The sequence below is a fragment of the Arachis ipaensis genome, chromosome B4, assembly GCF_059453495.1.
Source record: "Arachis ipaensis isolate K30076 ecotype BB chromosome B4, ASM5945349v1, whole genome shotgun sequence".
Classification (NCBI taxonomy): Eukaryota; Viridiplantae; Streptophyta; class Magnoliopsida; order Fabales; family Fabaceae; genus Arachis; species Arachis ipaensis.
The window spans coordinates 80,174,519-80,246,607 of record NC_142439.1 but is presented as its reverse complement, the minus strand read 5'-3'; the positions used below and the strand labels follow the sequence as shown (position 1 = coordinate 80,246,607).

The 72,089-nt window shown below is 38.4% G+C and overlaps 2 protein-coding genes and 1 non-coding gene across 3 annotated transcripts; 1 reads left to right on the top strand and 2 right to left on the bottom strand.

The window, feature by feature from the left end:
* Positions 1-21,457: 21,457 nt before the first annotated feature.
* On the top strand, positions 21,458-22,087 carry LOC148568089 (uncharacterized). The gene has a single exon (XM_088484657.1). It carries the CDS (start codon positions 21,458-21,460, stop codon positions 22,085-22,087), a length of 630 nt encoding a protein of 209 aa, XP_088340783.1.
* Positions 22,088-39,642: 17,555 nt separating this feature from the next.
* On the bottom strand, positions 39,643-39,750 carry LOC148568088 (small nucleolar RNA R71). Its single transcript, XR_015881824.1, has one exon. It is a non-coding gene; the product is annotated as a small nucleolar RNA R71 (small nucleolar RNA).
* Positions 39,751-48,987: 9,237 nt separating this feature from the next.
* On the bottom strand, positions 48,988-49,488 carry LOC148568087 (uncharacterized). The gene has a single exon (XM_088484656.1). It carries the CDS (start codon positions 49,486-49,488, stop codon positions 48,988-48,990), a length of 501 nt encoding a protein of 166 aa, XP_088340782.1.
* Between the last annotated feature and the right edge of the window lie 22,601 nt (positions 49,489-72,089).

Below are 72,089 nucleotides of genomic sequence, written 5' to 3'. Positions count from 1 at the left end.
GAATTTCTATAAATAGACTCACCAAATATAATTAATCAAAGCTATTTATAATTAATTCATGGTTTTAGGCGTTCAAAAGTAGAGTCATGGCATGATAAAAGCTTGAAGGTTTATTATGTAGTATATATACATAATATTGGAAGGCAATAAAAATCAGTTAAAACAATTTAAGTTCATCAGCATTATGCTAATAGGAATAAAAATAAACTTGGTCAACTTAACACAAATTTTTGGATTATTACAATATAAAATTAGTATAATAATTAAGTAATTAAAATTTGTACCAGGAATTTATGATTCTTCTCAAGCACTGACGAGAAACTGGTACAAATTTTTTTCATTTAAGGTCCAAATTCCCCTCCGCAACAAAGCACTTGCATGAATTTTTCCTTATCTGGAAGAAGCTTCATTGCAACATGCAATAGAACTATTTTCTTCACTACTTTGTACTCCATATTTAGACATTGAAATGAATACTATTTATAGATACATCCATAAGAAAAAATAAAAAAAAAGGTCCATAGAAAAAGGATTAAGAACCCCCCATCCCCCAGAATCAAGGATCGTTAATGCAAAACGTAAATCAAACAGCAAGGACAATTAGCATCTCAACACATTCACAATTTAGTTTCCAAAAAAAAAAGTTTGACAATAAAACAGTAAGTTAATAAACTAGAGATAACCATCAATATTAAAGAAGTGATGCCTTAGCTAAAGAAAGTAGAAGTGATGCATCTTCAGATTCTTCACCATCCAAATTCTGGGTCCCTTAAATCACACAAATTAAATCAAATTAATCCCTAATTATTCATCATATTAAACTCCACACAAATTAAAACAAGTAATAACTATATATTAGTTACTTTTTTCATTCTCTTTTAATTATCTGTCACTCTAAATATATTAATTTCATGATATATCCAATTGATATAATAACTGATAATAAAACAGAACAGATACAATAATATTCATTAATACCTTTGAAGGCTTGTCCTACTGGTTGCAGGGACAGCAGAAGCAGAAAGAAGATAAGAAGGGAAACCCAGAAAAGAGAAGTAGCAATAAGAGCCTTTGAGAATTTCTGTGCATCATCTTGAATAATTGAATGATGATGGGATTGAAAAGCCACACACACACTAACACTAATAAATTGGATGAAAAAAAAGAGCACTAATAAGCAGAGATATTGGTATAATGGTACATAGAGAAAAGCACTTACTCTTTGGTGCTTAAATAAGTGGCACAATGTACTAAAATAATTTAATAAATAAATTAAATAAAGTGTTTTTCTTGTAGACTGGTGCACGAAATCACAATCACACTTTTGCAATTCCGCACAACTAACCAGCAAGTGCACTGGGTCGTCCAAGTAATACCTTACGTGAGTAAGGGTCGATCCCACGGAGATTGTCGGCTTGAAGCAAGCTATGGTTATCTTGTAACTCTTAGTTAGGATATCAATAATTCTTAGATTTAATTGTAAAAAGTAAAAGAACATGAAATAAATACTTGTTATGCAGTAATGGAGAACAGGTTGAGGTTTTGGAGATGCTCTGTCTTCTGAATTTCTACTTTCCTACTGTCTTCTTCTTCATGCACGCAAGGTTCCTTCCATGGCAAGCTGTATAATGGTGGATCACCGTTGTCAATGGCTACCATCCATCCTCTCAGTGAAAATGGTCCAAATGCGCTGTCACCGCATGGCTAATCATCTGTCGGTTCTCACTTATGTTGGAATAGGATCCATTGATCCTTTTGTGTCTGTCACTACGCCTAGCACTCGTGAGTTTGAAGCTCGTCACAGTCATCCCTTCTCAGTAGGAGGGAGGGACGCCCCTACTACTGGTTCTATACGGGACAGGTGATCAGCTACCTGGTTCTCTGTCCCTTTTCTGTCACTTATTTCTATATCAAACTCTTGCAGAAGCAACACCCATCTTATGAGCTTGGGTTTTGAATCCTGGTTTGTGAGTAGATATTTAAGAGCAGCATAGTCAGTATACACAATAACTTTTGAACATACTAAATAGGATCTAAACTTGTCAATGACATAAACCACTACAAGCAACTATATTTCTGTGGTTGTGTAGTTTTTCTGTGCGTCATTTAGAACACGGCTGGCATAGTAAATGACGTGCAGAAGTTTGTTATGCCTCTGTCCTAATACTGCACCAATGGCATGGTCACTGGCATCACACATTAGTTCGAATGGTAATGTCCAATCTGGTACAGAAATAACTGGTGCTTTGACCAGCTTAGCTTTCAGAGTTTCAAACGCCTGCAAACACTCTGTGTCAAACATAAATTGTGTGTCAGCAGCTAGCAAATTGCTCAGAGGTTTTGCAATTTTTGAAAAATCCTTTATAAACCTCCTATAGAATCCTGCATGCCCCAGAAAGCTTCTAATTGCCTTAACATTGGTAGGTGGTGGTAATTTTTCAATTACTTCCACTTTAGCTTGATCCAGCTCTATTCCCTTGTTTGAAATTTTATGCCCAAGGACAATTCCTTCAGTCACCATAAAGTGACATTTTTCCCAGTTTAAAACTAGGTTGGTCTCTTGGCATCTTTTTAGAACAAGTGCTAAATGGTCAAGACAGGAGCTGAATGAGTCTCCAAATACTGAAAAGTCATCCATGAAGACTTCCAGAAATTTCTCTACCATATCAGAGAAGATAGAGAGCATGTACCTCTAAAAGGTTGCAGGTGCATTGCACAGACCAAAGGGCATCCTTCTGTAGGCAAATACTCCAGAAGGACATGTGAATGCTGTTTTCTCTTGGTCCTGAGGATCCACTGCAATTTGGTTGTAACCTGAATAGCCGTCCAAAAAGTAGTAATATTAATGACCTGCTAGTCTCTCTAGCATCTGGTCTATGAATGGTAAAGGAAAGTTATCCTTCCTGGTAGCTGTATTGAGCCTTCTGTAGTCAATACACAAACGTCACCCTGTAACTGTTCTTTTAGGAACCAGTTCATTCTTTTTATTATGAACCACTGTCATGCCTCCCTTCTTGGGGACAACGTGGACAGGGCTCACCCAGGGGCTATCAGAAATAGGATAAATAATCCCAGCCTCTAGTGACTTAGTGACCTCTTTCTGCACCACTTCCTTCATGGTTGGATTTAGCCGCCTCTGTGGTTGAACCCCTGGCTTAGCATCATCCTCCAATAGGATCTTGTGCATGCATCTTGCTGGGTTAATGCCCTTAAGATCACATATGGACCACCCAAGAGCTGTCTTGTGTGTCCTTAGCACTTGAATTAGTGCTTTCTCTTCCTGTGGATTTAAGGCAGAGCTTATGATCACTGGAAAGTGTCACCCTCACCCAGAAATGCATATTTCAGGGATGGTGGTAGTGGTTTGAGCTCAGGTTTAGGAGGTTTCTCCTCTTCCTGAGAAATTTTCAGAGGTTCTCCAGATCAGGCTGAACATCTTTAAAGATGTCCTCTAGCTCTGATTCAAGACTTTCAGTCATATTGATCTCTTCCACCAAAGAGTCAATAATATCAGTGCTCAGGCAGTCATTTGTTGTGTCTGGATGCTGCATAGCTTTGACAACATTTAACTTGAACTCATCCTCATTGACTCTCAGGGTCACTTCCCCTTTTTGTACATCAATAAGAGTTCGTCCAGTTGCTTGGAAAGGTCTTCCTAGAATGAGAGTTGCACTCTTGTGCTCCTCCATTTCCAACACTACAAAGTCAGTGGGAAAGGCAAACGGCCCAACCTTGACAATCATGTCCTCAATTATGGCTGATGGGTATTTAATAGAGCCATCAGCAAGTTGAAGACATATCTGGGTTGGTTTGACCTCTTCAGTCAAGCCAAGCTTTCTGATGGTGGATGCAGGTATTAGGTTGATACTTACTCCAAGGTCACATAAAGCTGTCTTGGTACAAGCACCCTCTAATGTGCATGGTATCATAAAGCTTCCTGGATCTTTAAGCTTCTCTGGTAAGCTTTTCAGAATGACTACACTGCATTCTTCAGTGAGAAACACCTTTTCAGTTTCTCTCCAATCCTTCTTATGACTTAAGATATCTTTCATGAACTTAGCATAAGAGGGTATTTGCTCAAGTGCCTCTGCAAATGGAATCTTTATCTCAAGAGTCCTGAGATAGTCTGCAAAGCAGGCAAATTATTTATCCTGTTCCGCTTGGCGGAGTTTCTGAGGATAAGGCATATTGGCTTTATATTCTTCAACCTTAGTTGCTGCAGGTTTATTCCCTACAGAGGTGGTTGGAGAAGCCTTCTTATAGGGGTTACTGTCAGCACTTGCAGGTGTCTGATCCCTCATTGGCGTTTGAACGCCAGGATTTGGTGCTGGATGGGCGTTTAACGCCAGCTTCCCACCCTTTTCTGGCATTTGAACGCCAGAACTGGGCAAGGAATGGGCGTCCAACGCCAACTTTCTCCCTTTTCTGGCGTTTGAATGCCAGAAGTGGGCATCCATTGGGCGTTTGACGCCAACTTTTCACCCTTTTCTGGCGTTTGAACGCCAGAATTATTCCTCTCTGGGCTCTTTCTGTCCTCAGAGGGATTTTGGACAGTGGTTTAGTCATCCTCTGTCAGTTGTTCCCTTCTTTTCTTTCTGCTACTTTGAGCTGAATTATTCAATGTCTTCTCGCTCCTTAGTTGAACAGCTTGGCATTCTTCTGTTATCTATTTAGATAGCTGCTGTCTTGTCTGATTCAATTGTGCTTCTTTATTCTTGTTAGCATTTCTAGTGTATTGGAGCATCTCTTTAAATTCTGCTAATTGTTTTGTTATAAGGAGCAATTGCTGATTGAGTTCAACGATCTGTTCTTGAGGATTAGGATCAGCAGTTACTGCCATAGCCTCTTTTTTTATGGAGGACTTATTGCTTGAGTACAGATGTTGATTTCTAGCAACCGTATCTATGAGTTCTTGAGCCTCTTCAATCGTCTTTCTCATGTGTATAGATCCACCAGCTGAGTAGTCTAGAGACATTTGAGCTTTTTGTGTAAGCCTATAGTAGAAGATATCTAACTGTACCCACTCTGAAAACATTTCAGAGGGGCATTTCCTTAGCATCCCTCTGTACCACTCCCATGCATTATAAAGGGATTCATGATCCTCTTGTTTAAAGCCTTGGATGTCCAGCCTTAGCTGTGTCATCCTTTTTGGAGGGTAAAATTGATTCAGGAATTTGTCTGATAACTGTCTCCATATTTTTATGCTTGCTGTGGGTTGGTTATTTAACCACCTCTTAGCTTGATCTTTTACAGCAAATGGAAACAGTAATAATCTGTAGACATCATGATCCACTTCTTTATCACGTACTGTGTCAGTAATTTGTAAGAACTGTGCCAGAAACTCAGTAGGTTCTTTCTGTGGAAGGCTGGAATACTGGCAATTTTGCTGCACCATGATAATGAGCTGAGGATTTAGCTCAAAACTGCTTGCTTTGATGGGAGGTATACAGGTGCTACTCCCATATGCAGCTGTAATGGGGTTAGCATATGACCCCAGAGTTCTTCTGGACTGTTTATTTCTACTTATGTCTATGATGGACGAAAGGGAATTGATATGAATTGTAATTAAAATAATTTTTTTATTTTATTTAATTAAAAGTAACCGAATAAAATAAAACAAAATAAATGGAAGATAAAATAAAAGTTTCGAAAATTAAAAGAAAATGAAATAAAAGCAAATTGAAAACTAAATTAATTAATTAATTAAAAAGATTTTGGAATTAGCAATTAGAAAGATATGATTGAAAATTATTTTGAAAAAGATATGATTGAGAAGATATGATGGAAATTTCTAAAAAAAAGATATGATTGAAGAAATTAAAAATATTTGATTCTTGAAAAAGATTTAAAAAGATCAATTTTTGAAATTAGAATTTTGACTTGACTAAAAAAAAGATATGATTTTGAAAATCTTTTTGACTAATTTTAATGCAAAATTTCGAAATTTATGAGTAAAATAAGGAAAAGATATTTTTTTTTATTTTTGAATTTTAATGAGGAAAGAGAAAAACAACAAAATGACACTAAACTTAGAAATTTTAGATCAAAACAAAGAGAACAAACAAGAAAACTTTGAATGTCAAGATGAATACCAAGAACAATTTGAAGATCAAGATGAACACTAAGAACAAATTTTTGAAAAATTTTTTAAGTAAATAAAAGCACAAGAGACACCAAACTTAAAATTTTTAGAAAATCAAACACAAATTTTTGAAAATTTAAAGGAAAACACAAAGAAGACACCAAGCTTAGAATTTTTAAAGATCAAGAAAGAACTAAGAACATGCAAATTCGAAAAATTGAAAGAAAATAAAAGCATGCAATTGACACTAAACTTAAAATATGAAACTAAACTCAAATAAAAGACTCAAATTTAGTGACTCTAAACCAACAAAAATAAATTATTCCTAATCTAAGCAACAAAATAAACCGTCAGTTCTCCAAACTCGAACAATCCCCGGCAACGGCGCCAAAAATTTGGTGCACGAAATCACAATCACACTTTTGCAATTCCGCACAACTAACCAGCAAGTGCACTGGGTCGTCCAAGTAATACCTTACGTGAGTAAGGGTCGATCCCACGGAGATTATCGGCTTGAAGCAAGCTATGGTTATCTTGTAACTCTTAGTTAGGATATCAATCATTCTTAGATTTAATTGTAAAAAGTAAAAGAACATGAAATAAATACTTGTTATGCAGTAATGGAGAACATGTTGAGGTTTTGGAGATGCTCTGTCTTCTAAATTTCTGCTTTCCTACTGTCTTCTTCTTCATGGACGCAAGGTTCCTTCCATGGCAAGCTGTATGTTGGTGGATCACCGTTGTCAATGGCTACCATCCGTCCTCTGAGTGAAAATGGTCCAAATGCGTTGTCACCGCACGGCTAATCATCTGTCGATTCTCACTTATGTTGGAATAGGATCCATTGATCCTTTTGCTTCTGTCACTACGTCCAGCACTCGTGAGTTTGAAGCTCGTCATAGTCATCCCTTCCCAGATCCTACTCAGAATACCACAGACAAGGTTTAGACTTTTGATGAGCGGATAATTTATACGCTTTTTGGCATTGTTTTTACATAGTTTTTAGTATGATTTAGTTAGTTTTTAGTATATTTTTATTAGTTTTTAAATAAAAATCACATTTCTGGACTTTACTATGAGTTTTTGTATTTTTCTGTGATTTCAGGTACTTTCTGGCTGAAATTGAGAGACTTGAGCAAAAATCTTATTCAGAGGCTGAAGAAGGACTGCAGATGCTGTTGGATTCTGACCTCCCTGCACTCAAAGTAGATTTTCTGGAGCTACAAGAGTCCAAATGGCGCACTCTCAATTGCATTGGAAAGTAGACATCCAGGGATTTCTAGCAATATATAATAATTCATACTTTGCCCAAGTTTAGACGATGCAAACTGGCGTTCAACGCCAGCTTCCTGCCCTATTCTGGAATTAAATGCCAGAAACAGGTTGCAAAGCAGAGTTAAACGCCAGAAATAGGTTACAACCTGGAGTTTAACTCCAAAAGAAGTCTCTACATATGAAAGCTCAATGCTCAGCCCAAGCACACACCAGGTGGGCCCCGGAAGTAGATTTCTGTATCATTTACTTATCTTTGTAAACCCTAGTAACTAGTTTAGTATAAATAGGACCTTTTACTATTGTATTAGACATCTTGGAACACATTATGTAACTTTTACGTTCTGAGACCTCCATGGGAGGCTGGCCACTCGGCCATGTCTACCCTATTTTCACTTATGTATTTTCAACGGTAGAGTTTCTACACACCATAGATTAAGGTGTGGAGCTCTGCTGTTCCTCATGAATTAATGCAAAGTACTATTGATTTTCTATTAAATTCAAGCCTATTGTTTCTCTAAGATATTCATTCGCACACAAGAACATGATGAATGTGATGATTATGTGACGCTCATCACCATTCTCACTTATGAACGCGTGCCTGACAACCACTTCCATTCTACATGCAAACAAGCTTGAATGTGTATCTCTTAGCCTCCTGATCGTGAGATCAGAGTCTTCGTGGTATAGGCTAGAATTATTGGCGGCCATTCTTGAGATCCGGAAAGTCTAAACCTTGTCTGTGGTATTTTGAGTAGGATCTGGGAAGGGATGGCTGTGACGAGCTTCAAACTCGCGAGTGTTGGGCGTAGTGACAGACGCAAAAGGATTACTGAATCCTATTCCAGTATGATCGAGAATCGACAGATGATTAGCCGTGCGGTGACAGCGCATTTTGGACCATTTTTACTGAGAGGACGGGAAGTAGCCATTGACAACGGTGATGCGCTACATAAAGCTTGCCATGGAAAGGAGTAGGAATGATTGGATGAAGACAGCAGGAAAGCAGAGATTCAGAAGGAACAAAAGCATCTCTATACGCTTATATGAAATTCTCACCAATTAATTACATAAGTATCTCTATCCTGTTTTATATTTTAATTATATTTTAATTATCAAATATCCATAACTATATGAATCTGCCTGACTGAGATTTGCAAGATGACCATAGCTTTCTTCAAGCCGATAATCTCCGTGGGATCGACCCTTACTCACGTAAGGTTTATTACTTGGACGACCCAGTGCACTTGCTGGTTAGTTGTGCGAGATTGTGAAGAAGAACTAAGATTATGAACGTGCGTATTAAGTTTTTAGCGCCGTTACCAAGGAATGAACGATCACGATTTCGCATACCAACTTTCAGGATCTCAGGAATGGCCGCCAATAATTCTAGCCTATACCACGAAGGTTCTAATCTTATATTAGAAACCCAAGAGATATGCACTCAAGCTATTGCAGATAGAACGGAGGTGGTTGTCAGGCATGCGTTCATAGGTGAGAATAATGATGAGTGTCACATATCATCACATTCATCAAGTTGAAGTGCGAGTGAATATCTTAGAATGGAAACAAGCGTGATAGAATGGAAAACAGTAGTAATTGCATTAATTCATCGAGACACAGCAGAGCTCTTCACCCCCACCCATGGGGTTTAGAGACTCATGCCATCAGAAATACAACATAAAACGTGTAAAGTGTCATGAGGTATGTAAATACAATAGCAAAAGGTCCTATTTATAGAAAACTAGTAGCCTAGGGTTTACAGAAATGTGTAAACGATGCAGAATCCACTTCTGGGCCCACTTGGTATGTGCTTGGGCTGAGCATTGAAGTTTTCATGTGTAGAGACTTTTCTTGGAGTTAAATGCCAGCTTTTGTGCCAGTTTGGGCGTTTAACTAAATCTTTTATGCCAGTTCTGGCGTTTTGACGCCAGAATTTTTTTTGCTGACTTGAAACGCTAGTTTGGGCCATCAAATCTCGAGTAAAGTATGGACTATTATATATTGCTGGAAAGCCCAGGATGTCTACTTTTAAACGCGATTGAGAGCGCGCCAATTGGGCTTCTGTAGCTCCAGAAAATCCACTTCGAGTGCAGGGAGGTCAGAATCCAACAGCATCTGCAGTCCTTTTTCAGCCTCTGAATCAGATTTTTGCTCAGGTCCCTCAATTTCAGCCAGAAAATACCTGAAATCACAGAAAAATAGAAAAACTCATAGTAAAGTCCAAAATTGTGATTTTTATTTAAAAACTAATAAAAATATAATAAAAACTAACTAAAACATACTAAAAACTACCTAAAAACAATGTCAAAAAGCGTATAAATTATCCGCTCATCATAGACCCTTTGTTAAAATTATTTATATGAATAATTTATATTAGAAAATTAAAGAAGTTAAATTTTGAAGAAGCAATTTTAGGATATTTATTATTTAGCTAAAATTAATATCTCATTATCAGATTAGGCACAGGCAAGTCTGTTCAAAGATAAAGGCACAGGCAACACAACGTAGTTGTGATAATCATTAGGCACCTACGTACATGAACTTAAGTATATCACTATGAGCATAAGATGATATCAAATTAGTCTATAAGAGTAGTAAAAGATTTGAAATGTTGAACATGGATACCTTTAGCCTCTCGACTTCCACTGTTAATTCATCAATCTTTGCAGTGTCTTCAACAATAACCTCCTTTTCTTAGATAACCGGAGTTGCTTCAACGGTAACCTTCTTTACATTCTAATGCTCCTTGACAAGCAGAGCAGTGGTTTCATTAAGTATACCCTGCATCTCCTGTAATGAATTCTGTAGTTTCGATATCTCTTGTGCTTTGGACTCTTCGAGGTTGATCTGCAGAATTCAACATAGTTTTCTTCCAGAGTTACAGTATGCATGATTAGGTAAAGATATCAAAATAACAAAGTCCACCAACTTATATCTAACTGCAAAACAGATAACACTCTGACCTGTAAACTTTTTTCTAGTTGGAGACGCCAGTTGAGTTCCTCCACCGTTTCTTAAAGTTTGTCCTTTGCTTCTTGAAGTGAACCAGTTTCCCTTACAGCCTAATCATGCAAATCAAAAGATATGTCAACTTAGAGTACGGGAAAAAAAAGATAAGAAGCTTAACTATTTCATTTTTAGCCATTAAAAAAACCACTAATAAGAGAAACTAAAAGATCAGGGAGCAAAGAAATGATGCTTGACATTTAGATAATGCCCATAGGGATTTGATATTCCTTTTTGTTGTTCACTACAAGCTTTATTTTGCATCTATCACATGTTTCATGTACAACATACGAACATAGTTAGAGAAACATACCATCTTCAGTTTCCTGAGTTCACCCGATCCTTATTATTTTATTTCAGTTCACTCAAATAAAACCCAAAAATTACAGACTAAACATATCACTAGAATAAGGAAGAACTAACAAAACAGAACATCTCCCTTTTCATAATTAGATAAGAATGAAACATTAAACCAAATAAAACCCAAAAACTGGAAACTTTGAACAATTAAATCAAACCATCAACACCAATAAACAAGAATTAAACAAAACCAAAACCCTAACCGTGAATGCTTAAAGTATCGAAACCCTAACCATCAATACCACGGCGCTACAAATGCTGAACGTGGCTGACAGTCGGCACTGACGGGTGGCGAGGAGGAGGGTTGAGAATTGGAAGCGAAGGTGCGACGAGTGAAGAAGAGGGAGATGGCAGCATGACAACTTCAGAGAGGGAGACACAATGCGACGGGTGTTGAGCCATGGAGGGACACAGAAGGGGTGCCGACGCAGGGTTATTGGGAGCGAGAGTGACAGCGCCAGCGAAGAACGACCACTGCTCCTGCGTGAGAAGGATGGAGGATGAGAAGAGCGCTGTAGTCGGGACTCGCGAAGGTGCCATGAGAGCGACGACGAGTCCACCACCGCTGCTGGCATCCTGCGTGTTTACGTGAGAAGGATGGAGAAGGATACTCGAATGAAGAAAATGACGGAGAGAGGGAGGCACTGCTGCTCTGCGTGAAATAGGGTTAGGAGGATGGTCGAATGGGGAATAAGGGTTCCTTTGAAGCATGCCAAAAAATCAGTAGAAATTAAATTTTTTTTTGAACGTTTTGACCACGCTTTTGAAGCGTGCTAAAAAAGTTACAAGTAACGGCCACGCTTTTATAACGTCACCATAACAAAACCTTGTTGCCACGCTTTAAAAGCGTGCCTGTTTTCCTCTATGGCTACGCTTTTTAACCGTGGCAAAAAAAAGCGTGACCAAATCTCGTATCAATTGCTACTCTCATAAAAGCGTGGCCGTAGACTCTTTTCGCCACGCTTTTTAAGCATAGCAAGAAAAAAGTGGCCAAATCGCTAATCCATCACCACCCTCGCAAAAGTATGGCCATTGACCACTTTTGGCCACGCTTAAAGTGTGGCAAGAAAAAAGTGTGGCCATAGGCATTTTTTCTTGTAGTGGTCGTGCATCCTCAACTCCAGTTATTCTCAATCATAAACATGATCATAATCACAATCATACAACACCCACACTAGTGTTTATCCATACAACACCCACACTGGTGTTTTTCCACGGGGGCGAGCTCATCTAGAACTTTCACAGTGTCCGGCCACACTTACGACATAGGTTCAGCAGAGTATCGAGTCTCAACCTAGAGCACGTGGTGGCTAGTCACTGCTTTCATCCAGGAAAACTCGTATCTCAGATAATCATTTCACATTCATTCATAACATTCCATAATCATTCATCATGACCATATCGTCTTTTATACATCAGATGATTGCACAGTTTATACATCACTCATCATAACCCGGGGCAAGTGGGGCGAAACCACAACCATTGCAGCCACCCGGAGAGCCTCTATACTAACCAACCTGGAGCAAGTGGGGCACAACCACAACCCTTGCATCTACCCAGGAGGTACGTTCTCATATGCCCAGGAGGAACCAAGGAAGGGATCCTAACCTCCCACCATCTCGCTGGGGGCGATTTTACAATACTAGGAGGAACAAGGAAGGGGATCCTCACCTTCCTTCATCTCTCTGAGGTCGCACTTCTGAGAAAGAGAGCTCAAGATAAAACAATCATTCAAAGCCATATTTTCATTTCTAGCCATAAATCAATATTTATCATAGCCATCCAGCTCATGACATAACCCATAACCAGCATATAATCATTATCAAATACAGCCCTTTGGCTCACAGCATACAACGCACTTCCATCATCACCCTCAGCAACTCATACAGTCATCATTAATCATAATTCATCATTAATTATCCCCTTACTTCGTCCAAAAGTTACCACATCTCCTAGCCTCTTCCCATCGCTAGGCATACTATAAGTATTTAGGACATAAAGGATGAGAATGGAGACTTAGAAGTTTGAAATTTGGCTTGAAAACTCAAAATCAGCTTTGGAGTGAAAACAGGGTCACGCGTGTGGGTCGGCCATGCGCACGCGTGAAAAGCAGAAAAGTTATAGTGACGCGTGCGCGTCGTCCATGCGCACGCATGGGAAGCAGAAAGGTAGCGCGACGCGTGCGCGTTAGTGATGCGTACGCGTGGTTGCGTTTTGTGCTCCTCGCACAAAACCAGCACAATACCAGCGCAACTCTCTGAAATTTCTACTGGGCATTTGCATCAATACATCGAAGCGTATGTGTCGGCCAGGCACACCTGTGAGATGGTAAAAATCATGAGTGACGCGTGCGCATCGGTCATGCGTGCGCGTCAGAGTACGTTTTACCAAAAATTTTACTAAGTTAAAAAGCTACAGGATTACATTTTCAAACCCCAACCTTCCGACACACATAACTCCTTTTACAAAATTTTTTTTCAACCATTTCTAAACCGTTGGAAAGTTCGTTAAATAAACTTTCATAAAAATCCAATTTTGAAGAATTCCAAACTCTGTGGACGAGTTACGGACTGCCAAACTTGGTAAAAAATTAGTTTTTACCCCAAAAATAGAAATCACCAATTTTTCTAATGTTCACAAGCCAAATTCATTTCCACTCATCCAAATAACCACAACCTAACCACATTCACATAATTAAACTCAACCAAACTAAACCTACCTCTATACAATTTCACCCAAAACTATCAAATTCCACACCTCAATTCCTCAAACCTTATTATTCAATAACCAAACCAATTATTCACACATTCAATATCTAAAATCCATCCAATCTCTTATATCATCACACAATACACATATCAACTTACCTTCCTTACCTCTTTCCGGCCTCCGGCCCAAAATTCACGGCCTTCGGCCCAAATTCACAATTTAAATGCATGTTCCACAAACCAATATTCATTATTCAATTCATCAAATTCTCAACACACCAAACATAAAAATTAACACAATTCTCAACTCAATCATCAATTCTCTTTACATACTAACTATACATATTAGTACCAACCATTTGCACAATCCAAACTTAATCATAGGGGCATCTAGCCTAGGAATTCTCATCACACCGCACGGTACTTAAATGAAACTTAAACCGTACCTCTTGTAGCCAAAATAATTGAGCTTCTTCTTGGAGGTCTCCACCAACCCTTAGCTCTAAGCCTCACCAATGAACCTCAAGCAACACCAACCTCCCAATTGTGCACCAAAATCACCAAATACACTAACATAACCAATTTCACATATATACATTAACCTAGGGTTCATGAAAATGATAAATCACAAGGGATGGAGGGTTTCTTACCTTAAACCACTAAAGTTTGTGATGAATATCACCCATGGCTCATACTAGGGTACTTCTAAACAACCAAAATTATGAAATTTTCTCAAAACCCAAACCAAATTCAAAATACAAGGGGAAAAACGAAACTAGGAAGAGGAGAGTTAAATACTCACCAAAAAACTTAGATAGACTTGAAGAGGAAGAGAAGAGCAACGCGTGGCTGCAAACAGCTCGTCAATCGGAGTTTTGGAGAGAAAGTTATGGTGATTTGAAGTTTGATGGAGTTAGGATTTTCTCTCTTCTTCCTCTCTTCTCCACAGCTGCGTCCCTCTCTCATTTCCTAGGTTAAATGATCTGAAATGCTCATAAATAATGTTTATATATGTTGAGTCTTAGGCCCACTTGGGCCCGGTTCACTTATTTTAGTCTGTTGGCCCAATTTTGGGCCAAAACCTATAAGATTAGAGTTTTAAATCGTATTTTAAATATTTCTAGCTTTCCAAATTATAATTTCTCGTTTCTTAAAATTATTCATTTCTAATTAATTTTCTCAGCCACAACACGGGACAGATTGCAGCCAGTACTGCCAGTCAAATTTTCAATGCGCATTTTTATTCAGAAAAATTCACTGAGTCTAAATATCATATTTAAATTATCAAATTCCGATTGCTAAATTTTCTAACCTTATTCGCTCCTATTTAATTTACTATTTAATTAATTATGGTTTGACCGGATTTTACATACTATTGGGAACATCACTTTTGATAGAGCCCTATGTGATATTCGTGAAAGCATTAATCTAATGCCCTTGTTTGTGATGAAGAAGCTACAAATCCAAGAGGCACAGCCAAGAAGGGTAACATTACAGATGGCAGACAAATCTCTAAAACTGGCACATGGTATAGTAAAGAATGTCTTGGTCAAGGTTGGAGCTTTTCCTCCCTACAAATTTTGTAATCCTTGACATGGGGGAGGATGAGAATAACTCCATCATCCTAGGAAGACCATTCTTTGCCATTGCGAGAGCTCTGATTGATGTGGAGCAAGGTGAATTGGTTCTGAGGATGCATGAGGACTATTTGGTATTCAAGGTTCTTAGGTCCTCCCATCACTCTGATTATTGAGGCACTTGTATGAAGAGTTACTTCACCAATCCGAGCCTACAAGGACCTTTGATAAACCACTATTTTATGGTTTATTTTGGATTGAATTAAGTGGATTTTGTCAACTATTCTCACACTTATTCATATAAATTGCATGGTTGTGTAAATCCTTCCTAATTTGTAGTTAATAATGAAAACATGCCTCATAGGCCTTAAAATTGATCATTTTTAATCCTCTTTTATTACCATTCGATGCCGTGATATGTTTGTCAAGTGATTTCAAAATTCATAGGGTAGGAATGGCTTGGAAGACGAAAAGGAGGTATGCAAAAGAGGAAGGAACACAAGAATTTGAAGACTTGAGAAGTTGTTGCCGACTGATGGAGGATTTATGTCGGCTTAGAATTTCTCAATAGAATCTCGTTGCAAGCATAGTTCCAAACCAACAATGAATCCTCACATCAAAGTTTAATTATGGTTGTCACAAGTATAAATCCCAATAAATTTTACCGAGAGTATTAGTCCCAGGTCGTTCTCCCTAGGAATTGCAATGAAGTGCTTTATTATTGGCTATGAGGTTTCTTTTTGGTGTTTTGGGTTGGTGAATAAGAAAAGTAAATAACAAGAAAATAAATGACAATTAACTGATAAAGAAAAGGAAATTCAAATGATAAAAAGGCCTTGGCAAGGGTTGAACTCTGCAATGGCCACGCGTACGTGTCAGCCACGTGCACGCGTCATTTGAACTTTGCAATGGCAACGCGTTTGCGTCTTTCACGCGTACGCATCATTTGTCTGCTACACCGGTCACACGTACGCGTCAACCATGCTTATGCGTCGGCACCAGCTTCTCAAATCTCCAATTCCTTGTGTTCCTTCCACTTTTGCATGTTTCCTTTCCATCCTCTAAGCCATTCCTGTCCTATAAACCCCGGAATCACCTAACACATACATCATGACATCGAATGGTAATTGGTAATAAGAGAGGATTAAAAATTAGCAATTTTAAGGACTAAGAAGCATGTTTTCAATCACAGCACAAAATTTGGAAGGATTTACAAAACCATGCAATTTATATGAATAAGTGTGAGAAAAGTTGACAAAATCCACTCAATTCAATATAAAATAAACCATAAAATTGTGGTTTATCAATCTCCCCACACTTAAACATTAGCATGTCCTCATGCTAAGCTCAAGAGAAGCTATAAAGAAAGGGGTGAAGAAAAATGGTAGGGTTTATTAAATGCAAACTATCTATGTAAATGCAACTAAATGCAGAATGCTTCTACCTACTTGGTTAAAAGTAAATCAATCCGCAAGAACATATGTAAGTACATAGGGCTAAGATAGTATGATTATTCATGAATTTTCACTAATTTGAATAAGGGAAATGAAGTACAAATAGACTTACAAGAAGAGAGCTCATGAAAGCCGAGAACAAGGAATTGAGCATCGAACCCTCACCGGACGTGTTTTCACTCTAATCTCTCTAGTGTTTGAGGGTCGATTCTCTCAATTCTCTTCTAATCATGATTTCCAAGATTTCTTTTTCATCTAACAATCAACAATTATTTAACGCATTCATACAAATATCATGAGGACTTTCTCAAGGTTGTAATGGGGCTAGGTCATGGTAAGGATGCATATGGTTAAGTGAACTAGAATTTGAATCTTTGATTAATTTAAACTTCCTACCTAACTTATGACAACCTATACAATTCAAATACAAACCTAACTACGCATTTTTCACTTTTTCCACATACTCATGCATTCTCTTTTTAATTCACATCCCATATGCATTGATTTTATTACTTTACTTTCCTACCCTCATAATACTCAGGGGCTCCCCGACATACCCTTGAGAACCTACAGAGCTCCTCGAACTTACTTGTATACTCGGCCACAGATATTGAACCTTGCTTCAGCTGCATAAGCTCTAACTCTGTGGCCTCCTTTACTGACTTAGGAAAATACTTCTTATAGAAAGCAGTTTGAAATAGCTCCCACGGAATATCCATATTTTGTTGTTACAGAAATCGACACTCTCCTTGTCACCAATGTTGAGCTTCTCCCACTAATTGATAAGTCGCATATTCCATGAACTGATCATTCAGAACATGTCGAGTCTGTAATGCACGCTCCACAGCTTGGAACTAGTTATCTGCTTCGGTAGGGTTTGTCGATCCATTGATAACTGGTGGGTCAACTTTCAAAAAAGCAGCTAGAGCTCTTGGAATGCCACCTAAGTTGTCCTCAGCACCTTCTCTATTTTCGTTTTCGGCTGATTGCCTTGTCCGCAGCATAGTATGAGTAGTCATCGCAGTGCTAGCTTGAATCATGTTAGTTAAGTTAGTCATCGCCAGCATGAATTCAGCGTGATTATCCGCCTACGGGTTACCTGATGAGCAGATATTTTATACGCTTTTTGGCATTATTTTCATAAAGTTTTAGCATGTTTTGTTTAAGTTTTATTATATTTTCATAGGTTTTAGTGTAAAATTCACATTTTTGGATTCTACTATGAGTTGTTGTATTTTATGGTGATTTCAGGTATTTTCTGGCTGAAATCTGAGAGTTTTGACAAAGTCTGATTCAGAGGCAAGGAAAGCGTAGCAGATGCTATCAGGATTTGACCTCCGTGCACTCAAGGAAGGATTTTTAGAGCATTGGATATCCAAATGGAGTGTTTATAATGGATATGGAAAGCTAATATCCAGGGCTTTCCAGAAATATATAATAGTCCATACTTGTCTTTGAAGATGAAGGCCCAAAACTGGCGTTCAACCCCAGCCACCTACCTCCTTCCTCGCATTGGACGCCGAAAAGAGAGCAGCTGGCGTCCAACACCCACAAAGGTGTCCCAAGTAGGCGTTCAATGCCCAAGAAGCATCCTAGCACATGGTAGACACTAAAGCTCATCCCAAACACTCACCAAGTGGACCCCTGAAGTGGATTTTTGCACTACAAGACTAAGCCTATTGTGTTTCTATAATCCTTAGTCATTAGATTAGTATATAAGAGTTCACCGTTGTTAGAAAACACTTAGACTCTTGCCCACTTTTACGTTTCAACTTGTCTATGGCATTTTGAATAGGATCACCAAGGGGATGAACTGCAGGAGCTTAACCCTCATTCAAACTGGATGCGCACTAAACCTGGTGTTCATCCTAGAGGAAGATTGGTGGCCGCTCAAACAGGCGTTGATCACATACAGCCCTGCTTTGGAAGAAATCATTCACAGTTGGAGTGGACAGCATGAAAGGATTGATCCAGAAGAACAAAGCATTTCTGAAGCCTTAACCATCTTCTCATCATTGAATTCACAATTACTAAGTAACGTTATCTTTATTTTACTTTCATGCGCTTAAACAATTAAATAACTTTTCTACCTGCCTAACTAAGATTTACAAGATAACCACTGTTTGATCCAAGCCGACAATCCTCGTGGGATCGACCCTGACTCACCTCAGGTATTACTTGGATGACCCAATGCACTTGCTAGATCAGTTGTACGGAGTGTGGGAATCCATGCACCATTACCCTCACTCTCTCTTCGAGTACGTGTATGACCTCGTCCGCGAGTCGACATTCAGGATCCTGTCCATACTAAACAATCGATATCAAGGTGATCAGTCTTAATATCAAAAGCCTAGTGCTTCAATTATCCCAAAAAGGCACTCAAAAACAAGCATGCTATGTGTTCCGAGGGTTACTTGAAATGTGGAATTCGGACCGAACATGAAATTCGGGTCGTCTCCGAGTGTTGGCTTCTGACCTTCAGATGTGGAGGTGCCACCTTATCCGAGCTCCTCGTGTGGTTGGGTGGTGGTACCTGCAAGAGACTCCGATGCTTAAGTTAGCATGGGCTTTAGGTAGGTTTTTAGTAGAATTGGGATATGAATTATACCTGGGGGGTTCCAGTGTATTTATAGTGGTTTTTGGTGATCTTCTTTGGGGGTGAAGATCCTTATCTTATCTTTCTTGTGGGATAGATCATATCTTTTTGCAACTGCCTTCTAGTAGGCGGTGGCCTTGCTGGTTTGGGCCTCTTTGAGCCTTCTGGTGGTCCTCTGAGCTATTTAGGAAGAGATCGGTGGGAGTAAGAGAGCCGTCTTCGAATTTGGTCCCCTGATCCTTTGCCGACCCAGCCTTAAAGCTCGGGTTTAGGGTATGAATAGTGCCCCAGGCAGGTCGGTCATTCCGTCCTTCTCGGGTCAGCTTGCATCCTTTGAGATGCCTCTTGAAATACGAAACGTTTGCATTAAATGTTGCGCTTGTTTTGAGTGCGACAGTTTCCTTGGGAAATCGCGAGCGCTTTTAAGGCTCATTAATTTGGGCTTTTATTCCTTTTGCCATTTCGTTTTTCCTCCCTTTGCTTTTTTAAAATCAGGGGAACTTGGTTCATTTTCTTTTTCCGCTTTTGTCTGTTTCATTTTGTTTGGAGAAAGAAGCTTTCTTTCACTCGTCCTTTGGCTGCCCCTGCCTTCTTTTCCTGGATTTTCGGTACTTTCGTTGCTTGGTGGGGATCATTCATGAGTTTGCTGCTTGCTCATTATCATTTCCGCTTCTTCTTTCCAGATTGGTATTTTGTTCCCTTCGTCTGTGCTCTCTGTTTGATGGTGATCGCAATTCTTCTTTTTTGTTTACGTGCTTGCTTCTGGGTGCGTTGCATGTTTGTTATTGCTTTAAAGTTTTTATCTTTTCCTACTGTTGCTGAATGGCTAGGGATTGTGGGTTTTTGATCTTTTTGATCTTTTTGATTTTACATTTGCTTTAAACGTTGCGCTTGTTTCGAGTGCGACAGTTTCTTTGGGAAATCGCGAGCGCTTTTAAGGCTCATTAATTTGGGCTTTTATTCCTTTTGCCATTTCATTTTTCCTCCCTTTGCTTTTTTAAAATCAGGGGGACTTAGTTCATTTTCCTTTTTCGCTTTTGTCTGTTTCATTTTGTTTGGAGAAAGAAGCTTTCTTTCACTCGTCCTCTAGCTGCCCCTGCCTTCTATTCTTGGATTTTCGGTACTTTCATTGCTTGGTAGGGATCATTCGTGAGTTTGCTGCTTGCTCATTGTCGTTTCTGCTTCTTCTTTCCAGATTGGTATTTTGTTCCCTTCGTGTGTGCTCTCTGTTTGATGGTAATCGCAATTCTTCTTTTTGTTTACGTGCTTGCTTCTGGGTGCGTTGCATGTTTGTTATTGCTTCAAAGTTTTGATCTTTTCCTACTATTGCTGAATGGCTAGGGATTGTGGGTTTTTGATCTTTTTTATCTTTTTTGAGTTTGTGCTTCTATCTGTGCCTCCAAAGGGTGTTTCTGGGTCACAGCGTCAGTAGTTTCGTGATCCTAGGGCGCCCTTTGATGTCTTGTTGTTGCTTGTTGGCCATTTCTCTTGTTTTTTGCTTTTTTGGCTGAGTTGGTGGTGGTGACGTCTTTAGTTTTTCTTGCTGTAGGTATAGTGTCTATGTCTCGAAAAAATATTGTTGAAATGTCCACGAAGGTTCCTCTTGGTATGGCTGATTGGCTAGACTCTGTAGTGTTGGGTTGTGTTACTGTAGCAGACCGGGAATACTGTGAGAAGTTTAGGAGGTTTCATAGGATTTGTGGGAATAGAGAGGATGAAAAAGATTAGGAGCTAGTGGCTCCCGATCCTGAGGAGCGGGTCAGCTTTCCTCCTTTAAGTCGGACAGAGCGTCTGTTCTTCTATGCCTAGGACTGTTTTTCACCAAGTTAGGTATTACCATCTCGTTTACTGAGTTTGAGACTGAGATTCTTTGGAACTGTAACCTTGCCCCTACTCAGCTTCGTCCCAACTCCTGGGCTTTTATGAAAATTTTTCAGCTGTTGTGTCAGGAGTTGGGCATCCGACCTTCCCTCTGTTTGTTTTTATATTTGTTTGTGTTGACAAAGCCTGGGGTGGCCAAGAAGAAGGCTTCTTGGATATCTTTCTGAGCTAATCAAGGAAGAAAGGTTTTCGCCATTTTTGACGACTCTTTCCATGATTTTAAGAATTTTTATTTCAAGGTACGGGCTGTGGATGAAGTTCATCCCTTCTTTTTAGACGAGAATAAGGAGCTCTCTTTTCCCCTTTGGTGGCAGGAGAATCTTCTAGTGCTTAAGTACCCTTTAGAGAGTCTAGATGAGGTAGAGAGGGCCTTTGTGGGTGTGTTGGAGGAGCACTGGGGGTAGCCTCCTCATTTGGACACGAAGAAGTTTTTAGGTAGTGCCCGACTTTCTTTGCTTTTTATTATCTTGTTTTAGTTGTGGTTTTTTGTAACTATTGCGTTTCCTGTTTTTCCAGAGATGGCTTCGGGATCTGATTCTATGAAATTTCTTCGCAAAACTAAGAAGACTGTCGCGGCAGCGAATTTACAGCGGAAGGCGACATGGGAGAGCACTACTCAACTTCCTCCGAAGAAGCCGGACTTAGGTCCTCAAGGTCCAAGGAAGATTATACCGACCCTTAATGTCCGTTTGGTTCCTACTGACCCGCCGCTTGCTAGTTCTAGTGTTGCTTCGTCTCCTTCTTCCTCCGGACCTTCTCCCAAGAAGCAGAAGACATCCGGCGCTTTTGATATTAATGATAAGGATTTTGATGGTGTGGCCTTCACGGAGGAGCATATTGCTCCCTACGATTTTGTCTCTATCGACGACATGTCCATCCTCAAGAGCTTTCATTATATGGCCCGCAACTGTGTTCGGATGGCTAATCTGAACGCTGCATTGGCAAAGGAGTTCAAGAAGGTCCCTATCAATGCCACACACGCCTTTTTGGGGAGTGCCAAGGCTGAGTTTGAGAGGGTTAAGAGTTTGAGGTCCGAGCTAGAGGCGATGAACGTGGGGTTGGAGCTTTCGCTGAAGAATGAGAAGTCCCGAGCTACTGCTGTTGAGGCCGCTTCTAATCTAGCGGAGGAGATGGCGAAGAAGGCTTAGGAAAGCTATACCCAGACATATGCCAAGCTGCCTGAAGTGAAGGAGAAACTTCAATCTTCTTATGATGATTATGCCGAACTTCAGGGTTGTAACATCCCTTCCAGCAAAATACCTTGCTTAAGTCAGGGTATTTCTACTAGAAAGAACGTTACGTGACCTTTTCTAATATTAACTACTTAGTTACTGAACCTTTGTATCGATTTTGCGTTTCAGTTTTAAGAAAAATGCCAGAAAATTTTGTTTGTTTTTTTTTTTCATTAAAGACATATATCAAGGATAAACATTGCAAATAATAATAACAATAACATAAGTATTATTAATAGTAATTCTTATACATAAGAAGTCATATAAACCCAGATACAACACCTACCCCTCTGTTAAAATAAAACCTCAAAGGACCAGAGCGAGGGGACTCTCTGACAGCAATTAAAACCATAAAGAAAGCCTACTAATCGCTTGCAGCTTCATATTGCATCTTCAAACCCGAGTCTCTGAAAGGGTGGAAAATTTGGGGGTGAGAACCAAACCACATGTTCTCAGTAGAGGTCAAGAATGCCGTGAAAGTAAAGAACAAAGCGCAAATAGTTAATTTCATTTAGAGACATCTAAAAGAAAATTAACCTTCTTTAAAAGCATTAGTTAATTATTCAAAATCCTAGACCCGTATTTTCTTTATAAAACTCTTAAAAGTTTCCTAAACTGTATGAATGACCAACCTGTTCCAAGCAAAGGTTCATTAAGTCTATGCTGAACCAGTTTGATTTTTCATACTTTACAAGACCATAACATAAAAGAAGTTACCTACGCGGTATAAATGATCATCCTACACCAAGCATAGGTTCATTAAGTTTATGCTGAACTAGTCAGATACTTTATATAGAACTAGACCTCAAATGTACCAGTCATGGCCTCAGGCCCAAACAACTCAATCAACATCCAATCACCACAATCCAAACAATCAGTTACAAACACAGGTAATGAGGTTCAAACACAATCAAGAGCAATTACATCAAGTATAGCAATTAGCAGTTAAACAGAATTATTCACTTAGGATAACCAAATACATTATACACACCCAAACAATGTCACATAGATGCATATGATGAATGTCTAGTCCTAGTGCAGGCCATGAGCTCATGTGTCGGTTAGCACCTGCATTCCCGACATTTATCCTGTCACGAGTTCACGATTTCCCGAATACGATTTTTCGTTCAAAAAAATGCACATATAATTATTAGCAGCTCTATTGAGACAGCCTCTACTTTCTACTCGCAGGAAATATACTCTTGGGAACAGAAAATTGCTGTAGGTATCCTAGTTTTCCTACAGAAGCTCTTGTATTGCTTTAAGCAACAGATAAATAAATATTATCTCTTGGGTTGCATTAAGCAACAAATAAGCAAACAATATCTCTTGGGTTGCCTCAAGCAACAAACAAACATCTCTTGGGTTGCTTCAAGCAACAAACAAATAAATAAATATCTCTTGGGTTGCCTCAAGCAACAGATAATCATAGAATAAGTACTTTACTCTTTCCTTTTTCTTTCATAATTGCAAGTACGCAAGCGAGACAAGACCCACGCCCTTGCTAACAATCTCGTATACCAAATAATCTTTTCATAAAAGAATCATTGAAGTTATTATCATTAAATAAGCCTTAAATATTGATTTTGATTAAGTCCTTATACTTTTATAAAAATTTGGACATAACCTCCTTTAAAAATAGGACTTAGCCACCCTTACGGGTCCCAACCAAACAATTTACCAAACTCTTTTCAACCCCTCCAATAGCAAATCAATTTAGAATCAAACAAATTCCAACATTGAATCAACCCTATGACGCTAAGGTTAATCTTTAATTTTATGAACTCATAACTCTCACTCAGACATTCTCAACACTCTATCTTCTTTTCTGTTTTTAATATAGCAAGTAAATTCATAATTGCGCAAACTTTATGTCCAAGCGTTCATCTTGAGACAAGCTTTCTAACAAACCATAGATCCTAATTTTCTGGTTTCTCTATCCTTAGAAATAAAGGAAAAACTGTGACTGCTCTGCAGTGCGTAAAACCAGAAAAACAGCAGTAGCATGTGATATTCAAAATTCAATATAAAATCCAAGTTAAATCCCATGACTTTAAAAGTTATTATAGTTTAAATCCACTCATCCAGGTTTCTTTTTCAATTGGTTCCAGTCAATATCATTTTTAATGAAGAAGTTATATAACCTAGAAGTTCAATAATTTTCTGCAGAATTCTGTTTTAAAAGTTAATGAACTTATCTTCTTCCAAGTCCCATAACTTACTCATTAAAACATGGATAGCCCTGAAATTTAAGTCACATATGCTAAACATACTTAATTTTCACTTCCAATTGGTTGCACCTCGATATCCAACCAGGTTCAAAATTTATAAACTCTCAAATTTACTGATTTAAGAAAACAGAATCTGGCCTTTACTGCATAATGCATCGTATTTCAAAAATTCGTATCTTTTAAACCGCAAGTTCAACCATTCTAAAATTTTATGAAATTAAAATAATAGGACTAAAGTTTCATTTAAAATTGGTTTCACTTCAAAATTCAACTCGGAACATTCACAGCAGAACCAACAAGTTACTGCTGTTCCAAAAATTCTGCAGTAAAAATCAGATCCCACAACCATTACTCAAAAATTCACCATAAATCTTATATTTAATGAAAAGATCTTAAACTCTCCAATTCAGTCCCAATTATTCCCAAGTTTAACCAGGACTTAGTTCAACGCAATTCTGATCATCACATAATTAGTTACAGGCTTTCGAAATTACTGTTTTCACTTAAAGATAATGCAGAAAATAAGATTTTACGGCTTAACTTTGAAAAATCATAACTAAATCTTCAGTTAATACGAAACCTTTAAATTTAAACCCTGATGAACGAATTTTGCTCAATGGTCTAGATTTTCTTCTTATAGAAAGAAATACTTCGTTGTAAGCATAGCTCCAAACCATCAAACAATTTCCACATCAAAAATTTTGAGTTGTCACATGTAACAAACCCCGAATAAGAATTAACCAGAGTATTTAGACTCTGGGTCATCTCACAAGAAATTACAATTAAGTGCTCAATTATTGGCTATAAAGAACAAGGGGGTTTGATTTTCAATGGGCAAGAAAAATAAATGGCAAGAAAGTAAATTAAGCAAGTAATTAAAGAAAGCAAGATAAAGAACTCTTGGCTAAGACTTAGGTAATTGAGATCACCATCCTTGTCTACAAACCATATATTGATAATTACGAGAGGCCAAGCTCATTAAGTCTACTTCCAAAAGTCTTAAGTACGTAATATCTACTCCTAGACTTGAAGTACGTCAAATGGCTTTGATCACATCAACCCATAAGTCCCAACCTACCTACTAATTAGATTAGTAGTGGGTTAGCGTCAATGAGTATCAAATTGATCACCAAGGGTTCTCAAATTACCAATTCAATGAGACCCAATGACTCAAGGTCACTCAATTCCCTTAGCCTAGGCCAAGAGTCAAGAAAACTACTCAAGAACTAAAGGAAACATTATATCAAACACCTAGAGTGCAAGAAAAGTAAACATCACAAATTGCAAGAATTAATGAAACCCATAACTAACATAAGCAAGAAATCAACACTAACAATCAAGATCAACATAAAAGAGACATGAAAACATAAATTTACATTAGAAGAAAATGGAAATCCAACAAGGGTTCATAAGCATAAAAGTAACAAAATGAAGGAAATGAACAAGTAAAACTAAAAGATCAAAGATGTAATACAAGAAATTAAGAAGAAAAACTAAATCAAAACAAGAATTGAAAGAGAAAATTGAGAGTGATTAACCTAAACTACCCTAAAATCTAGAGAGTAGAGAGAGCCTCTCTCTCTAGAATTCTACCCTAAAACATGATGAAAACTAAACTATGACTACTTGGTTCATTCCCCCTTCAATCCTTAGGTTCAATAGCATCAGAAATGGGTTGGATTGGACCCAAAATGAGTTGAAAAATCGCTGGGGGCAATTTCTCTTTAGTGGACCCACGTGCTCCATCGGCGCGCACGCGTACATGGCGCGTGTGCGCCCCTGAACGCGAAGCAACATATAGAAAATTTTATATCATTGCGAAGCCCCAGATGTTAGCTTTCCAACGCAACTGAAACCGCTTCATTTGGACCTCTGTAGCTCAAGTTATGGTTGTTTGAGTGCGAAGAGGTCGGGCTTGACAGCTTTACGGTTCCTTCATTTCTTCATGAGTTCTCCCACCCTACATGCTTTTCTTCTCACTTCTTCTATCCAATACTTGCCTTATGAACATGAAATCACTCAACAAACACATCAAGGCATCGAATGGAATTAAAGTGGATTAAAATCACTAATTTAAGGGCCTAAAAAGCATATTTTTACACTTAAGCACAATTCAAGGGAGAATTACAAAACCATGCTATTTCATTGAATAAATGTGGGAAAATGTGATAAAATCCCCCAAATTAAGCACAAGATAAACTACAAAATCGGGGTTTATCAAATACTAACAACTACACTTGTTAAAGTTTATTCAGATTTTAATCTCATACCATTTCGATCACTAGCAAATTACTAGGCCGTCCTCAAAGTAACCATTCTATTTTGAAAACTAGATTCTTAATAATAGTTTAGTCTTTTAGGCCCTAATTCTTCAAAATTCTCAACCATTTATACATAATCAGTCAAAACCACAATCCTCTACTAATCTCAAGTCACTTTCACAGCCATAGCAATATACCAAACAACCATTTCAACAACCAACAATCAATAATTCAATCATCTACCAGACATAATTACAATCAATTCAATCACAGCACCAAGCACAATCGCAATCACAATCCTACATTCATATAATCAATTAATTACTCACAACTATTAATACTATTTGCAGTTATTCAGTAAACCTTGTTGGCATTCCTAAATTAAAATCATTTTAAACTCCCTACCTCGATTAGCTAAACCGGAAGGAATTAACCACGATAAACCTGCTCTTTTTGAATTCATAGCAGTAGCAACAATTCCAACATTATTGGGACGCGGCAGCAGCATCAACCATGATCACACTCCAAAAACAACAATTTTGACAGCTCCAGCAGAACACAGCAACACTAAAACAAAGGTATCGGCTACCGTAATTCAAATAAGAAAATAGCAAAGAAGCAAAATTCTAAATAGAACAAGAGTGGAAACATTACAGGATTATGAATGGAGGTTCAGAGTCAAAATGAAGAAGATGGCGCAACAGTTTGTCTTCTCTAGTGATGAGCTCCAATTGTGGCGATTCCAACGAATACAGTATAATTAGGAATATTAGAGGCCGAGACAGGATCATTTCAAAGGGACAATGGTTCAGAAATGGTAACTCTAATAGCTAGGACAGAATTGACTCACCCACAACGATAGCGGCGACCAAGAATTCCAAAGACAAACCCTAGTAGCAACGGCAGCGGCGCTGCCTCCTCCCAGCCATCGTGTTCTCCTTCTTCCTGTACGCGTTCTACTTCGCTCATCACCTTGCTTCATGCGGTGGCGTTCTCCTCCTATAGTGACTTGAACGGTGGCGGCTATCCCAAATAGAGACAGCGACATCGTCTCCCCTTCTCTCCACGCGCAGCAGCTCTGATCGATGATGGTAGCAACGACGGATGCACGAGGATGACGAAGTTGAAGACTTCTTGATCATCCCAGCGTCTTCCTCCTAATCCCTTACTCCCCGACTCCCGACTTCTCCATCTCCCCCTCTCGATCTCTCTTCTTCCCCCTTCGAGCCCCTCTTTCTCTCTTCACTGTTTCTTTCCTTTTCTCTGAACGTATGTAGTGTGTGTTTTGTGAAATTAGGGTATCAATTAGGAAATTTGTGATCTTAAATTAAATTAGATTTTGATTTGATAAATTAGGGAAAAATATATACAAGTAATATAACAATTTTACAAAATATTCATGACAGGATAACAATTTAGAATTCAAATATAATTCTATAAAGATTACTTTTAAAACGCATGAGATTTTATCTATCAATCTATTAACGAGCTCAAATAATTATTTTTAATTTAAATCATAAAGTAAATATATTAATCACATTTTTATAAAAAGTAGTTTAAACTCAATATTCAATTATTCAAATTAAATGATATAATTTTTTATTATTTTTCTATCACCGAAACTTTAATTTCAATTTACAAAATATCTAATTATAATAAAATTACTTAAACTTTAAGTATTTATAAAAATCCATTTAATCATTCCTAATAAATCAATCTCAAAGAGCTCAAACTAATAAAATAAACCATAATTTATCCATAATAAAAATTATTTAAATTATATAATTTTCAAAATACATAAAATAACCAACTATAAAATTTTACACAAGAATATTAATTGAATTAACTCCAAATATTAGTAAACTAATTTAATTACTCTTAATTAATTAATTTATAAAATAAGATATCAAACTAATAAAATAAATCGTAACTTTTTCAGGATAAAAGTTACTTAAATTAAATTATATAATTCTTTCTTATTTTTCAATTACTAAAATTATACAAAATATTCCATTATATAAAATTACATTAAGAATCTTAATTGGTTTAAAATGAAATTATCTCTGAATCTATTTAATTATTTCTAATAAAATAATTTTTAAAATTATAAAGTTTAAACTTAATAAAATAAAATCACAATTTATTCATAATTAGATTTTCAAAAATGTGGGATGTTACATTCTATCCAACTTACAAAAATTTTTGCCCTCAAAAATTGATATAAGATGAAGAAAAGATTTATATTCACATCCCCTTTTGAATATTTTAAAGATACCAAGAAAATCATATCACATAAACGTAGAAGAAAATATACTAGGTAATGCAAGAGTTGATAAAATAACTTAACTCATGATAAATTTTGAAATCCAAAATCAAATAGGCACAATATTCGTTCAGAACGTTTAACAAAGCATGAGCACTTCCTTTCGTCGTCTCAAAACTCCACAACTCCTTATAACTTTGTATACTAACCAAATTCACTTTCCACACGCACAAATCGCGTCCCTAAGAACTAGCGCATATAAGAAATACGAAATATGAGAAAAGAAAGACAAACGGCACGAAAGGTTTATGCGAGAAATTGGAAGAATACTCAAGTTCACAGTTGGACAAAGATGGTATTTCGCAAGGTTTTGAAGGAATACATGAGATCGTCAACAAACAAGGATATATATAAGCAATGAAATGGAGCATAAAGGGAGTTAATTCGAAGCTTAGGAAGAAATTATGAATCGAACAATTTCAATATGAATGTTATTAGGGAAAATAGTACAACAATTTTAAACAACTTCAATTTGAAATAGAGGGAATTAGTTTATCTTTTTCAAAAGAATATATATAAATCTAACATTTTTCAAAGTACTAAACTTAGTATAAATAATATGTTATATCAATTTAATTTTTAAATCAAAACAAATCATGCATGGTTTGTAAATTAAAGCTTGTTTGATGTTAAGGGCAAAATATTTTCTTTAAAAATTTTGGAGGATACTTAAGTACATAATTAGGTAAGGATAGCCATAGAATTATAGTAAAGTTGGCAGAAAATCAGCTTTTATTTAAAGAATAAATTCTGAAACAAAATTTTCTATAAATCAATAAAAGTAAGTGGTATATCACAGATAAACAAGATCAAACTACATAAAGAAGTTTCAGAGTTTATGTAAGAAAGTCTAGGCTGAATTAAAAACAATCCCATCAAAATTTAAGCAAGGGTTGTGGATACAGTCAAGTAAGAAAAGATGTAAATTGAAATTCTTCTCGAAGAAAATCTGAAACAATTACTCAAGAAGGAAATTACAAGAAAAGGTATGTTACACCTAAATAAATCAGAGTTTAGAGCAAGAAGCATAAAGTTTGTAAGGTAAGGATAAATATTTCAAATGATTCAAACAACAACCAGATACAGAGTCAAGCAAGGATATGCACGAATGATAATGCAAGGTTAACAAGAAAGAGATCAAAAACTAGAAATTCGAATACAAATAGTAGAGAAAGAGATAACGCTAAGCACGAATAAAGATCATACGTTAAAACGGAACTAATCTCTAGAATTTAGTTTTAACGTTCCCAAAACCTCGTAATTCGCGTTAACCTATCACTTCTATTTCGTCTATGATAACCCATTAGTGTTCCATATACATAAATCATTAGTATTAAGTTAGCCAAACTTGATACCATGAGGTATGCAATGGTAAACTAATAGCGTTAATCACGAGACAGTCATGCATATAAAACAAACTCTTGTCATCAGAACAAGTTAGAAAGCATGACAGACACTCAAAGTATGCAATGAAGCATAGTCAGTCCACTCCCAAGGCTCTACAGGAAGGACTGCTCTGATACCATATTGTAACATCCCTTCCAGCAAAATACCTTGCTTAAGTAACGGTATTTCTACTAGAAAGAACGTTACGTGACCTTTTCTAATATTAACTACTTAGTTACTGAGCCTTTGTATCGATTTTGCGTTTCAGTTTTAAGAAGAATGCCAGAAAATTTTGTTTGTTTTTTTTTTCATTAAAGACATGTATCAATGATAAACATTGCAAATAATAATAACAATCACATAAGTATTATTAATAGTAATTCTTATACATAAGAAGTCATATAAACCCAGATACAACACCTACCCCTCTGTTAAAATAAAACCTCAAAGGACCAGAGCGAGGGGACTCTATGAAAGCAATTAAAAGCATAAAGAAAGCCTACTAATCGCTTGCAGCTTCATATTGCATCTTCAAACCTGTGTCACTGAAAGGGTGGAAAATTTGGGGGTGAGAACCAAACCACATGTTCTCAGTAGAGGTCGAGAATGCCGTGAAAGTAAAGAATAAAGCGCAAATAGTTAATTTCATTCAGAGACATCTAAAAGAAAATTAACCTTCTTTAAGAATTAGTTAATTATTCAAAATCCTAGACCCATATTTTCTTTATAAAACTCTTAAAAGTTTCCTAAACTGTATGAATGACCAACCTGTTCCAAGCATAGGTTCATTAAGTCTATGCTGAACCAGTTTGATTTTTCATACTTTACTAGACCATAACATAAAAGAAGTTACCTACGCGGTATAAATGATCATCCTGCTCCAAGCATAGGTTCATTAAGTCTATGCTGAACCAGTCAGATACTTTATACAGAACTAGATCTCAAACGTACCAGTCACGGCCTCAGGCCCAAACAACTCAATCAACATCCAATCACCACAATCCAAACAATCAGTTACAAACACAGGTAATGAGGTTCAAACACAATCAAGAGCAATTACATTAAGTATAGCAATTAGCAGTTAAACAGAATTATTCACTTAGGCAAACCAATTACAATATACACACCTAAACAATGTCACATAGATGCATATGATGAATGTCTAGTTCTAGTGCAGGCCATGAGCTCATGTGTTGGTTAGCACCTGTATTCCCCACATTTATCCGGTCACGAGTTCACGATTTCCCGAATACGATTTTCCGTTCAAATAAATGCGCATATAATTATTAGCAGCTCTATTGAGACAGCCTCTGCTTTCTACTCATAGGAAATATACTATTGGGAACGGAAAATTGCTGTAGGTATCCAAGTTTCCCTACAGAAGCTCTTGGGTTGCTTTAAGCAACAGATAAATAAATATTATCTCTTGGGTTGCATTAAGCAACAAATAAGCAAACAATATCTCTTGGGTTGCCTCAAGCAACAAACAAACATCTCTTGGATTGCTTCAAGCAACAAACAAATAAATAAAAATCTCTTGGGTTGCCTCAAGCAACAGATAATCATAGAATAAGTACTTTACTCTTTCCTTTTTCTTTCATAATTGCAAGTACGCAAGCGAGACAAGACCCACGCCCTTGATAACAATCTTGTATACCAAATAATCTTTTCATAAAAGAATCATTGAAGTTATTATCATTAAATAAGCCTTAAATATTGATTTTGATTAAGTCCTTATACTTTTATAAAAATTTGGACATAACCTCCTTTAAAAATAGGACTTAGCCACCCTTACAGGTCCCAACCAAACAATTTACCAAACTCTTTTCAACCTCTCCAATAGCAAATCAATTCAGAATCAAACAAATTCCAACATTGAATCAACCCTATGACGCTAAGGTTAATCTTTAATTTTATGAACTCATAACTCTCACTCAGACATTCTCAACACTCTATCTTCTTTTCTATTTTTAATATAGCAAATAAACTCAGAATTGCGCAAACTTTATGTCCAAGCGTTCATCTTAAGACAAGCTTGTTAAAAAACCATAGATTCTAATTTTATGGTTTCTCTAGCCTTAGAAATAAAGGAAAAACTGTGACTGCTCTGCAGTGCGTAAAACCAGAAAAACAGCAGCAGCATGTGATATTCAAAATTCAATATAAAATCCAAGTTAAATCCCATGACTTTAAAAGTTATTATAGTTTAACTCCACTCATCCAGGTTTCTTTTCCAATTAGTTCCAGGTCAATATCATTTTTAATGAAGAAGTTATATAACCTAGAAGTTGAATAATTTTCTGCAGAATTCTGTTTTAAAAGTTAATGAACTTATCTTCTTCGAAGTCCTATAACTTACTCATTAAAACATGGATAGCCCTGAAATTTAAGTCACATATGCTAAACATACTTAATTTTCACTTCCAATTGGTTGCACCTCGATATCCAACCTGGTTCAAAAGTTATAAACTCTCAAAGTTACTGATTCAAGAAAACAGAATCTGGCCTTTATTGCACAATGCATCGTATTTCAAAAATTTGTATATTTTAAACAGCAAGTTCAACCGTTTTGAAATTTTATGAAATTAAAATAATAGGACTAAAGTTTCATTTAAAATTGCTTTTGCTTCAAAATTCAATTCGAAATATTCACAACAGAGCCAACAAGTTACTACTGTTCCAAAAATTATGCAGTAAAAATCAGATCCCACAACCATTACTCAAAAATTCACCGTAAATCTAATATTTAATGAAAAGATCTCAAACTCTCCAATTCAGTCCCAATTATTCCCAATTTGCAGTTATTCAGTAAACCTTGTTGGCATTCCTAAATTAAAATCATTTTAAACTCCCTACCTCGATTAGCTAAACCGGAAGGAATTAACCACGATAAACCTGCACTTTTTGAATTCATAGCAGCAGCAACAATTCCAACATTATTGGGACGCGGCAGCAGCATCAACCATGATCACACTCCAACAACAACAATTTTGACAGCTCCAGCAGAACACAGCAACACTAAAACAAAGGTATAGGCTACCGTAATTAAAATAAAAATATAGCAGAGAAACAAAATTCTAAATAGAACAAGAGTGGAAACATTACAGGATTATGAATGGAGGTTCAGAGTCAAAATAAAGAAGATGGTGCAACAGTTTGTCTTCTCTAGCAATGAGCTCCAATTGTGGCGATTCCAACGATTACAGTATAATTAGGAATATTAGAGGCCGAGACAGGATCATTTCAAAGCGACAATGGTTCAGAAATGGTAACTCTAATAGCTAGGACAGAATTGACGCACCCGCAACGATAGCGGCGACCAGGAATTCCAAAGACAAACCCTAGTAGCAACGGCAGCGGCACTGCCTCCTCCCAGTCGTCGTGTTCTCCTTCTTCCTGTACGCGTTCTACTTCGCTCATCACCTCGCTTCACGCAGTGGCGTTCTCCTCCTGTAGTGACTTGAACGGTGGCGGCTATCCCAAACAGAGACAGCGACGTCGTCTCCCCTTCTCTCCACGTGCAGCAGCTCTGATCGATGATGGTAGCAGCGACGGATGCACGAGGATGACGAAGTCGAAGCCTTCTTGATCATCCCAGCGTCTTCCTCCTATTCCCTTACTCCCCGACTCCCGACTTCTCCATCTCCCCCTCTCGATCTCTCTTCTTCCCCCTTCGAGCTCCCCTTTCTCTCTTCACTGTTTCTTTCCTTTTCTCTGAACGTATGTAGTGTGCGTTTTGTGAAATTAGGGTATCAATTAGGAAATTTGTGATCTTAAATTAAATTAGATTTTGATTTGATAAATTAAGAAAAAATATATACAAGTAGTATAATAATTTTACAAAATATTCATGATAGGATAACAATTTAGAATTCAAATATAATGCTATAAAGATTACTTTTAAAATGCATGAGATTTTATCTATCAATCTATTAACGAGCTCAAATAATTATTTTTAATTTAAATCATAAAGTAAATATATTAATCACATTTTTACAAAATGTAGTTTAAACTCAATATTCAATTATTCAAATTAAATGATATAATTTTTTATTATTTTTCTATCACCGAAACTTTAATTTCAATTTACAAAATATCTAATTATAATAAAATTACTTAAACTTTAAGTATTTATAAAAATCCATTTAATCATTCCTAATAAATTAATCTCAAAGAGCTCAAACTAATAAAATAAACCATAATTTATCCATAATAAAAATTATTTAAATTATATAATTTTCAAAATACATAAAATAACCAACTATAAAAATTTACACAAGAATATTAATTGAATTAACTCCAAATATTAGTAAACTAATTTAATTACTCTTAATTAATTAATTTATAAAATAAGATATCAAATTAATAAAATAAATCGTAACTTTTTCAGGATAAAAGTTACTTAAATTAAATTATATAATTCTTTCTTATTTTTCAATTACTAAAATTATACAAAATATTCCATTATATAAAATTACATTAAGAATCTTAATTGGTTTAAAATGAAATTATCTCTGAATCTATTTAATTATTTCTAATAAAATAATTTTTAAAATTATAAAGTTTAAACTTAATAAAATAAAATCACAATTTATTCATAATTAGATTTTCAAAAATGCAGAATGTTACAAGGGTCACGTGGTGAATGGTATGACCGCCATGGTCCGAATGGTGCTGTCGGGGTTGTTCCGATCTCGGTTATTCCTTCTCCTCCTCAGGCCGCAGCCACAGGAGCAAAGCTTGACCCCTTGTGATTTCTACTGTTTATGTCCCTTTCAATTTATGTATTCGATGTGGCCCGATTTATGGGTCTTTGAACACATCTTTGTGTAATAGCTGTTAGTTGAACACTTTTTGCTTTATAGTTGCTTCTTCACAACTTTTAAGTTTAATGTTTAACAACTTTTGCATGTAGCACTTGATTTTGATTCTCAGTCGCTTTTTATCCGCCCTCTGGTGGTTGGCTATTGAAAACACCTTACCCTTTGATGAGCGGATAATTTATACGCTTTTTGGCATTGTTTTTAGTATGTTTTTAGTAGGATCTAGTTACTTTTAGGGATGTTTTCATTAGTTTTTATGTTAAATTCATATTTCTGGACTTTACTATGAGTTTGTGTGTTTTTCTATAATTTCAGGTATTTTCTGGCTGAAATTGAGGGACTTGAGCAAAAATCAGATTCAGAGGTTGAAAAAGGACTGCTGATGCTGTTGGATTCTGACCTCCCTGCACTCAAAGTGGATTTTCTGGAGCTACAAAACTCGAAATGGCGCGCTTCCAATTGCGTTGGAAAGTAGACATCCAGGGCTTTCCAGCAATATATAATAGTCCATACTTTGGCCAAGAATTGATGACGTAAATTGGCGTTCCACGCCAGCCTTCTGCCCAAATCTGGCGTCCAGCGCCAGAAAAGGATCCAAAACCAGAGTTGAACGCCCAAACTGGCACAGAAATTGGCGTTCAACTCCACAAATGGCCTCTGCACGTGCTACACTCAAGCTCAGCCCAAACACACACCAAGTGGGCCCCGGAAGTGGATTTATGCATCAATTACTTACTCATGTAAACCCTAGTGACTAGTTTATTATAAATAGGACCTCTTACTATTGTATTAGGCATCCTGGATTGTATTTGATCCTGTGATCTCGTTTAGGGGGCTGGCCATCTCGGCCATGCCTAGACCTTCACTTATGTATTTTCATACGGTAGAGTTTCTACACTCCATAGATTAAGGTGTGGAGCTCTGCTGTTCCTCAAAGATTAATGCAAAGTACTACTGTTTTCTATTCAATTCTTCTTATTTCTCTTCTAAGATATCCATTCGCACCCAAGAACGTGATGAAGGTGATGATTATGTGTGACGCTCATCATCCTTCTCCTTTATGAACGCGTGCCTGACAAACACTTCTGTTCTACATGAAATAAGCTAGAATGAATATCTCTTAGATCTCCTAACCGGAATCTTCGTGGCGTAAGCTAGAATGATGGCGGCATTCAAGAGAATCCGGAAAGTCTAAACCTTGTCTGTGGTATTCCGAGTAGGATTCAATGATTGAATGACTGTGACGAGCTCCTAACTCGCGATTGCAGGGCGTTAGTGACAGACGCAAAAGGATAGTAAATCCTATTCCAGCATGATCGAGAACCAACAGATGAATAGCCGTGCCGTGACAGGGTGCGTGAGCATATTATTCACTGAGAGGATAAGATGAAGCCATTGGCAAGGGTGATGCCTCCAGACGATTAGCCGTGCCGTGACAGGGCATTGGATCATTTTCCCGTGAGATGACCGAAAGTAGCCATTGACAGTGGTGATGTATCACATAAAGCCAGCCATGGAAAGGAGTAAGACTGATTGGATGAAGATAGCAGGAAAGCAGAGGTTCAGAGGAACGAAAAGCATCTCCATTCGCTTATCTGAAATTCCTACCAATGAATTACATAAGTATCTCTATCCCTATTTTATTATATAATATTCGAAAACACCATTATCACTTTATATCTGCCTGACTGAGATTTACAAGGTGACCATAGCTTGCTTCATACCAACAATCTCCGTGGGATTCGACCCTTACTCACGTAAGGTATTACTTGGACGACCCAGTGCACTTGCTGGTTAGTTGTATCGAAGTTGTGACAATTATGTATTGAGATCAAAGCACCAAGCTTTGGAGCCATTACCAGGGATTGTTCGAGCCTGGACATCACAATTTCGTGCACCAAGTTTTTGGCGCCGTTGCCGGGGATTGTTTGAGTTTTCGGCAAGCTTTTGGTCCGGTAACATCAGTGCCAAGTCTGATCCGGCAACAACACCAAGTTTTTGGCGCCGTTGCCGGGGATTGTTTGAGTTTGGACAACTGACGGTTCATCTTGTTGCTCAGATTAGGTAATTTTCTTTTTATTTTATTTTCAAAAATTTTTCAAAAATATTTCTAAAATTTTCTCAATTGTTTTCGAAAAAAAAAAAAAGTTTTCAAAAATATTATTTTTATTCAAGATTTTTAAGAATGAATTCTAGTGTTTCATGAAGCATGTGAAGCCTGGCTGGCTGTAAAGCCATGTCTAATTTTATTTGGACTGAGGCAGCAATTTGTTATCAAGAGCAAGCTAGTTGGAGTTAATCCACCTGCTACTGTTTCTGATTTACATGCTAAAGCTTGGCTGGCCATTGGCCATGTCTAGTGTTTTGGACTGGAGCTTTCTTTGAAAGCTTGGCTGGCTAGTGAGCCATGTCTAATTCCTGGACTGAAGCTTTAGACTAACATGGCAAGATTCCTGGAATTCATATTAAAAATTTTGGAATCCTTATTTTTCCTTTTAATTTTCGAAAAATATAAAATAAAAATCCAAAAAAAAATTAGAAAATCATAAAAATAAAAAATATTTTCTGTTTCTTGTTTGAGTCTTGAGTCATGTTATAAGTTTGGTGTCACTTGCATATGCATCTTGCATTTTTCGAAAATTCATGCATTCATAGTGTTCTTCATGATCTTCAAGTTGTTCTTGGTAAGTCTTCTTGTTTGATCTTGATGAATTTTTGTTTTGTGTCTTTTCATGTTTATCATATGCATTCTTGAATTCTTAGTGTCTAAGCATTAAAGAATTCTAAGTTTGGTGTCTTGCATGTTTTCTTTGCATTAAAAATTTTTTCAAAAATATGTTCTTGATGTTCATCATGACATTCAAAGTGTTCTTGGTGTTCATCTTGACATTCATAGCATTCTTGCATGCATTCATTGTTTTGATCTAAAAATTTCATGCATTGCATATTTTTCATGTTTTCATAAAAATTCAAAAATCAAAAAAATATCTTTCCCTTTTTCTCTCATCAAATTCGAAAATTTGAGTTGACTTTTTCAAAAATTTTTAAAAAAAAATCAAGTTGTTGCCAATGAGTCAAATCAAATTTTCAATTTGGAAATCTTATTTTTTTCAAAATCTTTTTCAAAAATCAAATCTTTTTCAAAATTCTTAGTTATTTTCGAAAATTCCAAAAATATTTTTCAAAAATCTTTTTCTTATTTTTCCATCAAATTTTCGAAAATAACATAGTCAATTAATGTTTTGATTCAAAAATTTGAAGTTTGTTACTTGCTTGTTAAGAAAGATTCAAACTTTAAGTTCTAGAATCATATCTTGTGATTTCTTGTGAATCAAGTCATTAATTGAGATTTTAAAAATCAAATCTTTTTCAAAATTAATTTCTAAAATATCTTCTTATCTTATCTTTTTCAAAAATATCTTTTCAAAATATCTTTTCTAACTTCCTAACTTCTTATCTTTTCAAAATTTGTTTCAACTAACTAACTAACTTTTTGTTTGTTTCTTAACTTTTTCAAAACTACCTAACTAACTCTATCTCTCTCTAAATTTTCGAAAATATCTTCCCTCTTTTTCAAAAATTTCTTTTTAATTAACTAATTATTTTTATTTTCTATTTTTGATTTCAAAAATTTTCGAAAAATACTAACTAATTTTCAAAAACCAATTTTCAAAAATCACTAACTCTTTTTCAAAATAATTTTCGAAAATTATTCCTCCCCCATCTCATTCTATTTATTCATTCATATCCTAACATCTCATCTCACATCTCTTCCATTCTCACAGTTGTGTTTCTTCCTTTATATTACATTCCTTGTCTCCCCCTTTTCTTCCACTCACAAAGGGATCCATATACTGTGGTATAAAGGATCTCTATTATTATTATCATTTTTCTGTCCATTCTTCCTTGTCATATGAGCAGGAGCAAGGATAAGAACATTCTTGTGGAAGCAGATCCAGAACCTGAAAGGACTCTGAAGAGAAAATTAAGAGAAGCTAAAATACAACAATCCAGAGATAACCTTTCAGAAATTTTCGAACAGGCAGAGGAGATGGCAGCCGAAAATAATAATAATGTAAGGAAGATGCTTGGTGACTTTACTGCACCTAATTCCAATTTACATGGAAGAAGCATCTCCATTCCTGCCATTGGAGCAAACAACTTTGAGCTGAAACCTCAATTAGTTTCTCTGATGCAGCAGAACTGCAAGTTTCATGGACTTCCATCTGAAGATCCTTTTCAGTTCTTAACTGAATTCTTGCAGATATGTGATACTGTTAAGACTAATGGAGTAGATCCTGAAGTCTACAGGCTCATGCTTTTCCCTTTTGCTGTAAGAGACAGAGCTAGATTATGGTTGGATTCTCAACCTAAAGACAGCCTGAACTCTTGGGATAAGCTGGTCACGGCTTTCTTAGCCAAGTACTTTCCTCCTCAAAAGCTGAGCAAGCTTAGAGCTGATGTTCAAACCTTCAGACAGAAAGAAGGTGAATCCCTCTATGAAGCTTGGGAAAGATACAAACAGTTGACCAAAAAGTGTCCTTCTGACATGCTTTCAGAATGGACCATCCTGGATATATTCTATGATGGTCTGTCTGAGTTATCTAAGATGTCATTGGATACTTCTGCAGGTGGATCCATTCACCTAAAGAAAACGCCTGCAGAAGCTCAAGAATTCGTTGACATGGTTGCTAATAACCAGTTCATGTACACTTCTGAAAGGAATCCTATGAACAATGGGACGCCTATGAAGAAGGGAGTTCTTGAGGTTGATACTCTGAATGCCATATTGGCTCAGAATAAAATATTGACTCAGCAAGTCAATATGATTTCTCAGAGTCTGAATGGAATGCAAGCTGCATCCAACAGTACTCAAGAGGCTTCTTCTGAAGAAGAAGCCTATGATCCTGAGAACCCTGCAATAGCAGAGGTAATTTACTTAGGTGAACCTTATGGAAACACCTATAACTCAACATGGAGAAATCATCCAAATTTCTCATGGAAGGATCAAAAGCCCCAACAAGGCTTTAATAATGGTGGAAGAAACAGGTTTAGCAATAGCAAGCCTTTTCCATCATCAACTCAGCAACAGACAGAGAACTCTGAACAAAATGCTTCTAATTTAGCAAATCTAGTCTCTGATCTATCTAAGGCCACTGTAAGTTTCATGAATGAAACAAGGTCTTCCATTAGAAATCTGGAAGCACAAGTGGGCTAGCTGAGTAAAAGGATCACTGAAATCCCTCCTAGTACTCTCCCAAGCAATACAGAAGAGAATCCAAAAGGAGAGTGCAAGGCCATTGACATAAGCGCCATGGCCGAACCTATGAGGAGAGGAGAGGACGTGAATCCCAAGGAGGAAGACCTCCTGGGACGTCCAGTGATCAATGAGGAGCTTTTCTCTGAGGAACCAAAGGACTCTGAGGCTCATCTAGAGACCATAGAGATTCCATTGAACCTCCTTATACCCTTCATGAGCTCTGATGAGTATTCCTCTTCTGAAGAGAATGAGGATGTTACTGAAGAGCAAACTGCCAAGTTTCTTGGTGCAATCATGAAGCTGAATGCCAAATTATTTGGCATTGATACTTGGGAAGTTGAACCTCCCTTGTTCATCAATGAACTAAGTGATCTGGATCAACTGACATTGCCTCAGAAGAGACAGGATCCTGGAAAGTTCATAATACCCTGTACCATAGGCACCATGATCTTTAAGGCTCTGTGTGACCTTGGTTCAGGAATAAACCTCATGCCCCTCTCTGTAATAGAGAAACTGGGAATCTATGGGGTGCAAGCTGCTAAAATCTCATCAGAGATGGCAGACAGCTCCAGAAGACAGGCTTATGGACAAGTAGAGGACGTGTTAGTAAAGGTTGAGGGCCTTTACATCCCTGCTGATTTCATAGTCCTGGATACTGGAAAGGAAGAGGATGAATCCATCATCCTAGGAAGACCTTTCCTGGCCACAGCAAGAGCTGTGATTGATGTTGACAGAGGGGAAATAGTCCGTCAATGGAATGAGAACTCCCTTGTATTCAAAACTCAAGGATCTCCCTCTGCAACCATGGAGAGGAAGCTTGAAAAGCTTCTCTCAAAGCAGAGTCAACCAGAGCCCCCACAGTCAAACTCTAAGTTTGGTGTTGGAAGGCCACAACCAAACTCTAAGTTTGGTGTTGAACTCCCATATCCAAACTCTAAGTTTAGTGTTGGAGAGTCTCAACAAAGCTCTGCACATCTGTGAGGCTCCATGAGAGCTCACTGTCAAGCTATTGACATTAAAGAAGCGCTTGTTGGGAGGCAACCCAATGTTTATCTAATTCTTATTTTTATTGTTTTTCATGTTTTCTTAGGTTTATGATCATGTGGAGTCACAAAATAAATATAAAAATTGAAAACGGAATAAAAAACAGCAGAAGAAAAATCACACCCTGGAGGAGCATCTGCCTGGCGTTCAAACGCTAGAACAGAGCATAGTTCTGGCGCTGAACGCCCAGAATGGGAGCATCCTGGCGCTGAACGCCCAGAACAAGCATGGTTCTGGCGTTCAACGCCAGAAATGGCAGCAAATGGGCGTTGAACGCCCAAAATGGGCACCAACCTGGCGCTGAACGCCCAGAGTTGTGTGCAAGGGCATTTTGCATGCCTAAATTGGTGCAGGGATGTAAATGCCTTGACACCTCAAGATCTGTGGACCTCACAGGATCACCTCAGGATCTGTGGACCCCACAGGATCCCCACATACCTCCACTCACTCTATTCTCTCTTCTCAATCATCCTCTACTCCCAATAAACACTCTTCCCTATTAACCCTTTACCACTCACATCCAAACACCCACTTTCCTTCAAAATTCAACATCTCTTCCCCACCCAATCCCACCCATATGGCCGAATACACATCTCCCTCCATCTCCTCCATATCTTCTTCTATTCTTTCTTCTTTTGCTCGAGGGCGAGCAACATTCTAAGTTTGGTGTAGTAAAAAGCATAGCTTTTTTGTTTTTCTCCATAACCATTGATGGCACCTAAGGCCAGAGAGGCCTCTAGAAAGAGGAAAGGGAAGACAAAAGCTTCCATCAAGGGTCTATAGCTCAGTGGTAGAACATTTGACTGCAAATCAAGAGATCCCTGAGACACCTCAGGGGATACATTTTCTTCCACACAATTATTGGAAGCAACGAAGGGTGGAACATCAAGAGCACTCCATCATCCTTCATGAAATCAAAGAAGATCTAAAAGCAATGAAGGAGGAGCAGCAAAGACAAGGAAGAGACATAGAAGAGCTCAAGGACATCACTAAGGTGGATTCATTCCTTGTTCTTATTTCTTCTGTTTTTCGTTTTCTATGTTATGTGCTTATCTGTGTTTGTGTCTTTATTACATGATCCTTAGTAGTTAGTAACTTTGTCTTAAAGATATGAATGTCCTATGAATCCATCACCTCTCTTAAATGAAAAATGTTTTAATTCAAAAGAACAAGAAGTACATGAGTTTCGAATTTATCCTTGAATTTAGTTTAATTATATTGATGTGGTGACAATGCTTCTTGTTTTCTGAATGTATGCGTGAACAGTGCATATGTCTTTTGAAGTTGTTGTTTAAGAATGTTAAATATGTTGGCTCTTGAAAGAATGATGACTAGGAGACATGTTATTTGATAATCTGAAAAATCATAAAAATGATTCTTGAAGCAAGAAAAAGCAGCAAAGAACAAAGCTTGCAGAAAAAAAAAAAGGGGCGAAAAAAATAGAAAAAATAGAAAGAAAAAGAAAAAGCAAGCAGAAAAAGCCAATAACCCTTAAAACCAAAAGGCAAGGGCAAATAAAAAGGATCCCAAGGCTTTGAGCATCAGTGGATAGGAGGGCCTAAAGGAATAAAATCCTGGTCTAAGCGGCTAAACCAAGCTGTCCCTAACCATGTGCTTGTGGCGTGTAGGTGTCAAGTGAAAACTTGAGACTGAGCGGTTAAAGTCAAGGTCCAAAGCAAAAAAAGAGTGTGCTTAAGAACCCTGGACACCTCTAATTGGGGACTTTAGCAAAGCTGAGTCACAATCTGAAAAGGTTCACCCAATTATGTGTCTGTGGCATTTATGTATCTGGTGGTAATACTGGAAAACAAAGTGCTTAGGGCCACGGCCAAGACTCATAAAGAAGCTGTGTTCAAGAATCATCATACTGAACTAGGAGAGTCAATAACACTATTCGAAATCTGAAGTTCCTATAGATGCCAATCATTCTGAACCTCAATGGATAAAGTGAGATGCCACAACTATTCAAGAGGCAAAAAGCTATAAGTCCCGCTCATATGATTGAAGCTCTGTTTCATTGATAGTTTGGAATTTATAGTATATTCTCTTCTTTTTATCCTATTTGATTTTCAGTTGCTTGGGGACAAGCAACAATTTAAGTTTGGTGTTGTGATGAGCGGATAATTTATACGCTTTTTGGCATTGTTTTTAGTATGTTTTTAGTAGGATCTAGTTACTTTTAGGGATGTTTTCATTAGTTTTTATGTTAAATTCACATTTCTGGACTTTACTATGAGTTTGTGTGTTTTTCTGTAATTTCAGGTATTTTCTGGCTGAAATTGAGGGACTTGAGCAAAAATCAGATTCAGAGGTTGAAAAAGGACTGCTGATGCTGTTGGATTCTGACCTCCCTGCACTCAAAGTGGATTTTCCGGAGCTACAGAACTCGAAATGGCGCGCTTCCAATTGCGTTGGAAAGTAGACATCCAGGTCTTTCCAGCAATATATAATAGTCCATACTTTGGCCAAGAATTGACGACGTAAACTGGCGTTCAACGCCAGCCTTCTGCCCAAATCTGGCGTCCAGCGCCAGAAAAGGATCCAAAACCAGAGTTGAACGCCCAAACTGGCACAGAAACTGGCGTTCAACTCCACAAATGGCCTCTGCACGTGCTACACTCAAGCTCAGCCCAAACACACACCAAGTGGGCCCCGAAAGTGGATTTATGCATCAATTACTTACTCATGTAAACCCTAGTGACTAGTTTATTATAAATAGGACCTCTTACTATTGTATTAGGCATCCTGGATTGTATTTGATCCTGTGATCTCGTTTAGGGGGCTGGCCATCTCGGCCATGCCTAGACCTTCACTTATGTATTTTCATACGGTAGAGTTTCTACACTCCATAGATTAAGGTGTGGAGCTCTGCTGTTCCTCAAAGATTAATGCAAAGTACTACTGTTTTCTATTCAATTCTTCTTATTTCTCTTCTAAGATATCCATTCGCACCCAAGAACGTGATGAAGGTGACGATTATGTGTGACGCTCATCATCCTTCTCCTTTATGAACGCGTGCCTGACAAACACTTCTGTTCTACATGAAATAAGCTAGAATGAATATCTCTTAGATCTCCTAACCGGAATCTTCGTGGCGTAAGCTAGAATGATGGCGGCATTCAAGAGAATCCGGAAAGTCTAAACCTTGTCTGTGGTATTCCGAGTAGGATTCAATGATTGAATGACTGTGACGAGCTCCTAACTCGCGATTGCAGGGCGTTAGTGACAGACGCAAAAGGATAGTAAATCCTATTCCAGCATGATCAAGAACCGACAGATGAATAGCCGTGCCGTGACAGGGTGCGTGAGCATATTATTCACTGAGAGGATAAGATGAAGCCATTGGCAAGGGTGATGCCTCCAGACGATTAGCCGTGCCGTGACAGGGCATTGGATCATTTTCCCGTGAGATGACCGAAAGTAGCCATTGACAGTGGTGATGTATCACATAAAGCCAGCCATGGAAAGGAGTAAGACTGATTGGATGAAGATAGCAGGAAAGCAGAGGTTCAGAGGAACGAAAAGCATCTCCATTCGCTTATCTAAAATTCCTACCAATGAATTACATAAGTATCTCTATCCCTATTTTATTATATAATATTCGAAAACACCATTATCACTTTATATCTGCCTAACTGAGATTTACAAGGTGACTATAGCTTGCTTCATACCAACAATCTCCGTGGGATTCGACCCTTGCTCACGTAAGGTATTACTTGGACGACCCAGTGCACTTGCTGGTTAGTTGTATCGAAGTTGTGACAATTATGTATTGAGATCAAAGCACCAAGCTTTGGAGCCATTACCAGGGATTGTTCGAGCCTGGACATCACAATTTCGTGCACCACCCTTTAATTGCTCTTTGGCGACCTCACCCCTTTGACATTTCGGTCGATCGCTTTGGTAGCGTAGCGAATGTCTTCTAGGTAATGTTGCATGGATTGGACCTTTCTAGATATTTGGGTCTTCACCTTTTAGCTAACTTTTGATAGCTTCGTAGGTAGTACCCGAGTTGGTTGGCTTGTGGGTATGTTGATTGATTTGCTTTGCTTCTTAGTTGCCTTTCGGCAACTTTCTAGCTGGCATTTTGCGTGGTTCTGGACCGTTAGTTGCATTTGCTTTTTAAGTAGTGTTCCTTCTGAACCTCTACCTTTCAGCTTTTCTTTATCAACTTTAGGAGCAGTGTTCGATTTTCGAACTTCTACTTTAGAGGTTCCTTTACGCGTCTGCAGCCTTTAGGCCTTGTCTGACTTTTGTGTAGTCGAGACGTACATGGTTCCTTTTTAGTGATCCTTTCAGTAATCTGACTTCTCTGTCGGACTTTTTCAAGTTATTTCTACAACTCTGTTTTTAATCTGACCTTGTTGGGTCGCTTTTGTACGAGTTGCTTTTATAACTTCTCACATTAATTTCAACCTCGTCACTTTATCCTGTCGACCTTTTCTGGTCGGGCAGCGATTTTTTTGTGTTTTTTCGAGCATAAATTAATGCACATTGGTAGAAAACTTTTTAAGAAATGGTAGATTTTAGTAAGATAAAAGGTAAAAAATAGAAATATCTATACATGCCTGGTTACCCTGTAATTGGTGGCCCTCTTAGTTCTTGTCCTGGTGCCTCATTAAAAAACCCTTTGCTGGGGAAAGAGTGCACCTTGGCTCAAGTCCTTTTTAGCTATAGTGCCTTTTCAGGATATAGGCGTGTCATGACCTTGGGAGCTCCCGTCCTTGGAGGTCGGCAACATTATAGTAACCTTTCCCTAGCACCTCTGTGATCCGGTATGTTCCTTTCTAATTTGCAGCTAGCTTTCCTTCTCCCAACCTGCCTACGCTGATGTCGTTTCAGATTAGGATCAGGTCATTGGTCATGAAGCTTCGTTGGATTACCTTCCGATTATATCTGAGTGTCATTCGATGTTTCAGGGATTCCTCTCTTATCCGAGTTCTTTCTCGGACTTTTGGTAGCAGGTCCAGCTATTCTCTCTGTGCTTGGGAGTTGATTTCCTCGTTGTAGAAGATCACCCAGGGGGATCCTTCGTCCACTTCGACGGGGATTATTGCGTCTACCCCGTAAGCAAGTCAGAAGGGTGATTCACCTGTGGTGGAATACGGTGTTGTCCGATATTCCCATAGGACTTGGGGGAGTTCCTCGGGCCAGGCTCCTTTTGTGTCCTGTAACCGGTGCTTCAACCTGGCTAATATGACCTTATTTACAGCCTCGGCCTGTCTGTTGGCCTGTGGGTGTTCTACTGAGGTAAACTGATGCTTGATTTTTAAGTCGACTACGAGGTTTTTGAAGCCTGTTGATAAACCACTATTTTATGGTTTATCTTGTGCTCAATTGAGTGGATTTTATCAACCCTTTACCCACTTATTCATACTATTTGCATGGTTTTATATTTGCCTTCCTAATTATGTGCTATGATTGAAAACATGCTTCTTTGGCCTTTATATTGCTAATATTAATGCTCCCTTATCACCATTAGATGCCTTGATATGTGTGTTAAGTGATTTCAGAGATTACAAAGCAGGAATGGCTCAGAGGATGGAAAGGAAGCATGCAAAAGTGGAAGGAATACAAGAAGTTGGAGAAACTGCTAAGCTGTCCAGCCTGACCTCTTCGCACTCAAACAGCTATAATTTTAGCTACAGAGGTCCAAATGACGCGGTTCTAGTTGCATTGGAAAGCTAACATTCGGGGCTTCGATATGATATATAATAACTTATAGTTGCCCTGACGCTAGGTGACGCGACCGCGTGCTTCATGCGGCCACATTGCAGTGACGGAAATCAGCGTGTTTGAATTCTTCTCCAGCGATTTCTGGGCTGTTTTCGACCCAGTTTGTGGCCCAGAAAACACAGATTAGAGGCTATAAAGTGGAAGAATCTATTCATTCATGATAAGCTTACACATTCACAATTTTAGGAGTAGATGTAGTTTTTAGAGAGAGAGGTTCTCTCCTCTCTCTTAGGATTAGGATTTAGGACTTCTCTTATTTTTAGGAGTGACTCTCAATCCCAGGTTCAATGTTCTTTTATTTCTTTTCTCACTTTTGTTTATGACTCTTTATGATTGATTTTCTATTTTAATATATTTTGAGGTATTTCAGACTTATGATTGCTCTCTTTAATTTATGTTACTGTTGCTTCCCATCTGAAGGCATTTTTATTCCGGTAGATTTACTTTTCCCCTTTTGGTCTTGGTTAAGAAAGCAGTAACTCAGGAGTTATCTTATCTCAACATAATTGATAACTGTTATCTTTGCTAATTAAACTGAACTTCAAAAATCCCAACCTTTTCTTAAGAAATAAATAGGATTCGAAGATCAAACTAATTAGTCCCTTGACTTCCCTTTGCTTTAGTAAAGGTTAACTAAGTGGAATTAAGATTCAACTTTCATTATTATTGATAAGGATAACTAAGTCTGGACTTCCAATTTCTTATACCTTGCCAAGAGATTTTATTATTATTATTTTATTTTACTTGTCATATAACATATTCCCTCCTTACTTCCAAAATCCCCAATTTACAAAACCCATAACCAATAATAAGAACATACTTCCCTACAATTCCTTGAGAAGACGACCTGAGGTTTAAATACTCGGTTATCAATTTTAAAGAGGTTTGTTACTTGTGACAACCAAAACATTTGTATGAAGGGATTTTTGTCGGTTTAGAGACTATATCTACAACACGACTGTTTTTTTGAAATTCTTTACTGGCAAAAATCCTAACGTCACCTGTATTAGTGAATTGAGTTCCGTTGTCCGTGGTGATGGAGTAGGGGACTCCAAACCTTGTGACAATGTTTTTGTATAGGAACTTTTGACTTTGCTAGGCAGTGGCGGTAGCTAGGTGTTTGGCCTCGATCTATTTTGTGAAGTAGTCTATTCCCACTACGAGGAATTTGACTTGACCTGAACCTTGGGGACATGGCCCGAGGAGGTCGAGTCCCCATTTTGCGAACGGCTAAGGGGAGGTGACGCTAATAAGTTCTTCAGGCGGGGCTCTGTGGAAGTTGGCGTGCTTCAGGCATAGAGGGCATGTTTTTATGAACTCGGTCGCTTCCTTTTGTAAGGTCGGCCAGTAGAAGCCGACTCGGATCACTTTCTTAGACAGTGCCCTGGGTCCGAAGTGGTTACCAGACATGCCGCTGTGAACTTCCTCTAGGACTTCCTTTGTGACAGAGGTCGGTACGCATTTGAGGAGGGGTGTCGAGATCCCTCTTTTGTACAGGACGTCGTGCATTATAGTGTAGTGTTGTGCCTCCCTTATGAGTCTTTTAGTGTCTTTCTTTTCTGTGGGAAGTGTTTTGGACTTGAGGTAGTTGATTATAGGGGTCATCCATCCTTAGTCTTGGTCTGATATACTTAACACCTTCTCCTCCCTTGAAGTTGATGGATGCTGTAAAGTATTTTGGATGAGGCTTCTGTTGTTGCCCCTCGGCTTGGTGCTGGCTAGTTTTGAGAGTGCGTCAGCTCAGATATTTTACTATCGGGGTATGTGTCGGATCACACATCTACTGAAGTCGTTGAGCTGCTCCTTGGTTTTGTCTAAGTATTTCTTCATAGTGGGGTCTTTCGCTTGGTAACTTCCTTTGATCTGTGAAATGATGACTTGTGAGTCACTGAAGATGGTGAGCTTCTGGACCCCGACCTCTTTGACCAGCCTTAAGCCAGCTAGCAGGGCTTCATATTCTACTTGGTTGTTTGACTCGGGGAACTCGAACTTGAGGGATAGTTCTATTTGGGTTCCTTGGTCACTTTCCAAGATGATGCTCACCTCGCTTCCAGCTTTGTTTGACGAGCCGCCGACGTACAAGTTCCACGAGACGGGAGTTCCCGGCGTGTCGGTATACTTGGCGATGAAGTCGGCTAGGTACTGGGACTTGATGGCGGTCTGGGCCTCATACTTGTGGTCGAACTCGAACAGCTCGACTGCCCATTGCAGGATCCTGCCTGCCAGGTCCGTTTTCTGCAAAATATGCTTCATGGGTTGATTGTCGGAGTCTTCTGGCTGTGAGTACGAGGGCAAGGGCAAACTTTTTGATCTTCTAGTAGTTTAGTTCCGCCCCTTGTATGGCTTTGCTGATGAACTAGATAGGCTGCTGCCCATTATTCTCCACTTTCCATTTGGCTTTTTTACGAGCACGACATTGGCCAGCCACAGTGGGTACTTAACCTCTCTTATGAATCCTGCCTCCAGCAAGGCCTGTACTTGCTCCTCTACGACCTGTGATCTTTCCAGTCTGAGCTTCCTGCGTTTTTGTTGTATTGGTCGAGACTCGGGGTATATGGCTAATATGTGGCTCATCAGTCCGGGATCAATGCCATGCATGTCGGTAGCTTTCCAGGCGAAGAGGTCCGAGTTTTCTTTTAGGAGCTTCATGAGTGGCTCCTTTAGGTCTTCCTTTAGGTTCGCTCCTATTTTTGTTGTCTTATCCGGGTATCCCCGACCTGTATTTCCTCGGTCTCGCCTTCTGCTTGAGGGCATAATCCTTTGCGTTCTCGGGCTCCTCTGAATTCCATGGCGTTAGCCTCCTTCCCTCCGGGGCCATCTTTTAGGTTCAGACTATCATTGTAGCATCGTCTTGCGAGTTTCTGATCGCCTTTTATGGTGGCTATGCCTTCTGTAGTTGGGAACTTCATGCATAGGTGTGGAGTGGAGACTACCGCGGTGAGTCAGTTTAGAGTCGTCCGGCCTATGAAGGCGTTATACGCTGAGCCTACGTCGACTACAATGTAGTCAACGCTTAAAGTTCTGGACCGAGCCCCTTTTGCAAATGTAGTGTGCAGCAAGATGTATCCAAGTGGTTGTATCGGAGTGTCGCCCAGTCCAAACAGGCTATTGGGATATGCTTTTAGCTCCTTTTCTTTGAGATCGAGTTTGTTGAAAGCGGTTTGGAATAGGATATCAACAGAACTTTCCTGGTCAACCAAAGTTTGGTGGAGGTGGGCGTTTGCCACTATGATGGTGATTACTACGGGATAGTCATGCCCTGGGGCGATGCCTGTGGTGTCCTCTTTGTTAAAAGAGATCGTGGGTATGTCGGGTAATTGACTCTCCTCTCCGACATAGTATACCTCTTTAAGGTGCCTTTTACGGAATGATCATGAGATTCCCCCTCCTGCAAATCCTCCATTAATTATATGGACATGCCTTTATGGGGTGGGAGGGGGCATTCTGTCTGTCCTCCCTCTTCATCCTTTCTTCTCATCTGTGGATTGTCTGTTCTGTTGGCTAGGAATCAGTCCAGTCATCCTTTCTGGGCCAACTACTCTGTGACATTTTTAAGGTTGTAGCATTCGTTGGTGGGGTGACCGAAGAGCTTGTGGTATTCACAATATTCCATTCGACTTCCTCCACTTTTGTGTTTGATCTGACGAGGTGGTGGGATCTTCTCAGTGTGATATATTTTCCTATAGACGTCTACTAGGAATACCCGGAGGGGGTGTAGTTGTGATATTTCCTGGGCTTCTCGGCAGTTGACTCCTTCTTTTTTGGCTCTTTATCTCTGTCTCGGGAAGAGTAGGAAAATTGGCTCTTGAGGTTTCTCCCAGTCGGAAGTTTTCTTCCATGTTGATATATTTCTCGGCCCGTTCTTGTACTTTGTTCAGGGAGGTGGGTGCTTTTTGGATATGGACTGGCTGAATGGCCCTTCTCGTAGGCTGTTTATCAGCCCCATGATGGCTGCTTCGGTGGGGAGATTTTGTATGTCAAAACATGCTTTATTAAATCTTTCCATATATGTCTGAAAGCTCTCCTGATCTCCTTGCTTGATTTCGAGTAGACTTGGTTTGTGCTTGGTTTTGTCCCTTTGAATAGAGAATCTGGCCAGGAATTTCTTGGTGAGATCATCGAAGCTGGTGATTAACCTTGGAGGTAGGCTATCGAAGCACTTTTAGTTGTTTTAGTGAGGGTGACCGGGAAAGCTTTGCAGCGAGTTGCGTCGAAGGCCTCGGTGAGGTCATCTGACTCTTGAAGTTGCTGAGATGATGGCTCGGATCGGATCCTCCGTCGTATAGGTCCATGTCGAGGGGTTTGAAATCCTTGAGGACTTTTGCCTTCATAATTTTCTCTGAAAACAGGTCTTGCTCTCTGAAGGGCCTGGTCTCGCGGTTGGTTCGGGTAGGGCGGGATTTGAGGTCGGCTTTGGGCTTCTGGAGTTTTTCTTCTCGCTCTCTGCGCCGTCTTGTTTCTCTTTAAAGGTATCGCTTGGCCTCCCGTTGGTGCTCAGCCTCTCGTTCAAGCTGTTTGAGGCGATCCTGTTGTTCGTGGATGGCGTCTAGGATCTTCGTGTTTTGAGGTTGTTTACACCCCTTAGAGTGGTGCGTTTCCTTTGGTGATGGTGGGAGGTACGAAATTTGGGTTTTTTATCGGCGTACCGTCTTCTAATCCAGATGTAAGGTCGTTGTTAGGTGGGTTGCTTGCCATGATTATGGGATGACTTCTAGGTTCTCCGGCAACGGCGCTAATATTCCGAGGGTTACCTAAAACGTGGAATTCGGACCGAACGTGAAATTCGGGTCGTCTCCGAGTGTCGGCTTCCGACCTTCAGATGTGGAGGTGCCGCCTTATCTGAGCTCCTCGTGTGGTTGGGTGGTGGTACCTGCAAGAAACTCCAATGCTTAAGTTAGCATGGGCTTTAGGCAGGTTTTTAGTAGAATTGGGATATGAGTTATACTTGGGGGATTCCAGTGTATTTATAGTGGTTTTTGGTGATCTTCTTTGGGGGAGAAGATTCTTATCGTATCTTTCTTGTGGGATAGATCATATCTTTTGGCAACCGCCTTCTAGTAGGCAGTGGCCTTGTTGGTTTGGGCCTCTTTGGGCCTTCTGGTGGTCCTCCGAGCTCTTTAGGAAGAGATTGGTGGGAGTGAGAGAGCCCTCTTCGAATTCAGTCCCCTGATCCTTTGCCGACCCGGCCTTAAAGCTCGGGTTTAGGGTATGAACAGAGGGATCGACCCTGACTCACCTCAGGTATTACTTAAACGACCCAGTGGACTTGCTGGTTCAGTTGTGCATAGTATGGGAATACGTGCACAATTACCCTTACTCTCTCTTCGAGTACGTGTCTGACCTCGTCTGCAAGTCACCATTCAGGGTCATGTCCACACCAAACAATCGATATCAAGGTGATCAGTCTCAATATCAAAAGCCTAGTGCTTCAATTATCCAAAAAAGGTACCCACAAACAAGCATGCTATGAAATATCAAGAAGATAACCTAAATAGTATGAAAGAAAAATGACTCAGAGTCTGCAATAAAGCATAATCAGTCTATCCCTCAGGCTCACGAGGACGAACCACTCTGATACCACTAAATGTAACGCCCTAATTACCCTAAGCCTTACCTCTTGCCGTAAAGTAAAGGTTAATCAAAGGTTACAACAATTCTAAGGCTTATACATATTATATATAGAAAGGAATAATAATTCTAGAAGCTCGATGAAGGAATAAGCTAAAAAACAGAGTTAAAAAAGCACAAAACGTTTAAACGAAGCTACAAACTTAAGGCACAAGGTAAGGGTATAAGATAACAAAATATAAGTATATATAAGAGGATATAATAGTAATAAGAAACCAGCCTCAGATGTCGGTTCAACTGCCAACCCGACACATCTCCATGGAGATGTCACCCTTCGGTCTCATAATGGAACCCCCGAGATATCTTGCCCGGATCACGGTCCAGGATGTCAGTGCCTGCACACTATGGTGATTCCAAAGGGATGCGAGCAGGATACTCTTGCCACGGACCTCACATCTTAACGTTAGTGGGATAACCACTGCCCTTATGCCATCGTCGTGACCTCGACAGGCAGGATCCCTGCCAGGCGCATAGCGTCTCAACAATTTCAGTAGAAAACAATATATTAGGGATTTTCAGAAAACATTTTTCAGTACTCAGTACAGTCATCATTCCCCAACTCATCACATTAATCATCATTACAGTACTCTGCCATCTCACTTAACTAATACCTCCTCAGTACTCCAGAATTCTAAGACTCCGTCTTCTAAACTTTTTATATGAAATTATCTAGTTTTCCTACTTATGGTATCCTCTATGTTTCAAAGCCTAAAATCAAGTTAAAGAATCTTAAATGAGTGTTATGGAAGTTTACAAGCTTGCTGGGAAGGTAAAACAGTTAAAAAAAAGGTTTTCTTTAAAAAATAGGGTAGTGTGCGTACGCATAAGGTTGTGTGTACGCACTCCCCAAAGAGTTTTCTAAAAGTGTGCGTACGCATAGAGGTGTGCATACACACAGTAAGTAAAAGTTTTGATTCTGCGTAAATGTACAGATACGTGTGAATGCCCTCAACAGAATGAACCTTCCAGCGCGTGCATGTGCACGAGGCTGTGCATACGCACAACTTGCAAACTTCTCAAGGTGTGTGTGCGCACCAGAGTGTGCTAGCGCTCCCAACAATAGGCATCTCCCTGTGTGTGCGTGCACACCAGAATGTGCGTATGCACGTTTTCAAAAATTCACAGGGTGTGCGTGCGCACAAGGCTGTGCGTACACACAAGTCAAAAATAGCCACTGATCAGGGGATGCACATAGGAGTGTGCTTGTGCACCCAAACCAGAAATCACAAATTCTGCAATATCACAGAATTCAGATTACTGACGCCAACTTCCAACGATCATATCTTTCCCTACAAAATTGAAATTTCTACAAAGTCTATACTGTTTTAAAACTTTTTGAATTATCTTTAATTTGATATCAAATTCATTAAATTTAAAAACTGTAGCTCAAGATATAATCCGTCGAAGTTCACTAAAAATCCATTTTTACCAAAGTTTCACTAATTTCTCAAATCCTTAAAATTCATAACCAAAACTAATTCAAAACTACACCAAACTCCAATTTACCTCATAACTTACCCTTTGTGTCACAATTCGCCATTCACACCAACTTCCAGTCATATTTACATAATCCTCAACCTCAACTATCAAATACATAACACTATAATAATTTATCCACCAATATCGTCATCAATCATCGTTTTATCACTACCAATCATAATAATCAACTTCAATCATTCACAATATCAATATTCAACACTATTTATTAACCTCAACAATATTATTCATCCAAATCATCAAAGTCATCAATGCATCATACATCATCATTCAACAAATTCAACAAGCCATTTCAATCCATCCTATCTTATGGGTCACTAGCCTAAGTATCCATAAATATTATATATTATGATGCATTTGCATTTTTGTTTAGATTAACTAGTTAGTTTAAGTAGTTTTAGCTTAATTTCATGCATATTATTCCAATTAAATAAGCATTTGAATGAAGTTCTCATCATACATTAATATGTCAAGAGCTACGTGATTTTGTGCTTAATTCTATGCAAATGATATAAGAAAAGTGATAAATATTTGAATGATGAAAAATTTGAGATGCAGAGCTTTGATGAAGTTACTTTGTGATCATGGCAGGGAAGAAAGAGCGCTACGCTCATTTGGAGAACGCTACGTTCACCTGTAACATGACCCATGGCACTGCGCTCTCTTTCAAAGAGCACTACATTCTTCAGCAACGCGTATGCATATGTGACGCGTATGCATGGAGCGACACTTTCGATGACCCACACGTACGCGTGGGAGGAGGATCAGCACTCTTCAGCAACGAGCGCCACGCTCTTTTTCAAAGAGCGCCTGCGACAATTCTCAAGTGGGAGTCAAAGTTTGGCTATCAACGTGTACTCGTCAATGACGCGCTGATAAACCCCAATTTTGTGGTTTATCTTGTGCTTATTTTGGGGGATTTTATCACCTTTTTTCACATTTATTCAATGAAATAGCATGGTTTTATAATTCTCCCTTAATTTGTGCTTAAGTGTAAAAACATGCTTTTTAGGCCCTAAAATTGGTGATTTTAATTCACTTTAATTCCATTCGATGCCTTGATGTGTTTGTCGAGTGATTTCAGGTTCATAAGGTAAGTATCGGATGGAAGAAATGAAGAGAAAAGCATGCAAAATGGAAAATTCATGAAGAAATGCACGTGTCAGGGACGCGTACGCGTGCATTGGAGATTTTTAAAGCCACGCGCACGCGTCAAGCACGCGTACGCGTGAGTAGGGATTTTGCCATCGACGCGCACGCATGACACTCGGCATGTGACCCACTTAAAGTGAAATCGCTGGGGGCGATTTCTGAGCTGCCAAGACCCAAATCCAACTCGTTTATGAGGGTATTTCATGCAGATTTGAGGCTTGAGCAAAGGGGGAGCACTTAGTTGTAGAATAGCATCATGTAGTTTAGTTTCTAGAGAGAGAAGCTCCCTCTTCTCTCTAGAATTAGGGTTCTTAGGCTTATTTTCATCTTAGATCTAGGTTTTGATTATTGTTTGCATCTTACTTCTTCTACATTTTCATGCCCTAGTAGTGTAATTCTCTTGTTCTCTCTTGTTATTTTCCCTTTTTGCTCTCTTTTGTGATGATGAACTCTTTTTGGATTTGGTTTATATTTAATGAAATTTGATGTTTGATGTTCTTTTATTGTTGATTTGAGTTGTAAATTTTACTTTCCTTGCAATTGGTAGTTGGTAGATTTAATATTTCTTGTCATTTATCATGCTTTCCTTTCATACCCGCCAAGTGTTTGACAAAATACTTGGTTGGGCTTTAGAGTAGATTTTGAGCATTCTTGGCTTGGAAAGAGTACTTAGGTAATCTTGAGTCATGAGAACCCAACTCATGTTGGCGATCTAGAGTTGTTAGCTAGTATTGTTTCCATTAACTCTAATCTCTTGCTAATTCACTTAGTGAGTTGATTAGGACATTTGGATTGAGATTAGCTAATCTTGTTAGACTTTCTTCGAGCGTGGAGATAATATGATACCTTCTTCCATCTTCGGGGATGACGTAATGAGATAAATTCTTGTTTATTATTGTGATATGATTGATTAGTCTTGTTTGACATTCTCCCTATGTGAAGAGAACATGATACCTTCTTCCATTTGTTGGAGTTGACTAAATAAGATGAATTAATCATTGTATGACTAGGATAGAAAGCCTATATTCTCAACCCTCGCCATGAATGTCCCTCTTTATTACTTGCTTTCTTTAATTGCTTACTTTATTTACTTTTCTTGCCCATTTAATTTCTTGCCCTTTTATAAATCAAACCCCCCTTTCACCTTCATAGCCAATAATTGACCACTTCATTGCAATTCCTTGTGAGACGTCCCGGAGTCTAAATACTTCAGTTAATTTTCATTGGGGTTTGTACTTGTGACAAAACCAAATTTTTTATTGGGAGGATTGTTTGCTGGTATAGAACTATACTTGCAATGATAATTTATTCATTTGAAGAAATTCTATACCATCAAAGAATTCACTCATCACGCGCACGCATGGGCGTGGCAATAGTGGAGGATCACGCAAACGCGTGGATGGAGCGGCAGCATGGAAGTGACATTTTGATATCCACGCGTACGCGTAGTAGACGCGTACGCGTGGGACAACGTTACTGGCGCGAGCGTAGCATTCTCAAGGAGAGCGCTACCAAAGGACGCGTGGGCATACATCACCCAGACGCGTGACAAGTACTGAGAAGATGACGACGTGCACGTGTAGAGGATGCATACGCGTCGGTACCTGAGAGCTCCATTTTTGCAAAGAGCGCTGCGTTCTCCTGGAAGCTGAATTCAAGTACAATTAAAAAGCCCACTTGAAGCACTGGCAAGTACACCTGAACCAGCCACTGAACTAGTATAAATAGGGGGCATCTTGAATTGCTAAGGACTTTTGCTGGATCTACTTTCTCAGTTTCTTTTCCTTTCAGATATATTTTTTGTACTCTTTGCACTTTTGAATTTTACTTTTCAACTGAGAACTCTGCATTACTTTTCCAGTTTTACTTTCTATTTATAGTTTTGATTTTCTTTTCCTTTTTAATGCTGAGTCTCATCTTCAATTTGAATATTCTGTTTGAACTTAGGGCTATGAATCACTAAACCCCATCTTCACTAGGGGGTGGAGCTCTGTTGGTTTCAATGAATTGATAATTTTTCTTTTCCTCTCAATTCAAGTGAATTCATCTAAGAGGAAACTTTTGTTCTTTACAGATTCAATTACTATCAAGAGAGGGATTGAATCTATTTGAATTATGTGATGAACTTGAGAAAGGAGTCACAGAAGTTAGTTTAGAGTTCATCCTTTCATAATTCTCTTAATTGATACATTCTGAGTTGGTATGTGAGATGTAACCACCCTGAATTGAGATCCTGAGAGTTATGTGGTACTAAGGATTAGCTATTGATATTCATCTCTTCTCATGAGCAATTAGATCAAGAGATTGGCAATTGTTTGTGATAAGAGAAATTAAATCACCAAGAGATTGGGATCCAATTACTTATAATCTACCATAGATCTATTTCACATGATTGAGAAGGAATTGGTCACGATTAATTCAAGAGAAATCAATATCTTTGACCCCTAGTGATCTCACTCACCATCAATCTTTGCTCCTGTTATTTTTCATTACCCAGTACCCAATTCTTTGTTTACATTCCTACAATTTATAATTTCTGCCACTTACATTCAGCTTTTACTTTCTCGTAATTTAAGATTCAGCTCTTTTACTTTCTTGCTCTTTAAGTTTCAACAATTTACCTCTCTTGTCATTTAAGTTTCAGCCAATTTACTTTCAGTATTTTAATTTCTTGCAATTTACTTTCTATTAATCAAATTTCATTCAAAATATCACTTGTTAGCTTGAATAGACTCATCACCATACTAAAATTTCTTAATCCATCAATCCTTGTGGGATCGACCTCACTTTTGTGAGTTTTGCTACTTGATACGACCCGGTACACTTGTCGGTAAGTTTTTAGTGCCGTTGCCGGGACATAGAGGAAACTGAAACCATACCTTGGCCGATTCCCAATATGCACAAAACACCAATTTGAGTCTAAACAAGCTTTTGATCCCAACAAATCACCAATCTTACCTTCAAAGCTCCAAATCAACTCCAACAATTGCAAGAACTCAACTAAAACTATATAAATAACTATAAATCAATACCTAGGGTTTCTAAATACACAAATTCACAAGGAAAATAGTTTCCTTACCTTTCTCGATGGTGTTTGGGGCATAAAACACCAATAGAGACCACCTAATCAATTGAAAACACAAAATCTACTCAAAACCAAAACTTAAATTTTTTAATTTCTTAAGGTAAGAAACTGGGCAAGAATTTTCGAGATTCTGATGTGTATTTTCGGAAAATGAATTCCAAACATACAAATCTAACCGGCAAGTGCACCGGGTCGCATCAAGTAATAAAAACTCACGGGAGTGAGGTCGATCCCACAGGGATTGAAGGATTGAGCAATTTTAGTTTAGTGGTTAATTTAGTCAAGCGAATCAAGATTTGGTTGAGTGATTTGTGATTAACAGACTTTAAATTCCATGGAAAGTAAAGGGAATGGGTAAATTGCATGAAATTAAAGAGAACAGAAAATAAAGTACTGAATCTTAAAGAACAAGAAATTAAATGGCAGAAACTTAGAACGCAAGAAATGTAAATTGCAGAATCTTAAAGTGCAAGAAATGTAAATGGCTTGAATTGTAAAGGGAATTAGGAAGTGGATTTGCAGAATTTAAACAAGAAAAAGTAAAATTGCAACAAGCAGGGAAGTAAAAGATCAAGCAGTAAAGTGAATTGCAAGAGAAATCAATGCCTTCCTAAAGTCTAGATCTCAATGCCTTCCTAGATCCAATCCAGAAATCAATTGCAAGAGAATTTAAAGATCAAGCAGTAGAAGAAGCAAAACCAAATGCAAATTCCAAAAGTTGCAGTAAAGTGAGACAGAGAGATCTCAAGGTGAGATTGAGACAGAATTTCCTCAATTCTTCAACCCAAGATCCAAGACAAATGTAATTGAAATTGAAAACAAGAAAACTAAGAAGAAGAGAATTCAATTCTCCTCTCCGAAACTTAGAAACTCAAAAAATTCCAAAAGCTCTCAGCAAAACTAAAACGGAAAGTTCTCCAAAAAAAACTCCCTTGAGAACTTAAATCATAAGCTATTTATACACTTTCTTAAAATGGTCTTCAAGCCTTGAATTGGGCCTTTGTTCTTGATGGAATTGGGTTGATAAAGGCCTTGGTTGATTGCTCTTGGAGTTGGAGAAAGATCCAATGTGAGCAACGTTAACTCCCACGTTAACTTAGTTAACGTGGAAGCTAACATGGATAAGGGAATGATGAGCCAACGTTAGTGATACTCGCCTTTGTCACTAACGTTGGAAATGGCTATCATTGCTACGTTAGAAGCCACGTTAACCTAGTTAACGTGGACTCTAACGTGGGAAGTAGGGGCACACTGGAACGTTAGTGACAAAGGTAAGTGTCACTAACGTTCTCGAAGGATTTGCAAGCTTACGTTAAGAGCCACGTTAACCTAGTTAACGTGGACTCTAACATAGGGGGAAGGGAAGACTCTCAACATTATTGGGAAAGGTGAGTCCCAATAACGTGTGCGAAGGACCAAGAGGCAACGTTAGTGGTCACGTTAGTGCCACTAACGTTGAAGTTAACGTGGATCATCCCTGGGTGAGGAACGTTAGTGAAAAAGGTGATTGCCACTAACGTTTTCGAACCCACACTCTCACTTAACGTTAATGCCACTAACATCCTAAGGTAAACACCCTGCCTACTTCACACTTTCTCTCTCCAAGTAAAGCTAAGCCCACTGAAGAGTATAACTGCTTCAAACTCAAGATCCAAAGGCCCATATCCAAATCATGAAGAACCAACTAGAAGATCAGAAGAGTAGTATATATAGGGGTAGTTTTGAATTAGGAAAGAAGCTTTTGGGGGATTGGAAATTGAGAACTACTCTCTGTATAATTTACTTTCTCTGCACTTCTAGTTCTAGTTTCATGATGTATTCTCCATCTTTGTTTTCTATTTCCAGAGCTATGAACAACTAAACCCCTTTCATTGGGTTAGGGAGCTCTGTTTTAATTTGATGGATCAATACTAATTTTCATTACTCTTCTTCTATCTTTTCTCTTGATTTTACTAGAAAGCTTGCAATCTTCATCCAATTAGGTAGTTATCTTGGAAAAGAAGCTATTCATATTTGGATCTCTTCTGAACCTTGGAAGAGGAATGAAGAGATCATGCTAGAAATGCTTTCTCATGTTGGACCAAATTGGGTTTGGATGGGTATGGTGACTATAATCCTACCAATACTTGATTTGGGAATGCATGTGGTATAATCAGTGACCATACTTCATCTCTTCTCATGAGCAATTGACCAAGGAATTGGCTATTGATCAAGATTTGAGAGATTGAATTACCAAGGAATTGGAATTCGATCACTTAAGATTGCCAAGGAGATCAATGAATGCATTGATTGAGGAAGAGATGGGAATGAACTTGATCCGGAGAATGCAACATCTCCTACGCCCAATGAATCCCCATTTCTGATCTTACCTATTCTCTTTAACTTCTACAATTTACTTTTATGAGCATCTTCCCCATTCCCATTTACAATTCTGTAATTTACTTTCCATCATTTACTTTCAGCTATTTACTTTCTGCATTTACATTTTCTGCTATTTACTTTCCCGCCATTTAATTTCCAGCAACACTCAAACCAAATTCTGCTACGCTCAACTAGAACATTCCTCTAATTAAAGTTGCTTGACCAATCAATCCCTGTGGGATTCGACCTCACTCTATTATGAGTTTTTACTTGACGACAATTTGGTACACTTGCCGAGGGAGATTTGTTGAGAGACAAGTTTCCGTGCGTATCAATTATTGACTTGAAAAAAACATAATTTTGAAATTTTTTTCTGGAAATTTTTTTTAATGATGAGAAATAATCAAAATGCAACTAATCATGGAAAACTAATATTAAATCAACAGTGCATGCAAGACACCAAACTTAGAAGTTTGTATACTAATGACTATAATAATTTGAAAATGCATATGATAAACAACAAAAGACACAAAATAAGAGAATTTAAATATCAGAGTAAGAAAATCATCAAGAATAACTTGAAGATCAATGATGAACATAATGCATGTAATTTTCGAAAATTAGAAGAATAAAGACATGCAATTGACACCAAACTTAAAATTAGACACTAGAGTCAAACAAGAAATATAAAATTTTTTTATTTTAAGATTTTATAAATTTTTTTTATTTTTCAAAAATTATATGGAAAAGAATATAAGGAATTCAAAATTCTTAATGATAATTCCAGGAATCATGAAATGTTAGTCTAAAACTCCGGTCCAGGAATTAGACATGGCTTACTAGCCAGCCAAGCTTTCAGTGAAAGCTTCGGTCCAAAACACTAGACATGGCCAATGGCCAGCCAAGCTTTAGCAGATCATTACGTTCAACAGCAAGATTGATAGAAATTAACAAGCCCTTGTGATGATAAGTTGAAACCTTGGTCCAAAAGCTTAGACATGGTTTCACAACTAGCCAGACTTCAACAAATCATCATGAAACTCTAGAATTCATTCTTAAAAACTCTGAAAAACATAATAGAAATATTATTTTTTTGCAATTTTTTTTTCGAAAATAAAAAGTAAAAAGCTTAAACATAAAATAAAATTACCTAATCTGAGCAACAAGATGAACCGTCAGTTGTCCAAACTCGAACAATCCCCGGCAACGGCGCCAAAAACTTGGTTGCACGAAATTGTGATCATCAATGGTGCCAACAACTTGGTACGCACAATTGTAATCTCAACTCTTTGTCACAACTCCGCACAACTAACCAGCAAGTGTACTGGGTCGTCCAAGTAATAAACCTTACGTGAGTAAGGGTCGATCCCATAGAGATTGTCGGCTTGAAGCAAGCTATGGTCATCTTGTAAATCTCAGTCAGGCAGATTCAAATGGTTATGGTGAATTGATAATTAAAAGATGAATAAAACATAAAATAGGATAGAGATACTTATGTAATTCATTGGTGAGAATTTCAGATAAGCGTATGAAGATGCTTTGTTCCTTCTGAATCTCTGCTTTCCTATTTCCTTCTTCCAATCATTCATACTTCTTTCCATGGAAAGCTTCTGTTGGGTTTCACCGTTGTCAATGGCTTCCTCCCGTCCTCTCAGTGGAAATGGTCCAAATGCGCTGTCACCGCACGGCTAATCAGCTGTTGGTTCTCGATCATGTTGGAATAGGATCTATTGATCCTTTTGCATTTGTCACTACGCCCAACACTCGCGAGTTTGAAGCTCGTCACAGTCATCCTTTCCCAGATCCTACTCGGAATACCACAGACAAGGTTTAGACTTTTCGGATCTCAAGAATGCTGCCAATTGATTCTAGCCTATACCACAAAGACTCTGATCTCATGGAATGGAAGGCTCGGTTGTCAGGCGAGGCAACCATGCGTCATGAATCAGGAGGCTAAGAGATACGCACTCAAGCTATTGCAAGTAGAACGGAAGTGGTTGTCAGTCACGCATTTATAGGTGAGAATGATGATGAGTGTCACGGATCATCACATTCCTCATGTTGAAGAACGAGTGTATATCTTAGAGAAGAAATAGGCTTGAGTTGAATAGGAAAACAATATTACTTTGCATTAATTCATGAGGAACAGCAGAGCTCCACACCTTAATCTATGGTGTATAGAAACTCCACCGTTGAAAATACAAAAGTAATGAAGGTTCAGGCATGGCCGAATGGCCAGCCTCTATAAAGGTCTAAGATATCATATGACTAATCAAAGATGAAAGTCTATGAAAAGTATATAAATACAATAGCAAAAGGTCCTATTTATAGAAAACTAGTAGCCTAGGGTTACAGAAATAAGTAATTAATACAGAAATTTTCTTCCGGGCCCACTTGGTGTGTGCTTGGGCTGAACATTGAAGCTTTCACATGTAGAGACTTTTCTTGGAGTTAAACGCCAGCTTTTGTGCCAGTTTGGGCGTTTAACTCCAGCTTTTATGCCAGTTCTGGCGTTTTGATGCCAGGATTTTTATGCTGACTTGGAACACCGGTTTGGGCCATCAAATCTCGGGCAAAGTATAGACTATTATATATTTCTGGAAAGCCCAGGATGTCTAATTTCCAACGCAATTGAGAGCATGCCAGTTGGGCTTCTGTAGCTCCAGAAAATCCACTTCGAGTGCAGGGAGGTCAGAATCCAACAGCATCTGCAGTCCTTTTTGAGCCTCTGAATCAGATTTTTGCTCAAGTCACTCAATTTTAACCAGAAAATACCTAAAATCATAGAAAAATACACAAACTCATAGTAAAGTCCAGAAATGTGATTTTTAATTAAAAAGTAATAAAAATATAGTAAAAAGTAACTAAAACATATTAAAAACTACCTAAAAACAATGCCAAAAAGCGTATAAATTATCCGCTCATCAGTGTAGAACTATACTTGCAATGAGAATTCATTCAATTGAGGAAATTCTATACCGTACAAGGATTCCGAGCATCAAAATGGCACCGTTGCCGGGGAATTGCAATGGTGCTATGTTATTGGCTAATGTACATATTGTGAATAACTTGATTTTTGGTTTGTTTGTTAGGTTTTGCTAGTTGTAGGATTTTGTTTTCTTTAAATCTTGTTAGCTTTTGCTTTTATTTTCTCTTTCACTATGAATTCTCATCACTTTGGCTATGAGTGTGGTTCAAACTATGTTGTAGGAAATGGAAGCTTCAATGAGGGTGTGCATCAAGGATTTGGAAATCAAAGATGGGAGGAGCCCCAAGCTTATGGACAACCTTCTTGGTAACAACCCCCTTCGAACTCTTTTTGGTATAATCCTAATCCTAATGCATACCAATCCAATGTGTGTAATGACCCTTATTGTGATTGTCAACCACAACCACCACATACATATGATCCCCCTCCTCAACATAGCCCTCTACCATACTCACAAGCCTCATACCGCCATTCACCTCCATATGACCCCAACCCATATCCACCATACCAACCGCCATATGAACCATATCTAGAGCCACCACCACTCCAACACCAATACTCCCAAGAACCACAAATTCCATACACACCACCTCAAGACTTTCACCTATAGGAACCACCTTCCAACTATAATGTCTTCCCCTCAAACAATGAACTTTCTCTTCCACCACCACCTTCATCAGAAGACCTAATGCGAGAGCAACAAGAACTTCTAGCTAGGTGTATGAAGCATGAAGAAGAGTTCAAGAAAATAGAATCCGTGTTCGCCACTGTAGCGGAAGCCGTTAGCAACATGGTCTCATCCCGCCTAAGCCTATGCGATCAAGGCACTCCCATTGTTGAATGTGGAGAAGCACCCAAAGAACTTAGTGACGGAGTGAATTTGGAACTCCAAGGTGAGGAAGAGGAGTTAAAGCAAGAAGTGCAACAAGAGGAGGAGGTAGAGATTATTGAACAAAAGGAAGTAGTGGATGGATATTTAGGATATGTTGAGTACATAGAGGAATCTCAAGTTGAAAAGCCTTCTTCCACGGAGTTTAAAAGGGATGTTAAAGAGGAGAGTGATGTTAAGGAATTGGATAGAGAGTTGAGCAAAATTGATCAAGAAGTAGATTCTATCATTAGTGATTTTTTGTCCACATTGATCAATCCCCTTGATGATCTTGTTGAGTCTTCTTCCATTGGGCTAGAAAGCAATGTTGAAGAGGATGTGCAACCTCCAAGGCATATTATGAGTGAAGAATTGGAAGAAGTGTTCCAAGCAATAAGCCCTCCTATATATGATGATTCCGCATCAACATATGATCCTTTTGAGCATGATGAGTCCTTCCCCAATATGCTTGGAATTGATGATGAGGTAGACTTCACTAAGCCTCATATCTATGATGAAAGTGATGGGGAAGAGATAGAAGAATTTGGTGAAGAAAAATGTGAACTTGAGGAAGCTTGGCAAGAGGTAGAGGTTGAAGAACCTTGCCAAGTGGTGGATGCCTCTAGAAGAGGATGGACGGGAGTAGAGCATGCTTTGTCAAGACCGTTGGGAACTCCTCCACCTATGTTATCATCTAATCCTTCATTTGAGTGGGTAAAACTTCTAATTCTTAGCTTTAGTATCCCACTTGAATATGGTATTCTTGAAACGGATGGCCAACTTAGGGCGCTTTGTTGAATTAAGCGTAAGAAGAGGATGTTTAGTGGTTGGCGTTGTAAGTCTAGGCTCATTATGGTTGGAAGCTCAAAATTGAGGAGCATGGATTGGTGTAGCGCTCAATTGAATGGGTCTAGAAGGATCGTTTGGTGCCTTCATGAGAATTCGACTTCTTTACCACTCGGACGGAATCAAAGTGATCAAATTGAAGACGGATGTGAAAACAAAGTGTGGGATCCTGGCTTACAAGAGAATGATCAACCTTGGGAGCCTATGGTTTGTGATGCTGGTGGAAATTAGCTGATTAAGAAATTAATATGAGAAATATGTTGCAAGTACAGTTCTTAACCAGCAAAAATCCGCTTATCAATTTAGAAAAGAGTTGTCACAAAATTAAGAACAAAATACTGGGAGTAGAAATCCCAAGTCGTCTCCCAACGAGTTGACAAAAGAGTGCATCTTATTGGTCAGAGGTTTTCCAAGAAATTTTTGAGTTTGAGGAACAGAAAAATAAATAATTGTAAATTTAAGCAACGAAAATTAACGAGAGAATTTATATAATTCAAATAAAAGCCTTGACCGGGAGAAGATTAATTAGAAGTTCTATCCTTGTTGAATTTTCCAAAGTGTAATAATAAAAGGTTGTTGTTCTACTTGGTCATTGATGAGCGGATATTTTATACGCTTTTTGGGGTTAATTTCATATAGTTTTTAGTATAATTTGGTTAGTTTTTAGTATATTTTCATTAGTTTTTAGGCAAAATTCATATTTCTGGACTTTACTATGAGTTTTTGTGTTTTTCTATAATTTCAGGTATTTTCTGGCTGAAATTGAGGGAGCTGAGCAAAAATCCGATTCAGGCTGAAAAAGGACTGCTGATGCTGTTGGATTCTGACCTCTCTGCACTCAGAAAAAAATTTCTGGAGCTACAAGAGTCCAATTGGTGCGCTTCCAATTGCGTTGGAAAGTAGATATCCAGGGCTTTCCAGAAATATATAATAGTCCATACTTTGCTCAAGGATAGACGATGTAAACTGGCGTTCAATGCCAGTTCTATGTTGTAGTCTGGCGTCCAGCGCCAGAAACAGGTTACAAGTTGGAGTTCAATGCCAGAAACAGGTTACAACCTGGCATTGAACACCCAAAATAGCCCAAGCACGTGAGAAGCTTAAGTCTCAGCCCCAGCACACACCAAGTGGGCCCCAGAAGTGGATTTCTGCACTATCTATCATAGTTTACTCATTTTCTATAAACCTAGGTTACTGGTTTAGTATTTAAACAACTTTTAGAGATTTATTTTGTATCTCATGACATTTTAGATCTGAACTTTGTACTCTTTAACGGCATGAGTCTCTAAACTCCATTGTTGGGGGTGAGGAGTTCTGCTGTGTTTCGATGAATTAATGCAATTACTTCTGTTTTCTATTCAAACACGTTTGTTCCTATCTAAGATGTTCATTCGTGCTTAATTATGATGAATGTGATGATCCGTGACACTCATCACCATTCTCAACCTATGAACGTGTGCCTGACAACCACTTTCGTTCTACATTAGATTGAATGAGTATCTCTTAGATTCCTTAATCAGAATCTCTGTGGTATAAGCTAGAATCCATTGGCAGCATCCTTGAGAATCCGGAAAGTCTAAACCTTGTCTGTGGTATTCTGAGTAGGATTCTGGGATTGGATGACTGTGACGAGCTTCAAACTCGCGAGTGTTGGGCGTAGTGACAGACGCAAAAGGATAGTAAATCCTATTCCGGTATGATCGAGAACCTACAGATGATTAGCCGTGCGGTGACAGCGCACCTGGACCATTTTCACTGAGAGGAAGGATGGTAGCCATTGACATCGGTGATCCACCAACACACAGCTTGCCATAGGAGGGACATGCGTGCGTGAAGAAGATGATAGGGAGAAAGCAGAGATTCAAAAGACAAAGCATCTCCAAAACTCCAACATATTCTCCATTACTGCATAACAAGTATTTATTTCAAGCTCTTTTATTCCTCACAATTCAATTTGATAAGTGAATTGTTTTCCTGACTAAGAGTTACAAGGTAACCATAGATTGCTTCAAGCCAACAATCTCTGTGGGATTCGACCCTTACTCACGTAAGGTATTACTTGGACGACCCAGTGCACTTGCTGGTTAGTGGTACGAGTTTTGAAAAGTGTGATTCACAATTCGTGCACCAAGTTTTTGGCGCCGTTGCCGGGGATTGTTCGAGTTTGAACAACTAACGGTGAATCTTTTTGCTTAGATTAGGAAAATTTTGACTTTTGGGTCAGAGTCTTTTATATTCGTTTCAAAAAAAAAATTTAATATTTCATTCTTAGTTATTTAAAAATACTTCTTCAAAACAAGTGTTACATTCATAACTCAGTTGGCTAGAGCGTTAGTCTGTGTTTTTGGTAATTGGGTATATTCTTTTCAAAATCTTCTTTTTCAAAAATAATTTTTCTATTAAATCTTGTGCCAAACTTTATGTTTGGTGTTTTCTTGTTGATTTTTCTTTGGTTTTCGAAAATTTTATTTTGGTTTTCTAAAAATTTTATGTTTGGTGTTCTACCTTCATGTTCTTGTTGTTCTTGTGATTCTTCAAAGTGTTCTTGAGTCTTTCTTGTATTTTGATCTTAAAATTTTAATTTTGGTGTTCCTTGGTGTTTTCCCTCCAAAATTTTCGAAAATAAGGAGCATTAGATCTAAAAATTTTAAGTTGTGTGTCTTTTGTGTGTTTTTCTCTTTCATCATAAAATTCAAAAATCAAAAAAATATCTTTTCCTTATTCTACTCATAATTTTCGAAAAATTAGCATTAAATTAGTCATCAAATTTAAAAATCATATCTTTTTCAAATCATATCTTTTCCAATCAAATCCTTTCAATCATATCTTTTTCAAAACTTCGTAACCATTTTTTTCTTTCTCTCTCTCCATTTTTCGAAAATCTTCACCCATTTTTATTTATTTTATTTTAATTTATTTTATTTTCGAAATAAATAATAAATAAATAAATAAAAATATATTTTCTCTATTTTACATCATCTCCCTTTCTCCATCATGGATCTAAGTAGAAATGAACAGTCCAGAAGGACTCTGGGGTCATATGCTAACCCCACTACTGCTTCATATGGGAGTAGTATCAGTATACCCTCCATTGGAGTCAGTAGCTTTGAGTTGAATCCTTAGCTCATTATCATGGTGCAGCAAAGTTGCCAGTATTCTGGTCTTCCACAGGAAGAACCTACAGAGTTTCTGAAACAGTTTTTACAAATTGCTGACACAGTACATGATAAGGAAGTAGATCAGGATGTCTACAGATTATTACTATTTCCATTTGCTGTAAAAGACCAAGCTAAGAGGTGGTTAAATAACCAACCTAAGGCTAGCATAAAGACATGGAAACAGCTGACAGAAAAATTCCTGAATCAATACTTTCCTCCAAAACAGATGACACAGCTAAGGCTGGACATCCAAGGCTTTAAACAAGGAGATAATGAATCTCTTTATGATGCCTGGGAGAGATACAGAGAGATGCTAAGAAAATGCCCCTCTGAAATGTTTTCAGAGTGCATTCAGCTAGACATCTTCTATTATGGGCTTACAGAAAGAGCTCAGATGTCTCTAGACTACTCAGCTGGTGGATCTATCCACATGAGGAAGACAATTGAAGAAGCTCAAGAGCTCATTGATACAGTTGCCAGAAATCAGCATCTGTACTTAAGCAGCGAACCTTCCATGAAAGAAGAGGCTAAAACAGTTACTACTGAACTCAGTCCTGCTGAACAAGCTACTGAATTCAATCAGCAATTGGATTTTCTAACAAAACAGTTAGCCGAATTCAAGGAGAGACTACAAGAGACAAGGATGGCTAATATAAATATGGAAGAAGAATTAAAGCAAACAAAACAGCAGCTGTCAAAACAAATAACAGAAGAATGCCAAGCAGTTCAATTAAGAAGTGGGAAAACATTAAATACCCCACCTCAAGGCAGCAGGAAGCCAAGAAATGAGCAAACTACCCAAATTCCATCTGAGGACAGTAAGATCCTGGGGAAAAATAATTCTGGCACTAAAATGCTAGAAATTAGGTGGAAGGCTGGCGCTGAATGCCCAAACCATGCTCAGGATTGGCGTTCAACGCCAGAAATAGGCAAGGAACTGGCGTTGAACGCCCAAAGGAAGCACAGTTCTGGCGTTCAGATGCCAGGAACAGATGAGGAGTTGGCGTCTAACGTCACTCCAGCTTCCAACCCTGGCACTCAATTGCCAGTGCGGGATCAGACACACACAAGTGCTGATGACAACCCCTCTAAAAGGGCTTCTTCAACCACTTCTGTAGGAAATAAACCTGCAGCAACCAAAGTTGAGGAATATAAAGCCAAGATACCTTATCCGCAAAAACTCTGCCAAGAGGAGCAGGATAAGTAATTTGCTCGCTTTGCAGATTATCTCAGGACTCTTAAAATAAAGATTCCGTTTGCAGAAGCACTTGAGCAAATACCTTCTTATGCCAAGTTCATGAAAGAGATCTTAAGTCATAAGAAGGATTGGAGAGAAACTGAAAAAGTTCTCCTCATTGAAGAATGCAGTGCAGTCATTCTGAAAAGCTTCCCTGAAAAGCTTAAAGATCCCGGAAGCTTTCTGATACCATGCATATTAGAGGGTAATTGCACCAAGACAGCCTTATGTGATCTTGGGGAAAGCATCAACCTAATACCTGCATCCACTATCAGAAAACTTGGTTTAACTGAAGAAGTTAAACCAACCCGGATATGTCTCCAACTTGCTGATGGCTCCATTAAATACCCATCAGGCGTGATTGAGGACCTGATTGTCAGGGTTGGGCCATTCGCCTTTCCCACTGACTTCGTAGTGCTGGAGATGGAGGAGCACAAGAGTGCTACTCTCATTCTAGGAAGACCTTTCCTAGAACTGGACGAACTCTCATTGATGTCCAAAAGGGGGAAGTCACCCTGAGAGTCAATGAGGATGGGTTTAAGTTGAATGCTGTCAATGCCATGCAGCATCCAGACACACCAAAAGACTGTATGAAAGTTGATCTTATTGACTCTTTGGTGGAGGAGATCAACATGGCTAAGAGTCTCGAATTAGAGCTGGAAAACATCTTTAAAGATGTTCCGCCTGATCTAGAGGATTCAGAGGAATTGAAAGAGTCTCTGAAATTTTCTCAGGAAGAGGAAAAACCTCCTAAAGCCGAGCTCAAACCATTACCACCATCCCTGAAATATGCATTTCTGGGAGAAGGTGATACTTTTCCAGTGATCATAAGCTCTGCTTTAAATCCACATGAAGAGGAAGCACTAGTTCACATGCTAAGGACACACAAGACAGCTCTTGGGTGATCCATAAGTGACCTTAATGGCATAAGCCCAGCTAGATGCATGCACAAGATCTTATTGGAGGACAATGCTAAGCCAGTGGTTCAACCACAGAGGCGGCTAAATCCTGCAATGAAGGAAGTGGTGCAGAAAGAGGTCACCAAATTATTGGAGGCTGGGATCATTTATCCTATTTCTGATAGCCCCTGGGTGAGCCCTGTTCAAGTTGACCCCAAAAAGGGAGGCATGACAGTGGTTCATAATGAAAAAATGAACTGGTTCCTACAAGAACAGTTACAGGGTGGCGCATGTGTATTGACTACAGAAGGCTCAATACAGCCACCAAGAAGGATCATTTTCCTCTACCATTTATAGACCAGATGCTTGAGAGACTAGCAGGTCATGATTATTATTGCTTTTTGGATGGCTATTCAGGCTACAACCAAATTGCAGTAGATCCCTAGGATCAAGAGAAAACAGCATTCACATGTCCATCTGGAGTATTTGCTTATAGAAGGATGCCATTTGGGCTGTGTAATGCACCTGCAACCTTTCAGAGATGCATGCTCTCTATTTTCTCTGATATGGTGGAAAAATTTCTGGAAGTCTTCATAGATGACTTCTCAGTATATGGAGACTCATTCAGCTCCTGTCTTGATCACCTGACACTGGTTTTGAAAAGATGCCAAGAGACCAACCTGGTTTTAAATTGGGAAAAATGTCACTTTATGGTGACTGAAGGGATTGTCCTTGGGCATAAAATTTCAAACAAGGGAATAGAGGTGGATCAAGCTAAAATAGAGGTAATTGAAAAATTACCACCACCTGCCAATGTTAAGGCAATCAGAAGCTTTCTGGGGCATGCAGGATTCTATAGGAGGTTTATAAAGGATTTTTCAAAAATTGCAAAACCTCTAAGCAACCTGCTAGCTGCTGACACGCCATTTTTGTTTGACACAGAGTGCTTGCAGGCGTTTGAAACTCTGAAAGCTAAGCTGGTCACAGCACCAGTTATCTCTGCACCAGACTGGACATTACCATTTGAATTAATGTGTGATGCCAATGATCACGCCATTGGTGCAGTACTGGGGCAGAGGCATGACAAACTTCTGCATGTCATTTATTATGCTAGCCGTGTTTTAAATGATGCCC

Excerpts from the sequence above, each read along its gene's own strand:
- LOC148568087 (XM_088484656.1), bottom strand. The coding sequence starts at position 49,488 with ATGAAGCATATTTTGCAGAAAACGGACCTGGCAGGCAGGATCCTGCAA.
- LOC148568089 (XM_088484657.1), top strand. The coding sequence starts at position 21,458 with ATGGCTTCGGGATCTGATTCTATGAAATTTCTTCGCAAAACTAAGAAG.